The sequence below is a fragment of the Nicotiana attenuata genome, chromosome 11 (assembly GCF_001879085.1).
Source record: "Nicotiana attenuata strain UT chromosome 11, NIATTr2, whole genome shotgun sequence".
Classification (NCBI taxonomy): Eukaryota; Viridiplantae; Streptophyta; class Magnoliopsida; order Solanales; family Solanaceae; genus Nicotiana; species Nicotiana attenuata.
This window is the reverse complement of record NC_031999.1, coordinates 6,803,918-6,875,503: the sequence shown is the minus strand read 5'-3', so window position 1 is coordinate 6,875,503 and position 71,586 is coordinate 6,803,918. Positions and strand designations below refer to the sequence as shown.

The window sequence follows — 71,586 nt, the reverse complement described above, 5'->3', positions numbered from 1 at the left end:
GTCTATGTGGACGACGTGATCATAAAGTCGAGGAAACAATGTGACCATGTTAGGGATTTGAGGAAATTCTTCCAGAGACTCCGCAGGTACAACCTCAAGCTTAATCCAGCAAAGTGTGCGTTTGGAGTTCCATCGGGGAAGTTATTGGGATTCGTGGTGAGTCGGCGTGGTATTGAATTAGACCCGTCTAAGATCAAAGCCATCCAGGAGCTACCGCCGCCAAGGAACAAGAAAGATGTGATGAGTTTGCTTGGCAGGTTGAATTACATCAGCAGGTTCATTGCCCAGCTTACAACTACTTGTGAGCCCATCTTCAAGCTGCTAAAGAAAGATGCTGCGGTCAGATGGACGGACGAATGTCAAGCAGCATTCGACAAGATTAAGAAGTATTTGGCTAGTCCAGCTGTGTTGGTCCCGCCAGAGCCAGGAAGGCCCTTGATCCTTTATCTGACTGTGTTGGACAATTCTTTTGGTTGTGTACTGGGGCAGCATGACATCACCGGAAGGAAAGAGCAGGCGATTTACTACCTCAGCAAGAAGTTCACATCTTATGAGGTAAAGTACACTCAACTCGAGAGGACGTGTTGTGCTTTAACCTGGGTAGCGCAAAAGTTGAAACATTACTTGTCAGCATATACTACCTATCTCATTTCTCGGTTGGACCCATTGAAGTATATCTTTCAAAAGCCCATGCCCACAGGGAGGTTGGCGAAATGGCAAATCTTGCTTACAGAGTTTGATATTGTCTACGTGACTCGGACTGCAATGAAAGCACAAGCGCTGGCTGATCATCTAGCTGAGAATCCAGTTGATGATGAATATGAGCCTTTGAGAACATACTTCCCAGACGAGGAGATAATGCATGTTGAAGAATTAGAACAAGTCGAGAAGCCTGGATGGAAATTGTTCTTTGATGGAGCTGCCAATGCCAAGGGTGTCGGCATAAGAGCAATACTGATTTCTGAGACAGGGCAACGCTACCCTGTCACTGCTCAACTTTGTTTCTATTGCACCTATAACATGGCTGAGTACGAAGCATGTATCTTGGGATTGAGATTGGCTATAGACATGGGTGTCTAGGAAATCTTAGTCATGGGTGACTCAGATCTTCTTGTACACCAGATTCAGGGAGAGTGGGAGACACGAGATTTGAAACTCATACCATATCGGCAGTTTTTGCATGAATTTTGTCAACGGTTCCAATCAATAGATTTCAAACACATTCCAAGGATGCACAATGAGGCTGCCGACGCTTTGGCCACTTTGGCGTCGATGTTGCATCATCCAGACAAGGCTTATGTTGATCCGTTACAAATTCAGGTCCGAGATCAGCATGCCTATTGTAATGTGGTGGAAGAAGAGCTTGATGGTGAGCCATGGTTCCATGATATCAAAGAATATCTCCGGATGGGAGTATACCCGACACAAGCTACAGGGGATCAAAAGAGAGCAATTCAATGCTTGGCAAGCGGATTTTTCTTCAGTGGAGGAGTGTTGTACAAGAGAACTCCAGATCTTGGGTTGTTGAGATGCATGGATGCCAAACAGGCTACAGTTATCATGGCTGAGGTACATGCGGGAGTTTGTGGACCTCATATGAGTGGATATGTGTTGGCAAAGAAGATCCTCCGGGTAGGTTATTATTGGCTTACTATGGAACGGGATTGCATCAGTTTCGTGCGCAAATGTCACCAATGTCAGATACACGGAGATTTAATTCATTCTACACCATCTGAATTGCATACAATGACAGCACCTTGGCCATTCGTTGCCTGGGGAATGGATGTTATTGGACCAATTGAGCCAGCAGCATCAAATGGGCATAGATTCATTTTGGTAGCTATTGATTATTTCACTAAATGGGTGGAGGCAAAAACCTTCAAATCCGTGACTAAGAGGGCAGTTGTCGATTTCGTGCATTCGAATATCATATGCCGGTTTGGGATCCCGAAGGTAATCATCACAGATAATGGTGCNAGTTTGTACAACAAATGAAGAGGAACTACGAGGGAACCATTGCTAACATGAAAAGGAAAATGAATACTCTTGCAGAAAAGGTCGCTCGGCGGGACAAAGAATTTCAGGCCGAGAGGGAGCAATGCTATGGGTTAATCGCCGAAATGGAAAAGGAAATGAAATTGTTACAAGACCTTCACTTCCAGGATTCCCAGGTGCTAGAGGCTCGTACCCAACAGATAAGTCGACTACTCCAAGAAAAGGGCCAAATCAGGGAAAGAATCAGAAGCATTGCAAACTATATTGTTATGAAGTGTCAGGCTGGTGAACGGATGGGTCGTAGCACGTTCTTTGCTTCAGTGATGATATTTGTTCGACAGGTCATGAATGATTTGGAGCAGTTGCAAAGGGGTCTTGCACGCAGGCCCGCGGCGATGCCGAATGATGCCCTGCGGGCCCCAGGGTTTGAAGCTTTGATGTATTCCTAGTTAATCGAGTCTGTATTTTTGTTTTTGAGTCTGTTTTGTATTTTCCTTTTGAGAAAAAGAAAAACAAATAGTCTAGTATCTCTTGTAATCGTCGTTTATTAATGAAAATTTGAAAAATCCCAAAAATTATTTCTCTATTTTTGCATTTAATTTGCAAGAACTACGCTCGGTCTGATTCACGCGGGGTCGTGATACGTAGTCAATCTCCATAGGATTCGACCGTAACTAAATGAGAAAAAAGGAAAAACAAGAAAAGAATGAAAGGAACGAGGTGAAAAACAAGAAAGGAAAGAAAAACACAAGAGGGAAAAAGAAAAACAAAAGAAAATAAGGAACCAAACAAAAGCAAACAAGAGAAAATAAAAAGGGAACAAAGGAAAGAAAAGAGCGGAAAAACAATTTTGAGGAAAGGAGCGAATAGGAACAAGGACAAACCAAGGAAAAGAAAAGAGGGAAAAATAGGAGAGAAAAGCAAAAGAAGAGAGGGAAAGGCAAGAGACAAACAATGGAAAACACGAGGGAAGACTGAGAGGAAAGGCATGGCAAATAAAGAAAAATAAAAAGGCCGGGATGACGCATGCGACTGATCAAAAGCATAATAAGAACTGTTAACTGCCTAGGTGCATTCATTCCCCAAATGTGCCGGTACCAATATTTTAAATACCCTAACGCTAACGTGATGGTTTCATTTTTTCATGTCATTTCAGCAAGGTGGTTGGTTTGTGGTTTTAAAGTGGTAATTCTTCTTCAGAACACAAGGACAACAGGCAATGGCAAACAACAATAGAACTGAGTTGGTTGACACCAGTGCCCGACAGCAGTTGGTTGAACGGGATGATGGGTTGGTTGAAGAGGTGCGGATGTTAAGACAACACATGGCAGACATGTATCAAGCCTGGATGACTGGAAAGGCACCACCACTGCCACCACCAATTTTTCCGGATGCTGCCCTTACCCAAACTCCCAACACAATGCCAGATGATCCTCCATATTCCCCAGATACACCCGCTTGTCACAATTTTCCCAACTACCCTAGTAACTCTATCACTCATCCTCCAGGTACATCTCCCCGAAATTACTCTCATGGCATATCCACTACCCCAGACAATGAATACCCACTCAAAGCGCGTAATGCCCAATTTCACCCTCCAGAGGTTGCCCACAGGGTCCTTGATCCATACAAGAAGAGCTCCCGAGATGAGCTCCATGCTAGAAATGAAAAGGTTACAGGAAGAGAAGGACGAGATGGGATGCCCAGGAAGCTGAAAAGCATAGAACAGTCCTTAAGGGACAAGCGAAGAGTGGGAGGCCAGGGTAGCATGACTTGCAAAGGACTGATTGTGCCACATGACGCCCGCCTGCCCGCAGGATTCAAAGTACCAAACTTTAACTTGTATGATGGGAGTGGAGATCCGGTAGCCCACCTGAGGGTCTATTGCAATGAAATGAGGATTGTTGGAGAGAAAGATGACCTGATGATGGCATATTTCAGTGAAAGCCTAACTGGGGCAGTTTTGGACTGGCATGGTCGTCAAAATGTCGATGAGTGGCTTACATTGGGTGACATGGCTCAAGACTTTGTCTGATACTTTCAATGCAAATCAAGTGTTACCCCAGACCGCACCTCGCTATCTAAGATGGAAAAGAGGCCGGAGGAAAGCTTTAATGAGTTTGGGCTCAGATGGAGGGAGCAAGCCGCTCGAGTCAGTCCCCCGATTAGCGAAGAAGAAATGGTTAAGCTTTTTCTACAGGCCCAGGGACCCACCTACTACAGTCATTTGATCCCGGCCCTGGGTAAGCCTTTCAATGATGTGTTAAAAATGGGGGAGCTAGTGGAAGAAGGAATCAAGTCAGGCAAAATCGTGAGTCGTTCAGAAGCCATTCAGAACGTACCAGTAAGCTTGGTTGGAAGAAAGAGGAACAGAAAAGACGATCCGATAGGTTTTCCTGATCAACACTTTCAGCCTCGACATCGTCCCTGTGGTTATCCTTGTGCATTAGATGACCCTCCCCGACGCTACTTCTCTCCACAGAAATCCCAAAGTCGCACATCACATTCTCAGTACCCAGCTCCTCAAAATGCCCATCTACCCCCGCGAGTTTACCAAAAACACCCCGGATCAGGTTTTCAGCCCAATCCAGCGTTTAAGAATGAGAGGTTACGGAAGAAGAAGACCTTCACTCTATTGGGAGAATCATATGCCAGTTTGTTCCAGAGGCTAAGGACATTGGACATGTTGAAGCCGATTCAGATAAAAATGCCGAACCCTCTCCCAAAGAAGTTTGATCCTTCTCAAAGGTGCGCATATTGCTCAGGTGCCCTGGGGCACGACATAGATAAATGTTGGAATCTGAAGAATGCAATTCAAAAGCTTATTGATGCAGGCGACATCGTCGTGCAAAATCCAGATGCAACAAACACGGGCCAAGATCCATCTCCAGTGCACAATGAGACGCATATGGTGGGTATGATTGATCGTGAGACTGAGCTGGCAGAAGAAACTCAGAAGCAGTCCGCTCAGAACAATGTGATGAAGACTTGTGAAAATTCCAGCAATCGTGGTGTGAAATTCAGTGGCTAAGACGCCGTGCTTGGTAATTGGGAAGACGCTCCATCTCTTGGAGTTTTGGTGGTTTATTTTGTTGTCATTTCTNNNATCAAGAAAATACTTCGGAAAATGGTAGAAGGGTCAAGGCAATGGCATGAAAAACTACCTTTTGCCTTGTTAGGCTATCGCACTACTGTCCGCACTTCAGTAGGAGCGACTCCCTATTCATTGGTGTATGGAACCGAAGCAGTAATACCCGCAGAAGTTGAAATCCCGTCTTCCGGATCATCGCCGAGGCGGAGATTGATGATGATGAATGGATTAAAGCCCGCTTGGAACAACTTTTGATTGATGAGAAGAGATTGGCAGCAGTGTGTCACGATCAGTTATACCAACAGAGAATAGCAAGAGCATATAACAAGAAAGTGCGCCCGCGGAAGTTCGAAGTAGGGCAGTTCGTGTTGAGACGTATCCTACCTCATTGGGCTGAGGCAAAAGGAAAGTTCGCCCCAAACTGGCAGGGGCCATTTGTTGACCAGAGTTTTGTCCAATGGCGCTTTGTATCTAACGGATGTGGAAGGAAAATGTGTAGAAATGGCTATCAATTCTGATGCAGTCAAGAGATATTATGTATGATTTCTTTATCTTTGTGTACCTGATTGTATTTGGCATGTTTTGAGATTGAAATGATGAAGGCATTTTGTTCTGCTATCCAAACACTTTATCCTTTGTTATCCCTTTGCGCCTTATTATATTTTCTTTCGTATCCCTCTTTCGGAATCAACAACAAAACTTGAGAATCGAACGGGGAAATCAAGTGGGGAAATCAAGAAAAGAAAAGAAAAGAAAAAGAAAAGAAAAAAAAAGAAAAGAAAAAGAAAGAAAAGAAAAAGAAAGAAAAGAAAAGAGAAAGGAAAAAAAAAGGAAAGAAGGAGATGAAAAAAAGAAGAGTAGTAGAAAAGAAACATCGCAACAATGAAGCGATTTTATGGCCTGAACTACGTTTGACTTGATCCCGAAAGGGTACGTAGGCAGCCTCTCCCTGAGGTTCAGTCACATCAAAACAAAATCCCAAAAGTCCCCACGAAAGGAACTGGGGCAGCAGTTATGGTTGTGCAAGAAAGTTGATTCCGAAAGTTGTAGTTGTGAACCCATATTGAATTGCTTTAGAGCCTTTTATACCCTTTCTTTCTAACCCTATCCAAAAGCCTGCATTACGGTCCAAAGAAAGACCTTTTGATCAATCTTCAGGAAGTGCCAATACGAGTAAGTAAAAGTGATTCACGTCAGGGGCAACACTCCGGTGCAAGAAAAATGATAAAAATGAGAGTCTTATTGGTGAAAACCCTCACGGGCACCATAAGGCGAAGCGAGTTGAGAGAAATAAAAAAAATGAGAGAGTCTTATTGGTGAAAACCCTCACGGGCATCGTAAGGCGAAGTGAGTTGAGAGAAATCAAAAATGAGAGAATCTTATTGGTGAAAACCCTCACGGGCACCGTAAGGCGAAGGTGAGTTTTCAGGCAAAAGAGACAAGTCTGTGGTCAAAGCTGCTCAAGACATTGCAGGACGAGCAAGATTTGGGTTTGGGTGAAAAATCAGGTTGTGAAAGTCCGGAACAGCAAATGTGGCAATTGAAAGTTGATTGGTTAGATAGACTGGGCTGGTCAATCCAAATGCATGGCAAACTCAATGATACCAGCTGTTCCACTCAGATAAGTCTCATTCTCTTCTTTCTTCATTACAAATCATCCGTTCTCGTTTTCTCTTTATCCTTAACCCTCGAGGTCGTTGCATTTCATTCTTTCGGGGTCTATCTTTAAGATGTTTCAGTGTCAGTTCTGTTCAAAACAAAAGGAAGGAATGTCAAGGCTAACTACCAGCTTCCTAGTTGTACAGACTGGGCCAGAGTATATCAAATATGTCAAAAAGCAAAGTAAGTCATAAAGGACCACTGGAAGTGTCATCGGTGGATTAATCGATAATCGTGGGGAAGAAGCGAAGTTTCAAAAGAGGGGTCAGAAACACAAAAACAACAATATGGGATAGAACACTTGGGTCATCAGAGTCAAGGGGTGGAAATTCGGTCAGGAAGTCGAGGGGATTCAAGGCAAGGCCAGGAAAGCGGGACGGAGTGAAGCCCAGCAGCAGGGATGTACCTAGCAAGAATGCCAGCAACTAGCCACCATTTTTAAAATTGACAAGATTTTTCTTTGATTGAAACAGGGGCAGAAATTTCGGAGAAACCCTCCGTAAGGAAAGGTAGCACCCAAACAGGTATGACTGGAAACTCTCAGGACCCTCCTGGAAAATGGGACTTAGTTTAAATCTCAAAACAATCATGAGTAGCATAATCTAGCATAAATGTACGCCAAGGAACATAAGTTGGTTTCAAAGTTGCCTGTTTAAGATAGGATTCAATTAGGAGTTGTCAGGACCCTCCTGAATAATGGGACACGGTTTTAAGACCTCCTTTAGGTAACAAGATACTGTTGTAGGATAGTATAATTCAGCCGTAGAATTGGCACACTTAAGATGAGACTTGAATTTTGATTTTCAGGACCCTCCTGGATAATGGGACGTAGTTTTAAGGTCTGCTTAGATAACAAGATATAGATAACAAGGTCCGCTTAGGTTAAAATTGTTTTTTTTAACTAGAAGTTGTCAGGACCCACCTGGATAATGGGAAGTAGTTTAAGACCTTTTAGACAACAAATGTAGTGGTAATAATACCTTTGGAAGATATAACTTAGGTTCATAATCAGGACCACCCTGGATAATAGGACTTAGCTTTCACATTCTTATAATAGTTGGTAGAATAATTCAATTTAACACCCACATATGTACCCAACCACCAAACTGGGGCAGGAAATGTTCTTTGTTTCTTTATTTGTTGCAGTCAGGAGCCCACCTGGAGAACAAGGGAATACTTTTTCAGCAGTCAGGAGCCCACCTGGAGAACAAGGGAATACTTTTTCAGTTTCAGCAGTCAGGCACCCACCTGGAGAACAAGGGAAGTACAATTCCAATTTTAATTTTTAATATTTGATAACATGCTGTACCCAGTTACCAAACTGGGGCAGAAAATTTTCTTTGTTGTTTATTTTGTTGCAGTCAGGAGCCCACCTGGAGAACAAGGGAATATTTCAAATTTCAGCAGTCAGGAGCCCACCTGGAGAACAAGGGAAGAACAATTCCAGTTTTAGCTTTTAATATTTGATAACATGTTGTACCCCAGTCACCACATTGGGGCAAAAATTTTTCTTTGTTTGTCTACTTTGTTGAAGTCAAGAGCCCACCTGGAGAACAAGGGAATACTTTTCAAAGTTCAGCAGTCAGGAGCCCATCTGGAGAACAAGGGAATACTTTTCAAGCTTCAGCAATCAGGCGCCCACCTGGAGAACAAGGGAAGTACAATTCAAATTTTAGCTTTTAATTTTAATATTTGATAACATGATGTGCCCAGCCACCAAACTGGGGCAGAAAATTTTCTTTGTTTGTTTTGTTGCAGTCAGGAGCCCACCTGGAGAACAAGGGAATACTTTCCAAGCGTTGCAGTCAGGAGCCCACCTGGAGAACAAGGGAATACTTTCCAAGCGTCAGCAATCAGGAGCTCGCCTGGAGAATGGAAACACATATTTCAAACTTCAGCAGTCCAGCATCACTCGGAGGAATGGCGAAACATCTCCAATCACAATGCAAGGCAACAACGTAAGAATTCCAGTGGAAGAATACAAGTTCAAGGCAACACAAAGAGCAAGTTAGAAGACATAGATAGGACCTTTTTGTAGTTCATAGCTTAGGCTAGCTTCTTTTTATTTTGACACGGTGTAATAAGGAGGTCAGCAAGCAGTAGCAACAGCAACAGCAGTGAAATCACAGCTCCTGGTAGTCCCAGCTACCAAACCTTCCCGAACTACACTGACCTGATTCCTTTTTAGCCAAGGATATGTAGGCAACCTTTGAAGCAGGGTTCGGTCAGACGGATTTCAAAAATGCTTCACACGGAGTATTTGAACGGGCAAAAATCGCTCGTTTCCGCTCACTTATCTTTGCACGAAAACTCTTCGTGTTTCCGGGCAAAGAGGGGCAGCTGTGAGCACGTGATTTTTGCCCTATATGAGTTACTCCCATAATTTCAAACAAAATAATTTCTTTTTATTATTTGAAATTTTGTGGATATTTGTGGCATTTTTCTGTTAATTGTTGCATTTTATTTGTGCATTTTAATGCATATGAAAATATAAAAAAAATAAATTACACTTGACATTTGCATCTAGGATTTAATTTCATATTTTAGGATTAATTAGTGGTTAAGTTGTTTTTAGAACAAAATATGAAAAAATGACACAAATAGTCCATTTTTGCATTTTTAATTGTTAATTGTTGAGTCTACTTTTAAATAGGATTTAATCAATTTTGTAAGAATTAATTAGCTTAGTTTTGGCAATAAATTAGGTTTCATTTTAATGTTTTGCATTTTTAATAAAATCATAAAATGCAAAAATACAAAATGAAAATAAANTGACCTAATTCCTTTTTAGCCAAGGATATGTAGGCAACCTTTGAAGCGGGGTGCGGTCAATCTTTTCAAAAATGCTTCACACGGAATATTCAAACGGGCAAAAATCGCTCGTTTTCGCTCACTTATCTTTGCACGGAAACTCTTCATGTTTCCGAGCAAAGAAGGGCAGCTGTGAGCACGTGATTTTTGCCCTATGTGAATTATTCCCAAAAAGTTCAAAACTAAAATTGTATTTTTTCTTTTCTATTTATTTTTACAATTTTTTTTGAATTTTTGTTTCATTTTCTGATTAATTGTTTGCATTTTATTTGCACATTTTAGTTCATATGAAAATATAAAAAATACATTTGGCATTTGCATTTAGGATTTAGTTCATATTTTAGGATTAGTTAGGGGGCTAAGTGGTTTTTTTTAAGAACAAAATATAAAGAAAATAACAAAAATAATCCAGTTTTGTATTTTTAAGTGTTGAATTTGCCATGAAATAGTTTTTAAATATTTTTAGGAATTAGTTTAACTTTTAAATATATTAGGTCTTTATTTCTGCATTTTTATTAAGTCAGAAAATATAAAAAACAAATATAAACAAATGAAAACAAAAACAAAATAAGAATAAATAAAAGATTTAAAAGAAAACAAAAGAAGAGCAAATCAGGCCACCCATTTTTGGGGCCAATCTTCAAGTCAATCCCCCAGCCCAAAACCCTTAACCATTTCCACCCCAGTCCAGGCCCAAAGCGAGTCTCAACCCGGCCTGCCCCCCCTTAGTGAGACGACGTCGTTTCGTGTCGTCAAATCTGGGCCATCCGTCCACTCTAATCCAACGGTCCAGTTTTAATCTCTAATTTTAGATAAAAGTGTCCAAAAATCTTCAGAAAATACAGAGACCAAATTCGTCTTCATCGTACCCTGTTCCTCTGTCACCGTCACCGCCTTATGCCGCCGCCGGAAATCGCCTCACGGCGGCGGCGAGTCTCCAAACCACCCCCAATTTACACCACAACCTCTCCTCGTTCCCCTCTTTCCAAATCCGCCTCTAGTTTCCTTTGAATCGTCACCAGGTCTCTTCGAATGTGTAAAATCCTAGCGCCGCCACAGTTGCTCCAGTGGCACCGCCACCTCCAAATCGCTCCAAAGCAATACCCTGTGACCCTTATGCCTCCCTCAGGCTTCATCTGTCATTGATGCCCTTCAAATTTTGATTTAAGCTCGAACTTCAAAAGAGTCGGCTAGAGCCTGTGTTTTCGAGTTTTAGGCCCAGAAATTAGTAAGTGTTCTTAATTTCTTTTTCTTCATTATGTGTCATTTTGTTATACATATATGAATTCTGTTCATCTTCAACACCTCTTTCATTTTAGGATTAATTTAGGGTTTTAACTCGTCTCATGTGTAGTTAAACTTTCTCCTGTCATTTGATTCAGTCGTTTATTTAAAATTTGACCCTAGGAGTTCAACTTAACTGCTGTTCTGATTATTGAATCCTTCATCTTTGTTTTAATTCTGTTTGATCTAGTCTGGGTTTGAGTTTGAACTGTTATTGAGTTTGACGATTGGAAGCGTATTATTGTTCTTTTGAGTTTGGTGTTTGATACTAATTCGACTTGGGTTTAAATTTGGCTTTAGTGCTTTAGTGTTAATTAGGAGTTAGTCTAGTGTGATTAATTAGTCAATTGTTAGGTTTGCTTATTGGTATTATTTGGTTATAGCTGAATAGCTTAGGCTTTAGTAAGTAACTAGGGTCACCTCTTGACTAAGGTGACAGGTTTGGGGCTTGGTTTAACTAGGTTAGTAATTTCATGAGTAGTACAGGGGCAGTAAAGGTAGTTTACTTAGGGAATAGGATAGCAACTGAATTTGGAAGCTCTAGAACACTCTAGAATAGGGTTCAATTTAGAATTTCAGGAAATATAGTAGGATAACTTGAAAAATAAGTCAGTTCTTTAGGGACTTTTAAGCAAAGATGAAAATTAAGGAAGGATCAAAAGGGAAAACTGAAAATCTGAAGTTCCCCTTTAGTTTTGCCTGTAAAAGACAGTAGGTATTGCCTTGTTAAACAAGTTTGGAACCCCAAAAATTCGCCCTAAAGCCCTCTCTGCAGATCTGAGCTTAAAAATTTGAATTTCAAAACAATAAAAGTTCAAACTCCTCTGTTAGATTTTAGATTCTGCCCAAAAATCCAAAACAAACAGAAAATACTATAGAAAAACCAAAAAAAATACTGTTACTTTGCATTTCTAGATTGATTTTGAGTGTTAGTTGTCGATTTTCATCTCTTAGCTCAATTCCTAGTTGCTGGAAGTTTCAGAAGTTCTTCCTGGGTTTAATTTTGATCAATTTGGGATTTAGCCGAGTCTGTTTGGTTGAACCTTGGTGTTGTGTTTTCACATTTCAATTCTGGAGTGATTCTGATACTGGTTGTTGGGTTGTGAGCTTAGATATGATTGCTGTTTGCCAAAACTGCCTGCTGATTCCTCTTTCTTCCTTCATTGATTTAATTCCACGTACTTGCTTGACTCTCAACAGCCTAGGGCTAAGGACACTTCTAATCGAAGTTTTAAAATTGAAATGGAAGGCTGATCTGAGTGTCTGATTGACTATGTATTTGTTCATTCATATGTATTATGAATAATAGAGTAATTTTCATATGCTATGCCTACATGTGGTAGTTTTAGACTAAGTTTCCCCCTTAGATTGATGTCGCTTAAGTTTTCAATCAAGCATGGCTCCCCTCGCATGTAATTAAATTAGGACTTCTCATATTGGATTGAATGAACTATTATCTCACGGATCTGTTTGAGCCTCTGAGCTGAAAAGCAATCTCATGCTAAACGGATAAAATAGCTCATGTTAGCTTAGCTAATTTCTGTTAAGTTTACTCCATATAGCCGTTAATTAGCTGTAATGTAACTGTTTAGTGTTGAATTCTAATAAAAGGAGATGCCATGCTCTAATTTGTTCAAGTTTTCATGTTTAATGTGATTCCAGTAGGTAATGTAGAATGAGTACAGGCTGTGAAATCATAATCTTCGACTAAAAATTCAACCACTGTGAATAGATGGTATAAAAGTGGTTATAGCGTTGATAATGTTTGGAATCTGATTAGTACTGTTGAGTCAATTTGTTTGATAACTAATTTTGTTTTGTTCAAAAATTAGAATTCTGAAAATCCTACTGTTAAATGCCTGGGCTCCTAACGATTGGGCTGTGACATTGAGCCCATCGCCTGCTTAATGACCCAAACTACCAATCTGATTCTTGGTTTATATAAATTCACGACTGGGGCATTGATGAAGCCCAACTTCTGGACAGCTTCAGATATCAGACCTGGGCCAACGGTTCAAGGCCCAAAACTGTTATAAATCAAAAACTCTTTTTTTTTAAAAAAAAATTAGGGATAGGGGATTAATTTGCCATTATGAATTCGGGTATTCGAATTAGGTGGTGGGTTCAAATTAAAAGGGTCCTCCCTTTTGTTTGAATTCGGACTTGAATTCGAGGCTCCAATTTATAAATGTAAATTAATTAGATCCTTTTAGAGAAAAATAAATAAATAGAGAATCGTAGTTTGCTTTAGGTTGGCCTTTAAATAATAAAACGAGATGAGCCTCGCCAAACAAAATGCATAAATTGCGGGGCCCTCATTAAATGCTTGTAACAAAATATTTAGAATCTGGGCGTGCCGTTTAGTGAATTTCACGGCTTCCCACAAAGATAATCACACGCTAGCCACTTTAGGCGCGCCTTTAATAATTTCACCTTCTTAAATACGGGTGTGCATTTCATGTGACCCAAATCCGAATCCCAAAACGTTGAATAAGAATGTGTCGAGGATCCGGGTGCATTTCATGTGACGTGATCCGAAAACACGTTCTTAAAAGACGTTCACTTTATTAATAATTGACTAAAAGCGGTAAGTAATTCTAAAATTGCACTATAGGTTTAACATGTATTAAAATCAGATTGTAGCCAAATATAGCAGTTGAGCGACCGTGCTAGAACCACGGAACTCGGGAGTGCCTAACACCTTCTCCCGGGTTAACGGAACTCCTTACCCGGATTTCTGGTTCGCGACTGTTAATACAGAGTCAAACCCTTTCCTCGATTCGGGATTCAAACCGGTGACTTGGGACACCATAAATCTCCCAAGTGGCGACTCTGAAATTCTTAATAAACGAATCCCGTTTCGATTGTCCTTTAATTGGAAAAACTCCTTTTATTATACCCTTCACGGGGTGTAGTAGCGAAAAAGGAGGTGTGACAACGATCTAATCACGATGCCAATGGATCAGAATTCATGGTGCACTCTATAGTACTATGTCTGGATCAATGAAGAAGATAAGCTAGCCCGACCAAGTAGGGAGGGAATAACCTGGCTGGAAGATGCAGTGGCGGCCTTGCAAATCTATCATGGGATTTCGCTGCACTACCTCGTGACTACCTCCATGCTCCGCCAAATGGGGGTCAATTGATCATATGCTAACACCTCTCGGGGATGAAGATCGAGTAGTTGAGCGTATAAAAATTTAGTCTGAGACAGAACCAGAAGAAGACCCAGAGGAAGAGTCGAGTTCAATGATGATGAAGAAATGGGGAATGATTCTAGGGATGGTTGTTAGAGCTGGTTGATTTCACCCCGTTTCCCATCTTTTATATTCATCTCAAACCCTTCCATTTCGCTAAAGGCAAGTTTGTTGAGCCCATGTAATCTTATGAATGTTGAAAACAATGATGTAACCTTTGCTCCCTCCTGTTACAATCCAAATATTATTAATGAAAACAAAATTTGCTTCAGATCTGAATGTGTCAAATCTAATTGTTTGTCAAAATTCGCGACTTAGGTTCACCTCCGGCTAAGAGAGGTCCCTCGAACATTAGGAAATGTGTTTGCTTGAATACGTGAACTAATTGCTCTGTCTGACCATATTTGTGCAAATACTAAAACTGACTTCTTTTCTTTTATTTTTCTTTTCTGTATTACTTTATTACTATTCCTTAAAAAAAAGAATTTGGTTTGTGTTGACCCGAAAACTGGAGAAACCATCGTACATCTTGAGATCAAAAGGGAAGAAGTCTGTGACAAATGACCCGACCGAACACGTTGTGATAATAGTTGATAGCCTTGGGCGATTGGAGAGAAGGATGATACTCGGAATGACGAACATGTTGCTAGGATAGACTAATACATGGAATCATTGAGGGAAGAAGTACAACACATTCGAGAATTAGAACATCTGGCCGTGAAAACGCTCCCACAACCACCCCATTTTCCTTCAACTACTTGCCAAGCAAATAATAACCCGACTTCAGTACCTACCACCCAGATTATACCCCTAATAACCCCTCTGAACTCACCAAACCCTCCTATACACACCCCTTACATACCAAATTACGTTCAAGCACCTCAAAACCCACATATCGCTACCATTATAGTTCATACCCATCCTCATGATGGTGTCACATTCACCACCAATCAAAACCAGCACATACCCGCGGCACATACCGCTGCACACAAACGATATATTCATCCTGTATATGCTATTTCAGAACCCACTTTCACAACGTCCGTCACGGTCAGGCTACCTTATGAAGTTGATCAACATGCTGAAATGGAAAGGGAAGCTAAGTATAAGGAGGAAGACTCGGTATTCGAATAGTTGCACGCGTTGAGGAAACAAAGGAAGAAACTTCAGGTCGCTCTAGGGAGCGAAAGTTTAGATTATAAGGATCTGTGTATACACCCTGATATGGACATGTCGGAAGGGTACAAACCACCGAATTTTGACGTCTTCGATGGGACATGCGATCCCCATGCACACTTGAGAGCCTACTCCAATAAGCTAGTTGGAGTAGGAAGAAACGACAAGTTCAGAATGAATCTATTCATACGGAGTTTGATAAGGGAGGCACTTACTTGGTACAGTCGCCAAGATCCTAGAAATTGGAGGGAATGGCAGGATATGGTAGAAGATTTCCTCAACCACTTTGATTTAACACAGAAATTACCCCTAATAGGTTCGCCTTGGTAAACTTGCATAAGAAGCCGTCACAATCATTTATCTCCACCGTTGGATCACAAGAATCCAACGGCCATCAATTTTTCTCCCTAAAACTATTTTTTAAATCCCTAATTACCAAAATGATCGGAGTTGTTGATCAAAGGATCCAATGGCTCCCGTTCCATCTCCTACTTGTATCCCTAGAGACGACCAACCTATACCCCAAACCCTAATTCATTTCTATCCAACGATGCCGCCCCATTTCCCCTTTTGATTTCTACTCACCCGCCTGCCCTAACCCATCAATCTCCATGACCTTGCACAAATCTGTGCAAGGTCATCTCAATCAAAGCCTGAAATGCCTATGTGTCCCATATTATCCACGAATCTTGCTATTCCTTTCCATTTTCGCTGATAGAACTCAAAAACCAAATCAAACCCTAAGACCCCAAATTGTGTTACTGAACTCGCCTGTTACTTCCTCTGTGTTTTCAAATCTATGGCATGCATGGTTGAACCACTTCAGCACCATCATCATTATTTGTGTCCAGAGGTCAAACACAATGGCCTCTGGACATTGGGGTTTTGTCCGATGGATTCTCGCCTTCAACGGTCATTCTTCACTCAAGTAAATCTTTCAACGATTTTCCCCTTTGTCTTCTTTAGTTTTCACTCATTTTGCTATCATCATCTGGTAGTAATCATTCTCCACTACCACCATTTTGAATCTGCCGGAACCTTAAGGCTTGAAGGCACTATAAATAGTACCCTTCAATGCTCACCTAACACGACCTACCTCCTAATACAACATAGAAAACAAAAGAGAATTAAAACCCTAGATTACTCACTGATTTTCTTTTCCTTCTCGGCTTCTCCGGTTCTGCGTTCGCCTACTGTTCGAGCTTGAGTACAGATTCTTAACGGCTAAACTAGAAGCTTTTGTTTGGTTTGTTGCCCAAAAGAAGGTCAGCGAACCTCAACATTTCTTCTCTTTTAACCGTCTAATTGAAAGTATGTTTTATCGTTAAACGGCTTTATATCAAATATTTTATGATTAATATCTCTATATGTTTGTTATTAATTCATAGTTGATCACTGAATTCTAGAATTATAAGCTCCTTAATGTTATGAAATCAAAGCCACTCACTAATTAGTATTTCTAGTAATCCTAATGAACATATCTTTGGGTGACTTGTATATAATGTTAAACTTCTGAGAATAACAAAGAACTTTCAAACAACCTTAATAGTTGTCTTAATCCTCTTGTGTTCTGTTGTACCTCTCATGTGTGCTATAATAGTTTGTCTTAGTATTATTGGTATGATTCACTTGATATCTGGCTTAAATGGATATGAATACATGATGTTAAGTATAGGGATGTCACTTAATCTAAGTAGGGTAGTTTGCAATGCTTGAACTGTCTCCTTCTTTAGTGTACTCTTATATGATTCTATAACTTTAGAAAATCAGTGTAAGAACCTTCTATCAGCTCCCATAACTGTTTTATCACATCTGTGAACTTTACTGTATGAGATAATGCCTCAAAGTAACTGGTTTAAGCACTAATGAACCTCTGCACTTTAGCTTTGTCTGCTGACATCTACTTAGTTCAAGTCATGCCTAGAAACCTGATTGAAATTCGCACCTGCTACAGTTGAATACCATCTGATAGAATCAAGTATTGCAGAACTTTACTATGATAGACTAATCAACTTAGCTTATAGCTGAAACATACTTACCTAGTATAAACTTTCACTATTCTGGACCACTATAATGACAATGTTAGTCTAATCCCATTTTGTTTGGTACCCAGCCATATTGTAATGTTGTAGTTTTATTAGAATATAACATGTATATATTTAAATGTCATCCATTGGAAGTTTTGTACTCATCCCTGTCTTAGAAGAGAATTGATGCTTGTATATCATGTTTGTGACTGTGTTTCCATATTATTGAAACCTACTAAATTTACTGCAGTTACTCATGGACATAGGAGACCCCCTATGATGTTTACCCACCCTGCTTGAATGTCCGATTGTACATTTAACTCTTAACCAACCTAGGTGGAAATGAAAAAAAATAATCTTTAGAGGTCACTTGTTAATGTATTTGCTTGCCCCTACCTTTAAGAACTTTGAAGTGGACTGTTAACTCTCATACTTAGTGAGGAGTGGAGTGTTATTAGATTTCCTCTAAGTATATACATGACTAAGTACATGATTACAGCTAGTGATTTTCATAAGCATGAACCTACTAGTAGGATTATTGAGGCTGATACACCTGATACCTTCTGTGCTCCTTTGAACTGCATGCCTTACTTATTCTCAATTCTTATATTAATGTGTTGTTATGCTCCCATTTCTTGCCATCACCTATACTAGTGTACTTATGCTGGAACTCCATCATATTATGCTGGAGTTCCAGCATACTTATCCTGGAACTATGCTGGAGTTCAAGTATACTTATGCTGGAACTCCAGCATAATATACTGGCGTATTTTTCTGGGTTTTGAACAGTGTGTCCGCTATGATTTATCTTTACATGAAAAGTGGCTAAATTTCGATTGCCTTTGAAACTAGGCTATTTTTGAACGACCGAGCAGTTATAAATCTAGGTATTTTTAAATTTCACCTGGGCAAAAACAAATAAGAAATTGAGCCGAATAGGCAATTTGTGTAGTTTCCTCTTACCTATCCAACTTTCGGTAAGCCCATTATCGTGATTGTTAATCTTGTTGAAGTACACGTGTGAACTCCAAAATGGAATGTCCAAGAGCATATTGGGTTATATAATTATCCCAATGGGTTGTGCAAGAGCTTAAGGGGTCCTTTGGTTTGAATATAGGTTATGCTAAGATAAGTTATGCCGGGATAAGTTATGTTGAGATTAGTTATGCTGGGATTGTTGTTTATCCACTGTTTGGTATCTTGCATTTTTGCATAATTTATAAGAAGAAGATATAAGTTATCCCATCACTAATTAGCCCACCCCTTACAGGTATAAATTATCCCGGTACTAATTTTAATCCCGGGATAATTTATCCCAGGTTGGCTAACCAAATAAAGTATTAAGATGGTATTAAATATTTATCCCAACATTATTTCTACTTACACCTCATACCAAATGACCCCTAAGAGTTTTATAAAAGTATATTAAATTACTACACTCATTCCCTTACAATTTTTTCACTACACACTTACATATATTCACATAACCTTTTTCAATCTTCTGTAACTTCATACAGAAAAACAATAGTATAAGTGAAGATTAATGCTAATACAAATGATAATTATCAACAATGAGAGAGCCTAACGGAACACGGAGAAAAGAGCAACATAACTCTAGTAAGAGTCCGGAACCAAAATGTGGTTCTTTTGGACTCAAACTACACAAATAGGTGTAAAAAAAAAAGTTACCATACTATATATAACGCCAGAAAACCTGGCGCTATATATTAACGGTAACTGCACCGTTAATGTATAGCGCCAGATTTTCTGGCGTTATACAAAAAAAATCTGACACAGCTGATATAAATGAATATTCATAAATAGTAGAGTAATAACTTAATGATTGTTTTATCTAATGTGAACTTTATTTTTGAAGGACAAAAAAAAATGACGTTTCGCTAAGGGCTTTTTTGCTTTTAATATATTATAGATAATACAATTAGTCACCAAACTTTGTCAACGAATAAAATATAACAAATTTAAGACAAATAATATATTTCACTAGTTGTCTACAATATTAGAGACTAAACTAGTTTGTCACCAATAACTTTAAACATTGTGACTAATGTTACCAAATAACTAGCGACAATTCATCTTTTTGGTGAAAAACTCGAGTAGATAAAACTATCGCTACAAATTTGTGTTTCGTCATTACACGTATTTGACGTGTGCATTTAAGTACGACTCTAATTTTTCTTCCAAAAAATCAATAATTAGTGATAAACTTTTTTTGGTACCTAATAATTTTATAGGTTAAATAGAGATGATACAATGATTATCGATAATTTGTTTATGCTATTACTGACAAAACTAAGGTTGCAAAAAATATAAAACGTTTAGTGACACAAATTTTAATCTTGTGGTATTTTGTGGTAGTACAATATATTCAAAGTGCAAATAAATTGACAACAACATATTTCATAGTTATTTCATATGTCTAATAATTACCAAAAAGAAAAAGAAAGAGTACATAGCTCTAGAAGAACATATAGCGCCACTTTTTATGGCACTATATCAGTTGTGTCAGATTTTTTTTGTATAACGCCAGAAAATCTGGCGCTATACATTAACGATGCAGTTACCGTTAATGTATAGCGTCAGATTTTCTAGCGTTATATATATTTATGGTAACTTTTTTTTTTACACCTATTTGTGTAGTTTGAGTCCAAAAGAACCACATTTTGGTTCCGGACTCCTCTAGTAAGCCAATAAATCCCCTACTTTGAGATACCTTTCTTGAAAACAACAAACGTCAAAATCAAAACCCACAAAACCGATGATTATTCACTAAAAAAGGATTTATTTTAAAAAAGAAAAAGAAAAGAGAACTAACCCCTTGCCTTTAATTAGCCAATCATATTATGCCATGTGTAATTAAGCAATAATTTAATTACAGATTTGTCCGAACATATAGATCTACTGCAGCTATATACACTACAATCCACCCACCCCCACTCCCACCACCCTACCATTACACCCCTTCTATTGTCTTCCCGCTGCTCTCTCTCTCTCTCTCTCCAATCCATTTTCTTCACTGCCTCTAATTATTCTCTGCAATTTCCTGAAAAATTGGGCCTTTTTTCCTCATATTCATAAACATTAGCCGATTTTAAACTTGAAGTAAAATGAAGAAGAAACCCTAGCTCTGAACAAAACCCTAATTTCATCCACCTGTCCTGAGACAAGGAAAAAGATTGCATTTTTTTGTTTGTGAGGTTTGAATTGAAATTGTGGAAAGTAGTGGAGGACATGGAAGGAATTCCACATCCAATACCGAGAACCGTAGAGGAAGTTTTCAATGATTTCAAAGGCCGTAGAGCTGGTTTAATCAAAGCACTTACCGCAGGTTCTTTAATTTCTTACACTTTCCTCGGTTTTATTTTTGAGGACGCTATTACAATTTCTCGAGTCAAACAAAATTTCGTTCATTACGATTTCTCGTGCAATTTTGAATATCTTTCTGTAAAAAAAATTGCTACTTTATAGTACTACCTTTTTGTACAGTTTTTAAATGTATAATTATTTAGAGTAAGCGGAAAGAATTGATGTTCGATTGAGACCATAACTATATTCTTTGACTTTAAATCCCTTCAGGGAGGGAGTATATTTTTTGTACAGTATTATAATTTGGAGAGTCAAACAAATTTTCTTTTATTACTACATTTTTCGTGCAAATTTTTGAATATTTTTCTGTGAAAAATTGCTACTTTTATAGTACTTCTTTTGTACAGTTTCTGAATGTGTAATATTTTTTAATGAAAGAATGGATGTCCGAATTGAGACCAAAAACTAAAGTGTTTGACTTTGAACATGGAGGTAGTATGTAATTATTTTCTCCTTCTAAAGCATATTTTCGCATGTGTTTTTTTTTTCTTTTGAGAAAAATAAGGTACTTTTTTTCCATATGTATTTTTTCATGTAAGTATATGGGTGTTAGACCTTTTGCTTTGTGGGTGTGTGAGAATCATGGTGGTTTTGCTAATTGTGATGTTTATAACTTTGTGTTATTGTAGATGTTGAGAAGTTCTATCAGCAGTGTGATCCTGGTAAGTTTCCTTTTGCTCAGTTTTTCTTTGGATACATACTGTTTATGTTTGTAAATATGTGCTCCTTTGGTTCTTTTTTGGTGTATAATTGAGAAATGTGAAATGTTGCTTGTTTTCCGCAGTTTTAATTCCTGGAAGTCTGTCTTAATATTTTGAACTTTATAAGTAACACTTTTATGTAGTCTGTGTGTGTATGTTAAATTGCATTGTCATTCGCAGTTTTGGAGCCTAAACCACATTGTTATAACTTTTCTCACTGAGTGCATCTTTTTGTCATCTGTTGTTAAGCAAAAATGGCAAAATCAGTTTTTTCTTAAAGTTGTTAATGGTCTGGGCCCTCTGAAATGAGGGATGTTGTGGTCCTAATGGATAATATTTACATGGTGTTAATTATGTCTGAAAGATAACCTGGAAAAATGAGATATTTACTCAATTCAGGGAGAAGCATCAATGCTAGTTAGTTTTTCTTTGATATCTTGATAATTGGCTGATTGCTTATCAGGTCTGAGGGAGAACACATGCGAGATTTTTAGTTGCACGGATAGGCGGGATGAGTTTTGTTTTCTATCAAGTCACACTTATTGAACTTTAATCTTGTATGAGCATGTCAAATGTTGATATTTTAGGCCGATATATGAAAAGTCACATGTTAGATCTGATCCTGATTTTAGTTATAAGCATGAGCTTAGAGAGGTATAAATTGTCGTGGATGAATTAAACTTTATGTTATCTATGGTAGCTTCGATATGTTGCATGTCTTAGGTGATTATTAGTAGCTCTTGGATGCATGTTAAGCTGGTTATTTGTAGTTTGGAAACAATATTCTCATGAATTATGTGTATTATCTTCTTTTTCTTTCTTTTCTTTTGAGGGAGGGGCAGAGGGGGTGGGGAGGAATGACTGTTTGTCAATGCAGGTCAATCAACACATTAAAATGCTTGGACTTCTTTTATTCTAAACGGTTACAGGTATAAGAGCTGCTCTTTGCACCAGCTTATATAAAACACTGGCAGAGTTTTCATATAAGAACTATCTCTGTTTGATCTAACAGAGTGCACTTAGTTCAAGTGTGTTCCTCAATGATTCTTGTCTCCGCTTCGCTTGTGTATGTACTGCTGTTGCTTTATTTTAAACACAAGGTTTTACTCGATAACTAAACTTAAATAGAATTAGCATACATCTAAGAAAAGATTTCTTGAATGTCAAATAAACTGTTAATCGGCACACCTTTGGTGGAGGTTGTGCTGTTGGTGGCTAATTAGAATCTCAGTTACCTAATTAATCTTATCTCTTTTTCTTTTGGTGGGAGGCTATGTTGCTCGGACTCTCTGAAAATGTCGCCGGGTACGTGTCGAATCCTCCAAAAGTAAGTGTATTTTCGGAGGATCTGACACGAGTGCGGCAACATTTTGGAGAGTCTGCGCAACATAGGTTGGAGGCGGAGGGTAGAAATTGATTACTTTTTGCTTTGACATCTATCATTTTGTTGGTTGTACTTCATAATTCTGCCCTTTTGCATTGTTATACTTTGCATTGACGAGACGCGAGTTAGTGTTAACACTAGGCTGGACGTTGGAGTATAAGGGTTTAAGGTTGACCAGGGCTAAGACGGAGTACTTGGAGTGTAAGTTCAGTGACGTACCTATGAAGTGGGGCGGAACTGAGGCTTGATACACAAGTAATGGGAAGAGGCTTGATACACAAGTAATGGGGAGATTGACGATGATGTCGCACATCGTATTGGAGCGAGGTGTAGATGAAATGGAGGCTCGCATAAGAATATGCCACAGAGACTTAAAGGTAAGTTTTATAGAGTGGTTGTTAGGCCGACTATGTTGTATGGGGCGGAATGTGGGCCAATCAAGAGCTCTCATGTCTAGAAGTTGAAAGTAGCGGAAATGAGGATATTGAGATAGATGTGTGGGCATACTAGGAGGGATAAGATTAGGAATGAAGATATTCGGGACAAGGTGAGAATGATCCCTGGTGTTACCTATTCAATATACTTGGGAAGATGGGGTTTGGTGCAGGTTGGATCAGGTGGATCAAGTTTTGTGTAACAACTGTGAAGTATTCAGTTCTTGTCAATGGAGGTCCTGTTGGGTTCTTCTCCCCACAGAAAGGATTGAGACAAGGGGATCCTCTCTCACCCTTTTTGTTCATTTTGGCAATGGAAGGCCTTAGCAAAATGCTTGACAAAGCAAATCAAATACACTTGTTGGAGGGTTTCAAGGTGGAAAGTTCTGTTGGGAGCTCAATTAGTGTCTCTCATCTCTTGTATGCAGATGGCACGCTTATTTTCTGTGGAGTTGATAGGTCGCAAGTGCTCTATCTTAACCTCACACTCATGATTTTTGAAGCTATATCCGGCCTCCACATGAACAGATTGAAGAGCACTATTTACCCTGTAAACACAGTCCCAAATATAGATGAGCTAGCAGAGCTAATGGGTTGCAATGTGGGATCTTTTCCCACAACATATTTGGGTCTACCACTTGGAGCCAAAGTCAAGTCACTAGATATCTGGAATGGGATAGTAGAGAAATTTGAAAAAAGGCTTGAAACTTGGCAAATGTAGTATCTTTCACTAGGGGCAGAATAACACTCATTAACAGTGTCCTGGACAGCATACCAACATACTTCATGTCCCTATTTCCTATACTAGCTAGGGTGCAGAAAAGGCTAGACAAAATTAGAAGAAACTTTTTGTGGGAAGGGAATAGTCAAAACAACAAATTTGATCTGGTGAAATGGCCAAGAGTGATTCTGCCAAAGGAGCATGGAGGATTGGGCATAAAAGACCTAGCATTGCACAACAAGAGCATGCTAATGAAGTGGCATTGGAGGTATAACATTGAGAACACTGGGATGTGGAAAGACGTGATCATGGCAAAGTATGGGGTGCAGAGTCAATGGTGCACCAAACAGAGCAGGTTACCACATGGCACTGGTCCCTGAAAGCATATCTCAAGCCTATGGGGTGAATTCCAGCTCAACTGTTCAATAAAGCTAGGGAATGGAGCATATGTATCATTCTGGAAGGATAAGTGGTTAGGGAACCAGACTCTGAAAGAAGACTACCCAAATTTATATCTCATAGCTAGCAATCAAAACTCCACAGTGGGTTAGATATGGCACAACAACTCATGGGACCTACAAACAAGGAGAAACTTACAGGACTGGGAGCTAAATGACTATCTGGAGCTTCAATCTAAGCTAGCAGGGGTCACTATCAAACCTCAGGAGAGAGACAAACTATTATCGGATGGCCAACATGATGGGATATTCACTGTCAAGAAAGCTTATGCACATTTGTGCTCGAACAAGGAGTTGATTGACAACTGGCCATGGAAACTCATCTGGAGAACTAAACTTCCACCTAAAGTAATTGGCTTCACTTGGATAACCTTATATGAAGCATTACTTACTCAAGATAATCTAAGTCGAAGGAACATCTACATAGTGAATAGGTGTTACATGTGTCAGATGAAGGCAGAGAGTGTGAGGCATTTTTTTCTCCATTGTGCAGTTGCAGCAGATTTGTGGAGTATGTTTTTCTCAATTTTTGGACTAGCCTGGGTCATGCCTAATAGTATTAAAGAGGCCTACGAAAGCTGGTGCTCTTGGAGAGTTGGCAAATCCATCAAAAAAACTTGGCTCCTGATCCCCGCTTCTATTTTCTGGTGTATATGGACTGAAAGGAATATCAGATGTTTTGATGGGATATCTAACTCCAAACCATGCTCTTAAAGCTAAATGATTATTGAACCTTTTTACTTGGCTTAATCAGGCACATGTATCTAGTTGTGATCATTTTTTGGATTGTGTCTGCTCCTTAGTTTTAACATAGGTTTATTTTTGTTTATGTTTGTGAGCAGACACACTCAATTTACTTGTATTCTCTTTTGCTATGCATCTTCTTGATGCTTTTAATGAAACTTCCTTACTTCATCAAAAAAAGGTGAGAATGACACCTATGGTGGACAAGATGCAGGAAGGTAAGCTGAGATGGTTCGGGTATGTGAAGAGGAAACGCCAGATGCCTCAATGAGAAGGTGTGAGAGGTTGGCTATGGTGGGTCCTAAAATAGGTAGAGGTAGGCCAAAGAAGTATTGGGGAGAGGTGATAAGGTAGGACATGACATACCTACCGCTTACCAATGACATGACCCTTGATAGGAGGGTGTGAAGATCGAGAATTAGGGTAGAGGGTTAGCAGGTATTCGAACGTATCTCTTTGCCATACCAGTAGTTTAGTGTTATTCCCGTATTTTTCTTATCCTAAATTTCTATTATCGCATGTTGTTTCTTTTGCTTCGGTTATCCTTCTTTATGGCTTTTTCGCTGCTGCACTTCTTTTAAACACCGTTATGACTGTACCTTGCTTGAGTCGAGGGTCTATCTTTGCAAGGTAGAGGTAACGCTTCGTACACACTACCATCCTCAGACCCCACTTGTGGGGTTATACTGGGTTTGTTGTTGTATTTTGATGTTCAGGGAAGTTCCTTCTATAGATGCAATATAACTGTAGTTCTGTCTTCTTGTTTGAGGTCCTGATAGAGTTTATTCCGTAAGCAGCTTTTACTATCATTCTTGATGACTGCTCCAACATATGCCCATGTTTTTACCTGCAGAAAAGGAGAACTTGTGTCTCTATGGGCTCCCTAATGAAACATGGGAAGTAAACCTCCCAGTTGAGGAGGTGCCTCCTGAACTACCTGAACCAGCACTAGGCATAAACTTTGCTCGTGATGGGATGCAAGAGAAGGACTGGTTATCACTTGTTGCAGTTCACAGTGATTCATGGTTGCTTTCTGTTGCATTCTACTTTGGCGCACGGTTTGGTTTTGGTAAGAGTGAAAGGTAATATCATTTTGTTATTTCTACCTTTTGATTTCATCTTTTCTTTGATTTCCTGTCCTTATACTATGTAGATTGTCCAGGTGGGAATATATGGGTATGTAAGTTGTTGTATATTATGTAGATTGTACATTATTTGGATGTGTAATTTTCATTTTTCTAATAGGAGATATGTCTACCTTCTACTGGTCCTTAAAAATAGTTTCGTCTACCTTCTGCAAAAACAACCAATGGTGTGCCTGTTGTATGTGCCATGCTCCGTCCCTGTCTATAATCTCTTCTTTTTTCGTGCCTATTTTTGGGTTGCCCTTTTATCTTTATTTCTCTTACGCACGGATCTGTTAGTAATTTTTTCTAACATCTTCCTTTTCAAGAAAAATGTTCTAATTCTCTTTTTTGTTTTATAAGGGAGCATTTTATATAAGCAAAAAAGCACAAAGATTTGTGTAGTGGGTTACATCGGGTTCTAACAAGTGTATCAGTATCCATATCCAAGAATCTTACAAAACTCAGTTTCCACCTAGTATAATTCGACATATAGCTGAAGAAATTTAAAAATCTTTCTACATCATATACATTTTTCATGTTACACAAAAAAGCTAAGAAATATAAGACATTCGAGTATTCCTTGATCATTTCGTCCAAGAAGAGGAGTTCCTCTAATTCTATGAATTTTCCTAGAAGACTCTTTTCTTAAATATTATTCAAAAAATTTTTACCAAAAAGAACATAAAAAAACAAACGAACAGATAATGAGCGAGTTACTATTCGGGTGGGGACCACCTGCAAAAGGAAAAGAATCAGAAGAGCTTATTGAACTTCAGTTGGTGAGTGTTCTCTTTTTTGCCTTCAGAACGAGTGAGATATCTTTCTTTCCATATGACCCACCAAATGCTAGCTGGTTTGATTTCCCAGATTTTCTTCCTGCCTTCCCCATTCCTTTCTCTGTCTAGCTTAAAAGAAGCTCTTTGGTAGATACTGGCATGGCCTATTTGAATCCAAAAGTACGAGAGGCTACTTGGGCAGTGAATGAAAAGGTGATTTGCATCTTCTTCTGCCTTCTCACACATGTAACACTTGTTACAATGGTTCATGCTTCTTTGTTGAAGGTTATATTGGGTCAGGATTGCCTCATAATTAACTGTCCAGCAGAAACAAGCCACTTTGGTGGTGCTTTCAAACTCCAAAGTTGTTTCCAAGGCCAATCTTATCCTGTATTGCGGCTGGGGGATGCTTCAGCCATTTGTAACTAGAAATTATAGTGAAAAGCCTGTCATTCTTGTATAGCCAGTGAAGAGAGTCTAGATTGACTGATGAACTTTGAAAATTTCTCAATGGTTGCAGAAGTTGAGAAAGGCTGGCATGTTCACAATCGTTACTGTTTCTTGTAAAACAAACTTCCCATCCAGTGCTTTTAATGCATTGAGCCACCGTAGCATGAGGATCTTGAGTAAAGCTGTAGAGGTCTGAAAATTGTTCTTTGAGGGTTGAGTATCCCCACCATTTGTCATGCCAAAAAAAGGTCCCGTTACCTTCCCCGAAATTGTTCCAACTTCTTCTGCATGCTACTCTTGCTTCATGCTTCTTAACCTGACTTGTCTAAGCATTCCGAAACTTGTTTTATTTGATCCATTATAGGTTAAGCTTTATCAGCACGTCTTTAGCCCCCTACACCCTGGGCCTGCTCACCTTTTGTTAACTTTCTCATCACTATTATCCAATTTACTTTATTATGTGAAAGGGGAAAATGACAGAGAATCTGTTTTGCAATCATGTTTGAAAGTTCTCTTTGCTTGGAACATGTTGTAGAGCATAGATGATATTCTCCCTTGGAAACTGCGTGATATAGTGGGATTGTTCTTTTATCTTTGCAAGATGTTGCTTTTTCTGTTTAATCAAGAATTCACTTCTTCCTATTTTTTCTTTTGTCTTCCCACCCACTCATCATGTAGTGTTTGACCTTGTTGAGTTGTATAATGGTGTCTACATCAAGTATTTAAGGACATCCAAAGGGGATCTATAAAGGTCATGGCTATTCCACCTGCTTTGAGGATTTGTGTTTAATGCTCGGCTTATTTTACATGGGTGAAGAGTCCTTTCTGTGGATTCTTTTTCTCTTTTCTATAATAAAATTACTTTGATGTTTCGGGATCGAGTACATACCCAGCAAGCTAGGAGCGCTCGACTTTAATACTCCACCTTGAGGGGAAGTTATATAGTATTTTGTAGTTAAGGAGTAAATATTCTGTAATTAAGGACATGGATTAGGAAATATTACATATATCAATTGGTATCTGTAGGGGAATTAATTGAGAGATTTAACTCCTGATTATGTATCATTTCCTATTTTGGATCACGTGTACAAATTATTCAATTCCGCAATGGCTTGAGGGAATAATCAAGCTCAATATTCTGCAAAAACTTCCTCTTCGTCCCTACGAACCTGTCTTACACTGTATGTAGGATTACTACCTACGTTTTAGAATTATAGAACCAAGAGTTGCAAGCCATATGGTTGCTTGTTATCAGTTAGAAGCTCCATGCTCCAATGTCTAACTAAACTTTATTTGGGAACTATTCTATATTCATTCCCAAATTATCATGACAGTTGAATTATTGCTTAATTTGGTTGGTGGTTTTGTATAATGATTTTCAGTTTGTGTGAAGGTATTTAACCTCTATGGGTTATGATTACCAGAACTAGTACTATCTCATTTTCATTTTGTTTTATGGGAAGTGGGTATATTATGCTATATCTATTAAAAACTATATTGGCGGACTCTCCAAAATGCTACAACACCCGTGTCCGATCCTCCAAACTGCACTGTGTTTGGAGGATCCGACACGCACCCCGCGTTATTTGCAGACAGTCTAAGAAAAGAGGTTTTCTTATGCTAGCCATTAGACAAAGGCCTCACTGAGAATTGGTTCTGCTAGTGGTATTAACTGCTGATGCCATTAGACAAAGGCCTCACTGAGAATTGGTTCTGCTAGTGGTATTGACCGCTGCATCATGGGATAAGTTAGTTATTTGATATGATGTCTGTCACATGTTGTCTAGGCGCTTCGTGCAATATTTGTTGGGGCAGCAGTATGTTTTGTCCCTTTCTTCCTGCCTTTGGATCATCAACTGCCATCTGTCTCTTTACCCAAGGGGTCATCAAATCTTTTCCACTGTAAGCTATGCAAAAATATATTGTAATCTGGATTTTCTACTGGAGTACATCTTGCTAAGGTTCGATAGTTGTGTGTACATTGTTTGAACATGTAACCTTAGCTTGTTGACTCATGAATGTGGTTTATGTTAGTCAAGTGTTTGCAATATTTCACCTAGCTAGATCACTCTGGAAATATGGGTTATATTGCTTAATGTTTGTCTGAAGTTCCTTCAGAAGAGAGATTGACTTTTTCTGGGAAATCATGTATACAGGAAGAGGCTTTTCCAGATGATAAATGATCTCCCTACAGTGTTTGAGGTTGTGACTGGAGCTGCTAAACAGGCAAGGGATGCTGCTCATAATAATAGCAGCAAGAGTAAATCAAGCGGAAAGGTTGTCAATCCACATGACCTTGATATTAATGCTTTTTGGTCATCTTTTCTTTCATGTTGTTTGATTGTTTTCTGCTATCAATGTTCTGCAGTTTCGTCAGTCGGAGCTCCAGCACAAGGGGGTTAAGGTGTCTCCACCTAAAGAGGAGGATGAGAGCGGGGAGGAGGTAGAAGAAGAAGATGAACAAGGGGCAACCCTCTGTGGAGCTTGCGGTGATAATTATGGCCAAGATGAATTCTGGATTTGCTGTGATGTGTGTGAGAAATGGTTCCATGGCAAATGTGTGAAGATTACTCCAGCAAAGGCTGAGCACATCAAGCAGTATAAGTGTCCTAGTTGCAGTAACAAGAGGGCCAGAGTTTAGACTGCGCAAACTGAAGAGCAAGCATCAGTCAAATGGTGAATGAAAGGTGTAGAATTTGTAGCTTAACTTATCAAACAAAAAAAGGTCAAGCTTGTGACCAGTGTCAGAATTAATGTATGCTAGATCGCCATTTTTTTAGACATTGCATTCTGCTTTCTCTTGTATGCTTTTGGATTGTGTTTTAGATCAAGAAAATTTGTGCCTTTTGTCATTGTGTATTTGGAATTGCCTTCTCTATTCCTTGCAAATTTGTCTCCCCTGTGGGGGCTATGTATGTCTATTTCTTAAGACTGCTGATCTGAATACTATAATGACCTAAACTATGCGTGAGGGATGCAGAAGACAGGTGCCTTACTTTGTAATGGGGGCTGCAACTGCTATAATTCACGTATGAGATAAACATGGCTTAAATTGTCTGGGGCTAGGGGACAGTAGATGCTGTGACTCACTGTATATATGAGATCTCAATGAAATCATTGCTGGTGGAACTAAGTTACCAAATGAACAAAACTGTATTTGTCTGATTCATTTCATTCCTGACGTTGGCGCCAAATAATTTTACTCCCATGTTTCTATCGCCCGTGGTTTATTTACGTCTACCGCTCAAAGCGGAAAACATCAGAAGAGGGGTCCTTTTCTGTGTATCTGCTACTCCATTTTCGATAAATACGTGTTGATTGCTCGTGTGATGTTATGTTCAGCACTAAATCTACGCAGCTACGAGCTCGTTTGGTCAAGTAACCAAAAACTACCTATTTTGAAAAGTGAGCCCGTTTGGCCAAGCTATTAGAAACAATTCCCTTTGTTTCAAATTAGATTAGGTACTTTCCTTTTTAGTCTGTTCTAAAATATGACACATTTCTAAATTTGGAAATAATTTAACTTTAAACTCTTTATTTTACCTACTTTAGCTTAATGAGAAGCTTTTATAACCTTACAAATGTCATGGCCCCACAAAGCTTTTACCCCTTAAGCTTTTAAGACCACAACTTCCAAAATCTTCTTCTTTTTCTTAAATTCCGTGTCGAGTCAAACTAATCATCTAAATTAAAACGGAGGGAGTACTTATTTTGAAAAGTGATTTCGTTTAGAAATAATTTTCGAAAAAGTACTTTTGGAAAGTACTCTCTCCGATTCACTAAGTGACCAGTTTACTTTTTCATTTTGGTTCAAAATAAGTGTCCAGTTAGGTAATCAAGAAAAAATTCAATTTGTTTTTATTCTTTTACTCTTATGTGCATATCTCTAAAAAGTTTTCTCACTCCTCACTATAACTATGTGGCCAATATTTAATAAAGGTAGTTTAGTCATACTAGGTATTTTTGTATTTTTAGCATTTTCTTAATGGGCGTGCTAAAAGGAAACTGGTCACTTATTGTGAACCAGAGGGAGTAATAGTTGTATTTGGCCAATTCATTAGAAAAGTGTTTTTTGCAATATTTAAAGAACAAATTGTGTTTGGGCAATCTTTTAATTTTTTTTAGGGTTCTAGGGTTCAGTATGGCTATCCCACATGCTACAAACATATACATGGAAGCCTTAGCCTTGCTACATGGATTAAAACTAGCTAGAGAAAAAGGACTACACCATCTAGTTATCGAATCTGACTGCAAAGAATTAGTTAACATGATGACTAACAATGATTGCTACTATCAAAATTTGGTTGATGATTGCAGAGAGCTATTACAGGAGATGGAGGACCCGCCACTGAAGCACATCTTTAGGGAGGCAAATAAAGTAGCAGACAAGCTAGCTAAGTAAGGAAGCAACTCAGATGTTTTTGGAATCCTAAATCTATTTACCTACCCCCCCCCCCCCCCCCCCAAACTTTTGTTGTACCTTTTTTTGAAAGAGACAAAGCAGGCACCATGTCGCCGAGACTTGTCTCCGTACGTAATGACGTTTAATTTTTAATGTATGTCTCACTACAAAAAAAAAAATCTTTTAATTTTTTTGAGTGTCAAATTATGAAAAAGGACAATAAATGTTCAGCTAACAATTAGTATCATATAAAAAACGAGAAATAAATTCAAATATTCATAAATAATTTAATTAAAATTTTATTTTTATATAAGAAAAATATAAAATAACAACAACAACAAATCCAATATAATTAAAATACAAGTAAAATTATATAAGATAAATATTAATTAATATAAAATATAGTTATCTAAAGCAATAATATTAAGTCATTGGTATTACTTAATATATACATGATGGTTCAAATATATCAAAATACATCCTTAAGTACAGATTTAAAACTTAACTCATAAATCTTATATAAAAGAAGAAATTTATTTACTATAATAGAGAAAATATATTAATATGAGAAGGAGAATAAAAATACAATGAAAGCGAAAAAAGTAGAAGAAAGAGATGGTAGAAACAAAAACGGAAAAGGAAAAAAGTTAAATTCAGGAAAGATAATTTGAGAAGTATAAATTTGTGGTAAGGATATTTTTGTCTTGAAAAAATTAACCATTTACTTCTAGCTTATGCGCAATTTGAGCCCAAACCCATCCAACCTGCCCAACCCGCCCAACCCTCCCAGAGATTAATGGTTGGGCTACAAACATTTTAGCTCATGGGTCAATTTGGGTTGAGCCCAAGTTAACCCATTATTTTTTATAGCCCATTCTGACCAATTAAGTAGCCCAAATACAATCCATGAAACTCACCCAAAACAAAGGGATCTCAACCCAACTTATCTAGAAATTTACTTAATTGCCCAAATTTTACTTCTTTTTTTTTTTTTTTATATTTTTAATTTTCTGTGCTTTGTTTTTCTGCACCACCCACCCACCATACCCCTACCCCCGCCTAAAATTTTTTTTACTTTTTTTTTGTATTTTTTTGTTTTTCTACACCACCCACCCACCATACTCCCTACCTCCCCCAATCCCGGATCACCCCTTAATGAATAGGACACAATAATATAGTGCATATCAAAGAAGAGAGTACCCCCTTTATTATAAGACGTTTTTGCCGAGCCTGATTCTCTATGGCATGGACGTCTTTGATTGGATGGAGATAAATATATAGAAAAACTCTTTCTCCCTCCTAACTCTGGTAGTCATGGTTGATTCGAGGATCTTATGCGGCGAAGCGAACTCTTCTATCGTGTTGCATTTTCTCTGGCGGACCCCCCGGTCCATCGTACTGGAGCGATTCGAGAAGAACGATTAGGCTCATATTCTATCCTTTCTACAATGCCTATAGAATGCCTTGCACGAACTATCTGATCAAGTTTTCTTTTTCATATCACAATCTGGGATGATGCTTCTATCTGATCCTAGAAACCCCCCCTACCCCCCCCCCCCCCCAAATCTCCTCAAATTTTACCTACTTTATCTTAGCCTCAGAAAGTAGAAATAACGATTCCGGGAACAAGCTTTACGGGTGCAGCAATGATGAGATCAAAAGCAAGAAAGTAAATGATATTAAGCTTTGTATAACAATACAAATTTGCCAGAAAATTCATATCCTTTACAATGATAACTGAGCTCTCTATTTATAGCTATGTCTTGGGAATGAGGTCCTCGGATCGTGTCCTCCTTTAATGTCAATTATGAGGGTCATTGATGAAGGTGTAACGGTGTAAATAAATGCCAAATTCCTTATAACAGGCAGCCGTTCTTAATATTGCAGAATATTCTCTATTAAATGCTACCCGATGCAAAACATTTAATACACCTTTATGAACATTCTCTCCCGATGACAAGCGAAATAGTTGCGTTCGGTGACCATCTCCGTCTTGAATTCCACGTGTCCTTCCTTTAGGTGACCACGTGTCATATCATATTTTTCCCTCCATGAACTTTGAGAAAAAGATATGCGAAGGTTCGTTTGAGCATTGCTCGCCTTTATGGGATATTAGCAAAACCAAATAACCAGGAAACATTCGGAATATTCATGCTCAAAAACAAAAACTTAAGGGGAAAAAGTTCAAAAGATAAAGATGTAGAAATAACTAGGCTGGGAAAGAAGATTGCAGTCAAGCAACTGTTTGCTTGATCCATTATCTGCAATGATTTCCTGCTTAGTTTGGTTCTTTTACTATACATGATGCGTGTCTCACTTCTCTATTTGTTACCAAGGCCATTCTAAGTTGTCCTCTAGTTCTGCCAAGGCAGCCTCCTCAGTGTAGTTCTCATCATCGAAATCAAAATCGCTATCTTCTTCTGCTCCTGCATCTTTGGTACCAAATTTGTCACCAATCAGTAAGAAGAAAAAAGTATGGTTAGTCTGAGAAACAGAAAGCTAAATAAATCTTAAACCTGTAGTAGTGTGCACAAAATCCTCAAACAAGTTCTCGTACAAGATCGACCTCACAGCTGCATGTTCATTGGATTTAGGCAAAAAGTAGTCTGGGTGAGAAAAGTAGTAATGACGAGCTGCAACCTGATATACAGGCATATAACTTCCCATGACACAGTGCTCTTGCATAGAACTGCTTGGATACCGATGTTGGATTGCTAGCTCTTTTGATTCACTAGTTGATGTTAAGTGCTGGTCTGTTTCTGGTCTGTCACATTCAATACTGACTCCAAATTCTTTCATTTGAAAAGTATAACTCCAACCAAGTACTGAGACGTTAATCTCGTCACCAGGTTGTATATACTTTCCAGATTTCCAGTGGCATAAAAATGTCAGATCTTCATTTGATCCTGGAATGCCTATGAATGTTGGAGCATAAATCCACTTGTCGCCGCTGGTCACATTACTTAGTTTGATGTAAAAAGAATACCAGTTCCCAAATTGGTTTTCACCCCAGCGTTGAAATCTATGATGAGTGGAACGTGAATATACAACGCAGACATTAAGTCCTATTATCTTGGTATTAGTATGAGAATCAACTTTCAGAGTCAATATGCTTTCTTCACTCTTCGTACTGAACCAACTTGGAATCTCACTTCCAGGAAAGTATGTGCTGAAGATTCCAAACTCGTAGAGTCCCTAAAGGAAAAAAAAAGATAAAGCATGGTAAACTTGCCATAGGAGTTGGCTTTTTTTCTTTTGTATTTGTTTCTGTTGTACTTTGTAGAGATGGACTTTAGTAGATAAGAATGCTTAAGTGTCAGATGAAAGTCATGCTAATAAAAAACGCGTATACCTGCACAAGATATTTCCTCTTCGTGTCTGTAAGCCTATTGAATAGTTCTACCTCTGCATTTTCTATATTTTCCAGGTTGAGATGGCTTAAAATGTTCAACATTTCCTCCTTAAAGTTACCGACTGGCTCTAGCTTGAACAGTCCAGGAATCTCAGTTAGTTTCTCGCTTCCTGTAACATCCAAGAGTAGAGTTTGAGTTTCCCATAGGTTTGGCAGATTTGTAACTCTTTCTAATGATGTGCAGTCTATAGCCTTCAGCTTGATGAGGCTCGGAGGTAGCTTGGGAAGCGATTGGAGGCTTGGGCATGCATCTAGCCAAAGTTCCTGAAGCATACTTAGATTTGTGATATTTTGTGGCAGGTTACAAATCAGGTTTTCGCTTAGATTCAAATGCCTTAACGAGGAAAGATTGCAAAGACCAAGCGATAGAAAATCATCCGTTAGCCTGCATTTTGCAAGGCTCAAGCTAACCAGGGAACTTGATAAAGAAGACAAGGAGAAGTTGTTATAATCAGGAGATTTTCTTAATCTTGATGACCAAGATTGCCAGAGCTCAGTCCATGATTTCTCCTGATTGTAACTTATTTCGTCTGCGTTGAGGGTTGTTAAGGATTCCAGCTTTCCTAATTCCATTGTTGATATAGAAAGTCTAGAGCAGCCAGAAATGATAAGTGTTTCCAAGGACTTGAGCTTACAAAAGCTTCTTGGCAGATTCCTCAGATTCTTACAGTCTCTCAAGTTCAACAGAACAAGTGCCTTAACGTCTCCGATCGACTCATGAATACTGAACAATCTTATACAGTCCTTTAGGATGAGTATCTCCAGATTAGGAAGCCCAGAAAAATCAGGAGTCCTTCTTAGGAAATGAGAATGACTGAGATTGAGAACTTTTAATTGCTTGAGCACCTGAAATAGCAAATATCAACTTCATTAGGTTTATTAAACGAAGCTGTTACTACTTCCCCTACTGCTAAAACATGAAAGTACAACATATACCCTGGTTCCATCCCAGGCTTGTTCCAATTTGCTTTTCCTCATATCAAGAGCAACCAGGCTCTCCAAAGGAAAATCCTTCGGAATGAACTTCAAATAAAATCCATGCCAATGAAGTGATCTTAAATTCTTTGGAAACCAACTATAGCTGCCAGTGAACCTTGTATCAGTAAGCTGTAGAATTCTCAGTCTCTTCATCTTTGAAAATGCATCAAGTTCAAACTGTACACCATTTGAAATTTCTGAAAAGACATTTGTGAACAGCTCGAAAACAGTTAACCTCCGTCGCTTTTGTGAGTTAACGTCACTCACCACCAGCGATCTCTCACCTGCAGGATCATTAGAGCGGTTGTGTCTAGCATCATTTACACTTAAATTTGATCCGACATATTTGACTTCCTTCAACAGTCGCATGTCAAGCACTAGGCCTTGGATATTTTCAGTACCCTGATAAAAAGCAACAAATCATATTCATTAAGGGATATTGAAATGCATGTTCAAAATCATGGAGTCAGATGCTTACTGTTTTTGCCTGCAATATGTTAAAGGATTCTTTATGTAGCCAAATTCTGCTTCTTTTCCAAGGCTCTCGAGGTGATTCTTGGCGAATAATTTCTCTTCCCATGTCTTGAACTAGTTGATGCACCATCAGTTTTTTATTGTCAGTAACTGCTAATAAGCATCTATCGATAAGAATCTGAATTCCAACAACTGAAAAGAACCCACATCCATCAAGTATCGTTACTGCATAATCTTTGTCCTTCCCGACAAAGAAACAGACAATATCAAGGAATAGGTTCTGGACATTATCATCAGGTAGACATTCATAACTTATCCTTAGTTTTTCCAGGATTTTACTGTCTGGAATCGCTTTCAATTTCCTTATTGCGCTTTCCCACACCTCTGTGCTTCTGTCACCAAGAGAGGAACCCAAAACTTTAAGAGCCAATGGAATTCCCTGACAATGAACTATAATGTCTCTGGAAAGATTCATATAATCTAAGGGAGGGTATTTTTCACCAAATGCATGCCAACTGAAAAGCTGTAGTGATTCTCTAGCATCCAAAGAGTTCAACTTATACATCTTACATCTACAGGCTTCACTGGAATTTAGTAAGTGTCCATTTCTTGTTGTTATGATAATTTTACTACCTGGATAAAACAAATGCCGCATACCAAGTACAGCATTTAGATGATCTAACTCGTCCACATCATCAAGAACAACAAGAACTCTTTTGCAGCTGATGGCTTCTTGAATCTTGACAGCCCCTTCATTGACATTGTACAACTTTTCAACATTCTTCCCAAGAATATTTGAGAGAAGTTGTCTTTGTAGACGAGCTAAACCATCGTACTTTTCTAAAGCTTTTCTCACATCTGCAAGAAAGCTGCTTCCCTCAAATCTGTCAAAGTTCAGGTTATAAGCTGTTTTCGCTATTGTAGACTTCCCAATTCCTCCCATACCATGTATTGCCAGGATATCTACAGTGGTTGATTCCTCTTGCAGCCATAAGTTAAGGTCTTTAACTCGAGAATCTATTCCAATTGGATGGAGGGCAACACTTAAAATTGTGCGATTCAGTTTACTTGCAACCACCTTGACGATTTCTTGAATAAACCTTGATTCATACCTGAAAATTCGATTGAATCCAGTATTCTTACATTTTGTAATTAGCACTAACAATAACTGAATGACATAAACAGAAAAGTTCTAAAGGAATTACCCATCAGCTTGATTCTGTAAGACCATTCCTCCCAAATCAGCAACTTCTCGCAAGGCAGCCCTCCATTTCTCCATCCATTCGTCGTTCTTTGTTTTATATCTCTCTTCATACCTAAAGAAAGCATCTTCAAAGCTTCCTTTCTGCTTCCGGACTTGTGATGGATCCACATCATAAAACACAGGCAGAACAAAATGTCCAAAAGCTTTCTTGCTTTCAAGAATATAAACAAGTTCATAAAGGCAATTCTGTGAAGAAGCATAGTCTTTCGAAAAAACAACTATAAGAATCCTGGATTCCTGAATTACTTTCTGAACTTTTTTCTGATGTTCCTCTTCTTCCACAAGCTCTTCATCAAACGTGAATGCGCGAATACCAGCATTTAGCAAAGCTATATGAAGATGATCTCCAAATGTCTTGCTTATTTCTTTGCTTCTGGAACTTAAGAATACATGATGAACAAACTGAGACATCTTTTCTGATTGACTTTTGGCAAGAGGCATGGAATGGAAGTGTAGAAAAAGCAATGGAGTACAAGAGTAGATAGGCCACCTCAATTGTCAAAATGAAAAGGAATATTCTATACATTAATTTATTGAAAAGAAAATGAAGTCAATGAATCTAACCCCACTTGGATTCACCTAATATAGGTGTAATTGGAGGAGTTTCCAAGCAAGTTATTGTAGTTAGGCCAAGGAAGAAGCCAATGGAGAAACTCCAAACCAACAAAACCAACCTTGTAGTTTAGGAAACAAATTAAATCAGAAGCAAATTTATTGGTAATATCAGTGCATTTTTGTTGCAAACTTCTAATGGAAAGAATAGTTAGACTTTTTGCCAGATATTAATACCTTGGAACAATGAAATACTTAAAAATAAAATATACAAGGCACTCCTTTGTTTAAACTATTTTAAATTGTCTACGGTCACGTTATCATTCTCTTGCCTTCCGTCCAAATTTATTTACTTTAGTATAACAAATTATTAATAGAATAATTGATATATGATGTGATAGAGCATTATATCAAATGTATAAGTATAAATAGTATTAATACAGTCAATTTTTCTGGAAAAACTTGTCATATATAAAGTCAGAGGGGTTACGTGTTTATTTTTTTCTCGACCAAGTGGTGCCTAACTCCATCAGAAGAAGGCTATCCATGACAGAAAACATGTGATGCATTAGGACAAAAGGAAATTCCAGGGACACTAGAAATCTAAATGATGATAGCTTTTGAATTTTCAACTTACAGGCTTGTTCGATGAACCTGATCATTTGACTTTAGAATTGCGCCATTTTATTCCTCTGAGTCCACGTGGATACCCAATTTTCTTTGCTTTACATTTTTTCCTTTTCCATTACATTACGGGGGTCAAAGATTACTTGGAATCGAAATTCATAAAAGACTCTCATTGGTAAAGTTAAATTATAAAGTTTGGTTTAGTGTTTTTTTTTTTACCGGGGAACCAGCCAATTCCAGATCCGGACGCTGGTTGGGATTTTCTTTTTTTTATTTTATTAAACGGACTTTCCATTTCATCAAAAAAATTGTCTTTACAAAGTCAGGTTGATGCTGATCATCAGCCTCCAAATTACAATTACAAAATTAGACTATATTAATTACAATTCTAAACAAATTTTGAGTCAGCATTTGGCCTACGGGTAATGATTCAAGCTTTGCAATGTTGACTGCCATTTGCTCTTTTATCTCCCTTGTATGTGTAAGTGGTAATTACTGCCATACCAGCTTTCCTCTGAGCTAGAGTGCTTACCCATTCTATCTCAGTTCGCCAGCTGCCTATTCTCCTGTTATGGCCCAACCTGTTTAGTATTCTTTTCCATACTATGCTAGTATAGGAGCAATCAAAAAATAGGTGACTAAATGTTTCAATGCTCCTTGCACAGAAAGCACAATCCAATGGTACTTGGATTCCAAACTTCTGCAATCTATCCACAGTAGCTAGTCTCTGATGGATTGCCAGCCATAAGTGGAACTTAAATCTTGGATGGATCTGTAAATGCATATGTATACTCTTCTAGCCAACCTTTAAGAGTTGAGGTAACAATTGAATATATGCCTTATGTATTTGAAATCTACCCTGAATCTCCATAGTTGTCAGCTTTGCATTAAGGTTGGTGTGCATTGTGTTCATCTGCAACAATACTTGTTTTGCATTTATAATCTTCCTGACCACCCAAGCATCTGTCTTAGGTGTAGCCATAGTGTCAATATCTCTTTGTTTTATGTAGTAGCAATGTGCCCATTTGATCCAGAGTGTATCCTTTTTCTTTGCCAATGCTCATAATTGCTTTACGATTGCTGCTTTGTTCTATAATCCCATGTTGATGATGTTTAATCCTCCTACAGCTTTTGGTTGGCATACCTTGTCCCATACTATTAGTGCTTTCCTAGATGTGGCACTAGTACCAGTCCATAGGTATGTTCTACAAATAGTCTCAATCAGTTTCATGATTTTCTTGGGCAATATGAAGATTTGAGCCCAATAAGTCTGCATACCAAAGATCACAGACTTAATAAGTTGTACTCTCCCTGAATATGATAACATTTTTGCTGACCAGCAGTTGACTCTTTCTGTGATCTTCTCCATCAATGGTAGACATTGTTGATTGTTCAATTTCTTGGCAGACAAGGGTACTCCCAAGTATTTGAAAGGTATGGATCCCTCTGTATACCCTGTCAAACTTTTTAATGAGTCTTTAAGTTCCTTGTGTACACCAGCAATGTATATAGAACTTTTGTCTGCATTTGCCTGAAGGCCGGATGCATCAGAGAACCTTTAAAAGGTTTCCAGCATTATGGTCAATGAATTAATATCTGCCCTGCAAAACATGAGTAAGTCGTCAGCAAAACAAATGTGAGTCACTCCTAGCTTTTTGCATCGTGGGTGATAATTGAACTCCTTTATCAATGGTAGTTGATTCATCTTCCTTTGTAAGTATTCCATTGCAATTACAAAGAGGTAGGGAGACATGGGGTCTCGTTGCCTGATTCCTCTCTTAGCCTGAAATGGTTTGGTAAGGCCTCCATTGAGCACCAATGAGTATGACACTGTAGTCACACATTCCATGACCCAGTGGATAAATTTCTTAGGGAATCCAAGGTCTGCTAGCATGCACCTGAGGAACTGCCAGTCCAAGGAATCATATACCTTCCTAATATCCACTTTCAACACACATTTGGGGGATATACCTTTCCTATTATAACCCTTGAAAAGTTCATGGCTAAATAGGATGTTGTCAATAATGCCCATTCCTTCAATGAATGCTGATTGTGATTTTCCAATAACCACCTCTATCACTTTCTTGATTCTGTTGGTCGGTAATCTTGGCAAAAATCTTATATAGTATAGTGCAGCATGCTATTGGCCTGTAATCTCTCACTTGAGTTGGAGCTGGGATTTTAGGGATCAATGTAATAGCAGTACAGTTCCATGCTGACATCATTTTCCCTGTATAAAAGAAATATTTCACTGCCTCATAGATGTCCTGTTTCACAATCTCAGATTGCTTAGTGAAAAATTCTATAGGGAATCCATCCACTCCAGGAGCTTTATCATTTGGCATGTCCCTAATAGTTGCATCAATCTCCTCATGTGTTATATCCATTATCAATTCCTGTTGGTGCTTTAAGGTGAGGTAGTTTCCTGCTTTTATGATACTTGTGTTTGGGCAATGCATCAATCCATTTGCCTTCCCCATTAGCTTTGTAAAGAAGGTAAGAAATTCTTTGTCCACAGCTTTTGGATCATTTATCTTCACTCCTATTTCATTATATACTGATGTGATGGAATTTATGCTGGCCATTATTTTCATCTGTGCATAGAAGTATTTTGAATTTGCGTCTCCATAATCAATCCAGGTTGCTCTAGATTTCTGCCTCAAGATTCTTTCTTCTATTATGCTCCATTTTTCCAATTCAATAATACTTTGTTTCTCCTACTCAATCAGCATTTGATTAAAGGGAATAATGACAAGTGCTGCTTGTACACATTCTAAACCGTGCCTTGCTTGATTCAACCTTTGTTCATAGCCTGCCATGGATTTGTTCAGTCCCTTAGCTTCATCTTTTATTCTTTTGAGCTTCTGCCATATGAGTGACATAGGATCCCCTCTTTCCTGCTGTTGCCATACTCTATTCACCAAAGGTGAGAAGTCTTGGTGGTCCATTGTCACCATGTAGAGCTTGAATGGCTTGGGATAAGTAGCTCCTCTTCCATAATTGAATCACAATTGGAGAGTGATCAGATACTCCAGGGTCTAAAAAATTTGCTTCTAAGTGCCCATATATCTGAGTCCAGCTGAAGTTTCCAAGTGCCCAATCAATTTTGTTGTACACTCTACTACTTGCTTGTTGCTTGTTACACCAGGTGAAAAGGCATCCCTTTGTCCCAAGTGGAGTCAGTTGCATGTTGTCAATACATTGCTTGAAGTTTGCACCTCCCCAGATGTAACTGGTTTTCCTATTCTATCATCATTGCTCAACACATTATGAAGTCCCCACTAATGAGCCATGGTGTTTGTATCTGACTTGCTAATAGCTGCAGATCATGCCATAGAATTTCCCTTTCCTGAAGTTTATTCCTAGCATAGATTGCTGTCAACAGAATCTAGAAGTTTGTTGTTGGATCCTCCACAGAGCAGTGGATGAATTGCTCATGGATTTTGAGTATTTTGACTATTAGGTATGATCTCCATATTAGCCAAATCCTCCCATTTACAGCATGGGTATAATTACAGCAATAGCCCCAGTCCCTAGCAACCCTGTTCAATATATTTTTTGCCTTTCTTTCCTTTACTCTAGTTTATAAACATCCAAAGATGTCTATTTTATTCTTGTGCAGAAAGAGTCTCAGCTCCTTCTGTTTGTAGGGCTTGTTCAGCCCTCTAATGTTCCAAGTACACAAAATCATGGGGGTTTGAGTGCAGGATCAATCCCAGTCTCTGCTGCTTTAGAAGTGCTTGGCACACACTCTGCCAGAATCTTGAATCTATTTGTATTGGTGCCATATTCATTTCGAGACTACCGTTCTATTTAAACGCTCTGTCTATGCTGAATTCTACATTCACCAATCCTTCTGAGCAATTGTGTTAGAGAGTCTACGGCAACTGTTTTTTGTTTGTCATTTCCAACTCCTTCTTGCTGATCTCCCTTCCTTTTTGCATCTTCTACATCACCTTGCTCTATCTGTTCCTTTGGCTTCCATTCCTGCACTATTTTTTTCTTTCTTGCTCTGTTCCTTCTTTTTGGTGCTTTAAGTTCTGCCTCATCATTGTTTTGCTATTTGTTCCTCCAGCACTCAAAGTTTTCATGGCCAAAATGATTACAGTCACTACAGAACTTTGGTTTCCACTCATAGACAATTTGTTGCTGAATAGTTCCAGACGGAGTATCAATTTCTATACTCTCTAGCATTGATTTTGTGATATCAACCTTTACTAGGACTCTCACATATAAGATTCTGTTGAGATTAGTTGTATATCTATCAGTGTACATAGGGGATACAATAGCACTAGCCACTTTGCTAAGAGCATCTGCGGTCCAGTACCGAATAGGCAAGCTTGGAAAATTTACCCACAAAGAAATGGTAGTGATGCATTTAGGATCAAAATGAAAATCTCTTTCCCAGTTTTATAAAATAAGCGGCTTATTGTGGTACGAGTATGGACCTGCTTGCATCACTAGATCTCTGTCCTTAATTGTTGAGAATCTAAACACATAGTATCTGTCACTGTGATACAGTATTTGTGGCTTCGAAACAAAATCCCAGACAGATGTAATAAAAGCCTCCATAGATTTCTCTTATGGAGTATCACCTAGTACATAGCCAATTAAGGCAGTATCCCAGTAGTCATTTAGCTTTTGAACATCTTTCTCAACAATTTGAACTACAATTGTACCATCTCGATGACTAGGAGGCACATAGTCCAGTCGTGCCCATCTGAGAATTGCGATTTTGTTGCCTTAGATCTTTTGCATATTGATTCAGCATGTTTTTTCTTTGAGCTGTTTGTGCTTGTTGATCTAGGGTTGGGGAAGGTTGCACAGATGATCCTACCTCTGAGAAATGTAATCTTCTAGGTATTGTTGGCATTTGACTTTTACACTTTTGAACCTCCTTCTCCGCAATTAGATCTGCACTGTTCCATTCATTTCACTGTTACATTCCTTTTCAGAATTGCTTTCAATTTTCTCTCGAATTGGTTAAAATCGAGTTGGAAGAAAGCTACCAAACGTTAATGGAGTGAATGCTTGTTGTCCTATGGTCGCCGGAGTTACAGTTGAGCTTGCCATTGCCGGTTGTTTCCGTCGTCTTTCCATCACTGGTGCAAGTTAGCCTACCTTGGCTAAACGTGCGCCAAGAGAGAAGTCATGCGAAATTTTTTCTAAAACCCCTAATTTTCGCTGGATGGAATTTTAATAACACAAAAAAGTTCCAAACTTTGATTTAGTTGAAAATCAAAATACATTTTACCTCGTGAACACCTCATCCGACACAAATTTTTCTGTTAAAACAATACAGAATTTCTGAAAAAAGTTCATCACACAAAATATGTAAATGCATTGCATGATGTGTTATTCATTTACATAAGTATTTGGCGCAATACTAAACGGCCCCTTTAAGTTATTCACAATGACCAGATAAATACCTCAACTGACCAACCATTACCAATAAGACACTTCTTCTTGATTGAAAATTTTCGGATGAGTTTACTAGAGGTAATAGATTGAAGGGATTAACTTGGCAGTAGTAGTGGCAACGGTTGAGATGATAGCGGCAGTTTGAGGTTGAAGAAGACAGAAGCACAAAATATGAGGTGCCAATTTTCCTTTGTTGGCTTGCTATTCGGGTTGCCTTGGCAATGCTTGGAGTTGATTGTATAAGCAACTGTGACTATGTATATTGGAAGAAATTATTCTTTTTCAATCGAAAGTAAAACATCCGAAGAAGGAAAATTATGAAGATGAAGGTAAGTGTCGGCAACGACTCGACCAGTCATTTTGAGAATTAGTGTCTCGTTCGGCGGTTTAAGGTCTTGATCAGATTCGTATTATGTATTATGACTTGCGTGTGCGGTCGAGTTTGGGTTTTGGATGATTCGGGATCAATTTGGAAGAAGGATTCTTGTTTTAGAAGCTTAAGCGCTAAGAGTTGACCCGAATTTGACTTTTATGTAAACGACTCTGGAATGGGGTTTTGATGGTTCCAATAACTTTGTATAGTGATTTTGGACTTAGGCATGCGTCCGGATTTGGATTTGGAGGTCCGTAGAACAATTTGAAGCATTTTGGAAAAAAATTGGAAAGTTTAAGTTTTGGAAGGTGGAGAGGTTTGACCGAGGGTTAACTTTGTTGATATCGGGTTCTAATTTTGATTTTGGGTGTTGGTATATCTCCGATGTGTCATTTGGGACTTGCATGCAAAAGTTAACATCATTCCGGGTTGGTTTGATATGATTCAGCACGAGTTGTAGAAGTTGAAAGTTCATAAGTTTATTAAATTTGATTTGAGGTGTGATTCATAATTTCGACGTTATTTGATGAAATTTGAGGCCTCGAGTAGGTTTGTGTTGTGTTACGGGACTTGTTGGTATATTCAAACGAGGTTCTGAGTGGCTTGGGTGAGTTTCAAATAGGTTTAGGTTGTGTTGCGCTTGTTTTTTATGCTTCAGCGTCGTTTCTTCAAGAATAAATGGTACCACATTAAGAAAATGAGTTCCAAATTCAGTTTTTATTGAACCATTAGATCCTTATCATAATTACAGAGCCACAACAAAAAGAATCATCGAATTCGGACATCGTATGAGAGAGTTATGCTCATTTCCGTGTCAGGGAGACTGCTGGTTTCTGGTGTGGTCGCAATAGCAATGTAGTTCGCAATTGTGATCATTTTGTCTCAATTGTGAACATTTGTCGCAATTGCGACATTTTCCAGCCCTGTTCTTGTTCGCAATTGCGAAGGCTTCTTCGCATTTGCGAACCCTTGATCGCAAATGCGACATCTGCAGCTTGTTTTCAGCTGTGTAATTTGGGTTTTTGCATTATTTTGTGATATTTTTGTACCCTAGGTCCGAGAGTGGGCGATTTTGAGAGAGGAATTTCATCTACAATCGTTGGGTAAGTGCCCTTGTTCAATTTCTATGTATACTTCATGATGTTTTTGAGTTTTACCATCAAAATGGTGAGAATCAAAGTGAAAAATTGGGAAATTTGTTAAAAAATGAATAATGAGGATTTGGAGGGCGATTCGTTATCAAAATTTGATAATTTTGATATGGTTGAACTCGTATCGGAATGGGTGTTCGGGTTTTGTGTATTTTATCGGGTTTCGAGGTGCGGGCCCGGGGGTTGACTTTTTAGTTTTTGTTAAAGATCGAAGCTTTACTATCCAAAATTATTTTCTATGAGTTTTATTTATGGTTTGAAGTTATTTTGGCTAGATTTGAGCCGTCCAGAGGTTGTTTCACTCGAGAAATTCATTTTAATGTAACGGTCTAGCTTCTTTGAGGTAAGTATCTTGCCTAACTTTGTGTGGGGGAATTACCCCTTAGGATTTGAGTCTTTGGTGCTAATTGTGTCACGTGAAGTCCGTATACGCGAGGTGACGAGTACGTGCTCGGACTTATTTGTGAAAATTTGACCGTTTAGGGCTCTTAGGTTCATATGTTCATTAGATATAAAGTTGCTTTGTTATGTTAAATCCCCCGTTTACTAAACTCACCCTTACGTGTCTTATTTGTAATTAATTGCTCCATGTTTTACCCTTATTATCGATTAAGCACTTATGTGCCTTAACTGAAGTTGTCGCCTCTTTTATTGTTATGATATCCTTTCCGTAATTGTTTATCCTTGATTGAAGTTATTATTATCTTTTCCATAATCTGCTTATCCTTAATTGAATTTGCTGAATCTCTTCCGTAATTGCTCCGCTCTAAGTGAAGATTTGTTATCCTTATCACTGTTGACTTGCCCTTAATTGGAGTCATTGATTCATGTTATCCTCTTTATCGTTGAATTGTACTTATACCGGATCGTTGCTACACAGTATCTCTTCCTTGTTGAGCTATTGCTATGTTGTACCATTATCTCCTGTTGTGTCTTTCCTTGTGAGTTCGTTCTTCCGTCTTTTTATGTTCTGGAATTCCTGAGTTGATTCACTTGTTGTATTCTTGTGTTATTGTCGTTGTTGTTGTAGTATTCAGTGTTGTGTTTGCACGAGGTTTCTGCCATGCAGATGTTATTGTGGCACGAGGTTTCTATCGTGCGAATGTTATTGTGGCACGATGTTTCTACCGTGCGGTTGTTATTATGGTACGAGGTCTCTGCCGTGCGGATGTTATTGTGGCACGAGGTTTCTACCATGCGGATGTTAATGTGGCACGAGGTTTCTTCCGTACGGATGTTATTGTGTCACGAGGTTTCTGCCGTGCGAATATTAATGTGGCACGAGGTTTCTATCGTGCGGATGTTAATGTGGCACGAGGTTTCTACAGTGCGGATGTTATTGTGGCACGAGATTTCTGCTGTGTGGATTGTTATTGTGGCACGAGGTTTCTGTCGTGCGGTCGTTATTGTTGTACGAGGTTTCTTCCGTGCGGTTGTTATTGTTTGCACGAGGTTTCTGCTGTGCCGTTGTGATTCATTTTTACTATTTGAGACTACGAGGCGGTACCTCGGGAGGGCTCTGTTGTCATTTTCCCTTTTCTGTGCACTTGTCTTTGATTGTTGTTTTCCTTAGCATACTGCTAATTGTTTTCCCCTGTGTTGCTCTATTTGCTCAGTTCTATAGCTAATCTTGTTGTGTTGGTTGCTGCTTCAAACTTCATTGCTTCTTTTATTACACTGTACATTTCGTGGTGGTCATTCCTTATGTGCCAATCATTATCTCTTCTCTTATTTATTGACTTGAATTATGGTAGAACACTTGAACAAGCATACACGTAGTTAAATCACCCATATCAATTTTAATAGATGACTCCTGACGTCATTAACCATTATACGTACTCTTGTCTACTTGCCTTCTGTGTGAGGAATGTTCTATTGGCACGAGAGTCGTCCGTGCGGTTATGAGTTGTAATGTGGGCACATGATGCCAAGTGATTAGGGTTCAAGAATTGGTACCCGTGAACTGTGATTATGAGGTTCGGTACCTCGTGGAAATGCTTGAACAAAATCTGGTGTGAAAGTGGTTGTTCTTATTGAGTTGTTGCCGGTTTTCCTTATTTTGATTTCACCGGACTTAGACTGTGTCCATCTCACTCTACGACATTATTACTTGACTGCTTCCTGTTGAATATTGTTGGTATTAGTGTCTCGTTGCAAGTATTATTTGGTATTCCTTGTCCTGCTTAGTTGTATATTCATATTGTTTCTCTGTTAGTTCACTTTCTCACTTTTTCAGGTTGTTTAGTCCGGTAGGTGTCATGACTGTCTCTCGTCACTACTCCACCGAGGTTAGTTTTGATACTTACTAGGTACCGCTGTGGTGTACTCATACTACGCTTTTATACATTTTTGTGCAGATCCAGGTGTGAGCACGTGATTTTTGCCCTATATGAATTATTCCCATAGATCCAAGAAAATAATTTTCTCCCTTTGGTTTGCAATTTTGTGGATTTTTGTGGCATTTTCTATCAATTATTTGCATTTGTCTGTGCACATTTAATTTTTTTAATTAATAAAAAATACAAAAATATATTGCATTTGCATTTAGGATTTAACTTTGCATTTTCTGAATTAAGTAGTAAATTAGTTGTTTTATAAAAATAGAAAAAATCACAAAAATAGTTTATTTTTGCACCTTTTAATTTTAAATTTTGAATTTTGGTAGTTTTTCCTTTAAATTTGTTTTTTTTGTTTGTATTTTATTGTTAATCATTTGAACTTGTGGGATAATTTGACTAGGAATTAGTTTAGGTTTATTTTTAATTTTGAAAAAAAAAGAAGAAAAGAAAAGAATTTTGGAGAAAAATGAATTAAAAAAAGAAAAGGGAAGGAATGAGAAGAGGAAAATCGTTTGGGCTGTTTTTAATTTAACTTCCACAAGCCCAATGCCTAATACCCGCCCAATTCTAGCCCAAACCCGCTCCAACCCGGTCCCCCACCTCTCAACCCCCAAACGACCCCGTTTAGCTAGCTGATTGATCTGGACCGTCGAGGTTACTTAATCAAACGGTCGAGATCATGGGGTCCTCTAGTACTTATATGTCTGAACCCACTCACCCCCCCCCCACTCTCATCGTCTCCCTCTCAAACTCAGAGACCTTAACCGTAACCCGCCGCCCTCATTCTCAATCGCTTTAGGGTGGCGGCGCCATCTCCGTTCACCACCAAATTAACACCCCATAAGCCCCAAGCCTCCCTCATTCCGAATCCCTACTCCATTCTCTTCAAATCCCCCTGGAACTGTTCGAATTTTAGATCAAAGGCGGAACCCTAAAGTCCCTAAAGCGTCCAAAGCGTTTTTGTGTTGAAGATTTAGGTCAAGTCTGAGTTTATTCGTGTGTTCTTTATAAGAACACACGATTAATGTCAGAATTGGCCGAAAAATCTGTGGATTTGAAGATTCGTCATAGTTTTTTTTATTGTCCGAGGCTTTTAGGTATCTTCCTTGTTTTTTTATTATCTTTTCTTCTATTTTTCTGCTTCGTCTCCTCTTCTTGAATTATTTTTATTTTTGTTCCGGAGTTTATTTGTTCATGCATGGTTAATTCGGACTCTTTTCTTAATTAGTTAATTAGTTTGTTTGTTGGCTTAGTTAATTCCCTTTATTTGTGCTAATTAAACAGTAATTTAGTTTAGATGTTTATTTGTGAAAATTGTTTTAGTATTTGGGTTATTATGTTTTTCAGAGGTTTATAAATTTAGGGGGTTTAATCTATTGTTTGGGCTTTAGTATTGTTTCTGGCCATTTTCGCGAAGTGCAGTTCTTCATTTTGGGTTGAGTCGTTGGTTCAAGTTGATCCATTTGGAATTCTGAAGTAATATTCAGGGGCTTGAGGGGTAGTTTGGGTAGTCTAGCCTAGGGAATCTTTGTATAACTGAACTGGAAGCTTCTAGGAAGCTGGGGGAGGGCATTTCTGAATTTTTGAGTTTTACACTAAGCAAAAACAAAAATGAGAAAAGGACTAAGGTGCAAAACTAATTCTTAGGGGGCTGCCCTAATGCCTTGCCTATAAAGGCATCCTAACTTGACTCTCAAGGGAGATTTTTAGAGGATAAAAATTGAGAACAAAATTAGAACGGCTGAAAATTGGTTGAAAAATTCCTGTTCCGTTGGATTTTCTTCTGTAATCTTTGAAGTTTTGAACTTCTGAAACAATTCACACGGGGTAGAGAATGGTTTAATTTGGTTTTGAAAGTTGATTCTGGGCTGAATTTTGTGGTTGGAGTCCTGATCAAGTCTGGGGTTTCAAATTGGTTCAAATGATATTTGATATCTCTTCTTTGCTGTTTCTGGGCTGACTCTACTGCTGTTGTTGATTAACTTCTTATTCTCCTTATTTCCTTCTTGAATTTCAGGTACACATCTCGATTCTAGACATGTAAGAAGGGTTCATGTATTATGAAGAAATGAAGATTTCTGTACTTTGCTAGATGTCTCCCTCTGTTGCTCGTTTTCATTTAACTTGTTAATCCATACTTTCGGTCCTAGTATGTGTAAAATAATGTTATGCCATGAACCTTTGAGATTTATTTTGGGACTTGTAATGGGACTCTGTTTGGTATCCATTAATTCAATGCATTCTAGAGCTATCTGTTGGGGGTTGTATGGGGTAGTCTTAGGGCTTTCTGAGTAAATGTGACTGCCTAATAGTGTTAGATCAAAAGCTTGTTTTCACAAATAGTATTGTCCTCTCTGTATTCATTTGCCAGAGCATAAATCTGTGTGAGTGAGAGTTTGAGTATCTTGTTAATATCCAAGTAATCTGTATGTTAACTTCAGGGATTCTGATAATATCGGAGCATGCTTTACTAAATTTGAATTTATTAATTAGTTGGTGGTATAAATGGCGTGTGCTAACTTCTACAATTAGTTGTGCATGGGCAATTCAAATTAGAAATGGTGTTGGAATTTCAGAATTGCTAATTAGTTAACTTGTACTTGAATAACTTGAAATCCATAAGTAGAAAGTTAATTCCATCTCATGTTTCACGTAGTATTTTGAGTGATTTACTATTAATCCATTGTGCACAAAGGGCGAGTTCTGAACTTGGGCCTGACGATGGCCCAATTAATGAAATCAGGGCCATTTTGAGACTGCCAGTGACTTCCTTTTCATTAAAGGAATTGGACTCACCTTGCTGCTTTAAAATAATCCGATGTTTGCATGCTTGGAGACTCGATCTGAGTCCTGCTTCCGCTGATGCTCAATCCTCCAAGGATTTGGGCTCACGATTGGGCCTGAGTTGGGAATCAACCGCCTTTCTTAATATATAGGGCCAGCAGTTCGAGCCCAAAGTTCTTTTGTGTCCATTCTAATCAGTGTGCATCCAGTTTTGTTTTCTCGCAATTGGTCTGTTAATTCGAATATAGTTCAACTGCTTGGTCCAAAGTATTGATAATTCCCTCCCTTAATTAATTGGTTTTCATGGTGAGGTGTGCCCTATTAGATAGAATATAGTTTAGAGCCCTCAAAGGTTTAGTTGCGAATGCCCTTTTTGATTAAAATAAATTGAGGTGCGCCGTGCCAAATAAAAATCTCAAAATGCACGGCCCTCATTTAGTTTGTCCTTGAATATTTCAATCCTTAGAATCGAGGCGTGCCATTTAGCAAATTTTCATGGCCCTCGCAATGTTGCAAACGCGTAGTTGCTTTAGGCACGTTATTTAATAATTCCCTTCCTAAACTCGGGTGTGCATTTTATGTGACCCAAATCCAAATCTCAACAACGTTGAATAAAATGTGTTTCGGATTGCGGGTGCATTTCATGTGGCACGGTCCAAAGACATATTTTAGACGACATTGAAATCTTCCTTAAATGATTAAAAGCGGTTTAAAGTTAAAATGCACATAGGTTCAAAATTGTATAAAAATAAGATAATAGGCCATTTATAACAGTTGAGCGGCCGTGCTAGAACCACGAAATCCGGGAATGCCTAATACCTTCTCCCGGGTTTACAGAATTCTTTACCCGGATTTCTGGTTCGCGGACTGTAAAACAGAGTCAATCTTTTCCTCGATTCGGGATTTGAACCGGTGACTTGGGACACCATAAATTATCCCAAGTGGCGACTCTGAATATTTTAATAAATAAATCCCGTTTCGATTGTCACTTTAAGTTGGAAAAAACTCCCTTACTACCCTTTACGGGGGTGTAGTGGAAAGGAGGTGTGACAGCTCTGACGACTCCGCTGGGGACAAGAACCTAGAACTTCTGGTTCAGGGTTCAAGAATTCGAGCTTAGATAAATTGTTATATTTGGCTTTATCTATTATCTGATTTTGTTACATGTTTGGGCCTAATGTGCTAAACTGCTACGAAAACTGCTATAAACTGTATATAAACTGCTACGAAACCCTCCCTCTCTCTGAGTCTTCTAAATCATGGAGAAGGGTGCACTTCGTGTGACTTCTTTTCTGTCTAGAGTCTTATCCCATTTTAGAACGAGGTTCGAACAAGTTGCAAAGCCGGTGAAGCTTCTGTATTCCCGGTACGCTGCCCCCCCCCCTCCCGGCTCGAGCTGTCCGCTCGGGTAAGCCATGTCTAGAACATTAAACCCAGGTTTTAAACCTAGTATAACAAAGCCTCATGCCGGATCCCTAGTAGGAACGCTTGTTTGCATCACGTGCATTTGACTTTGGAGACTCAACACAGGGGTTGGGTCTGTCTAGGACAGGTGTACCCGAAATGAAAAGACCATCCTGATGCATCCTACTTGCTACCTGTGCATTTATTTGCTTCGGATTTGCATGTTGACCGGCTTACGAATGATTAAAGGAGAGTTGGAAAAGAAAAATCAATGTGAGGGCTCAGAGAGATAATTACTTGTTTTGAAAAATCAGTGTCCAAAATATACTGAAACTCTGCCAAAATTCTGACAAAAATTTTCTGTTTTCCTTTTTGAAAAATAGTTGGTTTTTATCTTCGTCAAATCTGCCCGAACTATGCAAGTTTGATTCTCACCGGATGTGGGATACGTAGGCAACCCACATCAGGTCCAACTACTTTTGCAAAAAAATAACCAAAAAAAAGAAAATGTGTGCATGAAGTGTCGTTGCTTTGTCATGAGTAATTAGGTGGCGCCATTCTTGTCCAAATAGCCAAAAATGCCCCAAAAGGCGCCGGAAGGCCGTTTTCGCAGGAATAGCCACTTAGGGTCCTTTTCCAATTTTTGGTTGATTAACAAAAACAGCCCCAAAATTGTTTTTATCTTGAAGTGCTAAAGGGCTGTATTTACAGGAATGTTTTGTTTTAAATTTTGGAAAATGAGTGTTTTTCTCTTGAGTCAAAATAAATCACAGTCTTTTAATCAATCACCTTAAATAAATGTGCTGGATGAGCACAATCAAAAATGAACCTTTTACAGTCCGCGAGATCCCCTTGGAACTACATATGTGGTGGCATGATTTGGGGGAGGACAACAGAAAAGTTGCGATAAAGGCTTTAGGTTGACTTGTCGGGCTCTTGAAGATTAAGCCGAGGAAGGATGTAATTGAGGCCCTGATACCCTTCTGGGACCCAACACATAATGTATTCCACTTTGTTGATTTTGAGCTAACTCCTACGCTTGAAGAGATAGCAGGCTACGCTGGTTTTAATGGGAAGCTTAGAAATCAATACCCGGTGGCACCTAGAACAGTGACCCCCCACAAATTTTTGGACCTGTTAAGCATCAGTCGGGAAATTCAAGACGGAAATTTGGCTAAAGGATTTTGTACCTTCTACTTTTTGTACTGACGTTACGGGAATCGCCGGGGCTTCGAGACGCCAGATACCGGTCTTACTCACTCAAGAAACAAAGATAAGTGGGAAGCTCGGAGAGGGTTAGCTTTTATAGTGGCGTTCCTGGGTGTTGTGATTTGCCCCAGAAAAAGATGGGAACATAGAGTTGGGGCTCGTGGGGAGAGCTGACTTTATGATGAAAAAGGCAAATGGGACCATTGTGCCGCTGATCTTGGCAGAAATTTACCGAGCTCTAACCCTCTGCCGAGAAGGGGAAAGGTTTTTTGAAGGGTGCAATATGCTTTTACAACTTTGGATGGAAGAGCACCTCTGACACCGCCCAGGGTATATGAACGGTGGCACGACCGGTCTTGAATGCATTGAAAAACATGAACAACGGGTGGAGGGTTGCGAGTTCCCAGACGGCACGGAAGCATGGTATGCTCACTTGAGCTCCTTGACCGCAAACAAGATTGAATGGACGTTCGGGTGGCTCTCGGTCGGTGAAGTCATCTATATGTCGACCGAAGTGTGTTTTCTTCTACTGATGGGCATCCGGAGCATCCAGCCGTATGCTCCTCACAGGGTATTGCGTCAACTGGGCAGATTTCAAACCATTCCCCACGATGAGGATTTGAGTAGACATGTCATAGAATTGGGCCCAAAGGCTGCATTTCCGGAAGGAAGAGTTCGCCAGGTGTGGAATCAATGCAGATTTCTTGAACCTAAGACCATGGTTCGGGATTTAGCCAGAGGTGAGGTAGACCCCAAGTACGCTACTTGGTTTGGCAAAAGGTTTCAAATTCCTGAGAGACCTGCTAAGAGAGCTCATGTCCAATAATTCACCAACGACTCGCAAGAGCAGTGGGGCTGGTTAGCAAAAGAAGAAAGCTATAGGGCTAAAATAAGTAAGTTAGAAGGACAAATCAGGGATCTCAAGTTTGGCAACGGTATCCAGGCGGCCGCAGATGAAGGTGAAAAGAAAAAGCTAACTCAGGAAAATGAGGCCCTCAAAGCTCAAATCCAGAAGATGAGAATAGTTGCTAGGAACCCGGAAAGAAGCCGAGCGGATGAAAGGCTTATAAACGGTCTGAGAAAGAAAGCCCTTGAGTGTCAAGATGACCTAGAAAAGTCTGAGGCCAATCTAGCGAAAGTCCGGGCTCAGTTGGCAAAAAATGCAGAAGGGCGGGCACGGTTTGTGCAACAAATGAAAAGGAATTATGAAGGGACAATCACCAATCTGAAGAGAAAAGTAACTACCCTTGAGAATGAGGCGGCCAAGCAGGCCAAAGACTTTAAAGCTGATAGGGAACACTGTTATGATTTGATGGCTCAGATGGAGGAAGAAATACAACAGTTGCAAAGCCAAAACCATCACGACACTCAGGTGTTGGAAGCCCGGAATCACCAAGTCGGGCGTTTGCTTCAGGAAAAGGGTAGAATCCGAGAGAGGATCAGAGTCATTGCTGACTACATTGTTGTGAAATGCCAAGTGTGCGAGGACATGACTTGTACCACTTTCTTCCCTGCAGTGATGACGTTTGTCCGCCAGATAATGAGTGATTTGGAGCGGTTGCAAGGGGATCTCGCGCGTAGGCCCGTGGCGAGACCGAATGATGTCCCACGGGCCCCAGGAGCATTTGAGGCATTGATATATTCATAATTTTTATTCGAGTCTGTATTTTCTTTCTGTTGGAGTCTGTTAGTTTGTTTTCGAGTCTGTGTTTTCATCTTGCTGTTGGAGTCTGTTAGTTTCCCTTTCAGAGTCTGTTGGTTTTTATGGTTAAAATTTAGTAGGATGAGTCGTTGTAATCGAAACATTTTATTTTTATGAAATTTTTTTTTGAAAATCCCAAAATATTTTATTATTATCCCCCAGAACTACGCTTGGTCTGGTTCATGCGGGGTCATGATACGTAGGCAATATCCATAGGATTCGATCATAACCAAACGAAAAAAAGAGAACGAAAAAAAGAGAGGAAAAACAAGAGAGAAAAAGAAAAAAAAAGAAAGAGGAAACAAGAAACTTGGGAAGGAAACTATGGCAAAACAAGAGAGAAAAATGAGAGAATAAAGAACAACGAGAAATTGAGTAAAAAAAGGCGGGATTGAGAGAGAAAGAAAAAAGAGGAAAAAAAAGAGAAAGAAAAAGAGAATGGAAATAAGAGAAGCCGAGATGACGCAAGCAACCGATCAAATGCATGATAGAAATGGCTAACTGCTTAGGTGCATTGCATCCCCAATATACGATTGCCTATCTGTTAAAAGCCCTAACGCTAACGGGATGCCCCCATTTTGTTCCCTTTGATAACATAGCAGAAAGGTGGTTGGTTTGTGGTTCTCGAAGTAGTAACTCCTCTCCACAACATAAAGTCAAAAGGCAATGGCGGACAACAACAAAATCGGGATGGTTGATACTGGTGCCTGAAAGCAGTTGGTTGAACAGAACACTGGTTTGGCTGATGAGGTCAGGATGTTGAGACAACACATGATGGACATGTATCAGGCCTGGATGACTGGGAAGGCACCACCCCCGCCACCACCTAGCTTCTTAGATGTTGCCCTTACCCAAACTCCGGTCGTAGTGCCGGATGATCCCCCATACTCTCCAGATCCACCCGTTTATCATAGCTTTCCCAACCAGCCTAGTATCTCCATCACTCTTCCTCTAATTACCTCTCCCCAAAATTGCCCTCTTGTCATATCCACTATTCCCAATAATGAATATCCACTCAAAGCTGATGATGACCAATACTACCCCGTAGAGGTTTCCCACAAGGTTCCTGACTCATACAAGAAGAGCCCTCGGGTTGAGCTTCATGCTGAACATGAAAAAGTCACAGGAAAAGAAGGGCGAGACGAGATATCCAGGAAGCTGAAAAGCATAGAACAGTCCTTAAAGAACAAGCAAGGAATGGGAGACCAAGCTAACATGGCTTACAAAGAATTGTCTGTGTCCCCTGACGTTCGCCTGCCCGCGGGGTTAAAGTGCCAAAATTTAACTTGTATGATGGGTGTGGAGATCCAGTAGCTCACCTGAGGGTTTATTGCAGTGAAATGAGAAGTGTTGGAGAGAAAGATGACTTGTTGATCGCATATTTCAGTAAGAGCTTGACTGGGGCAGCTTTGGAATGGCATAATCGTCAAGATGTCGGTAAGTGGCCTACATTGGGTGACATGGCTCAAGATTTTGTTCGACACTTTCCATACAAATTAGGCATTACCCCAGACCGCTCCTCCCTATCTAAAATGGAAAAGAAGCCGGAGGAAATATTTAGGGAGTTTGGGCTCAGATGGAGGGAGCAAGCTGCTCGAGTCAGCCCCACGATTGGTGAAGAAGAAATGGTTGAGCTGTTCCTACAAGCTCAGGGGCCCACCTATTTCAGTCATTTGATTCCGACCTTGGGTAAACTTTTCAATGATGTGGTAAAAATGGGGGAGATGGTAGAAGAGGGAATCAAGTCAGGCAAAATCATGAGTTGTTCGGCATTGAAAGATACTCGAAAGACATTCAGAACATCCCAGTAAGCTTGGGTGGAAGAAAGAGAAATAGAAAAGATGATCCGCTGGGCATTCCTGCTCAACACTTTCAGCCTCGACATCGGCCCCATGGATATCCTTGTGCACCAGATGACCCTCCCCAATGCTACTTCTCTCCACAGAAACCCCAAAGTTGTACATCACTTTCCCAGTACCCTGTCCACAATGCACCACCGTATGCTTCATACCCACGAGGCCCGCAATGGCCCACACCACTTCCCCAAATGTCTTACCCGCCCCCACGAGCCTACCGAAACCCTCCTAGATCAGGTTTCCGGCCCAATCAAGCATTTAAGAACGAGAGGTTGCAGAGAAAGAAAACCTTCACTCCATTGGGGGAGTCATATGCCAGTCTGTTCCAGAGGCTAAGGAAATTGGACATGTTGAAGCCGATTCAGATAAAAATGCCAGACCCTCTTCCAAAGAAGTTTGATTTTTCTCAAAGGTGCGCATATTGCTCAGATGCCCCGGGGCATGACATAGAGAAGTGTTGGCATCTGAAAAAAGCAATTCAGAAGCTTATTGATGCAGGTGACATTGTCGTGCAAAATCCAGATGCAACAGACACTAGCCAAAGTCCATCGCCTGTGCACAATGAGACGCATATGGTGGGTATGATTTATTTTGAAAAGGAATATGAGAATTCTTCTGAGATCCTCGGAGGTCCACGTGCTACGAAGCTTTCAGCGTTATCAGAGGTTGATCCTAAGAACGAGCATGCAAAGGGAACCCAAAAGCGATTTGTTAAGAACAATGTGATGGGGACTTGTGAAGGTCCTAGTATTGGTGATGCAGAATTCAGTGGCTAAGATGTTGAGCTTGGTGATCGAAAAGATGCTCCTTTCTTGGCTAGCCAGGGGGGAGTCTTGGTGGTTCGATTTGTCATCATTTCTGTTGTCCAGGTTATTTTCAGGGTTGTAATCCGGATATTGTCTTGTGACTCAAACCCTTCTATCCTTTTATTTTGCCTAGTTTGTTTAGTCGTAGTAACTCGTTTAGTGTTGTCTAGGTTTGTTCCAGGTTTGTGACCCCAGTTTAGTTTGCTTGTTTGGTTGTTCAAACCCTTTCACCATATGTCTAATGCAATTTTCGGTTTTCTGTTATTTCTAGTCATTTTGTTTAGTTCTCTGTTCTTTTTACAGTTCTTTTCCTGTTGACTCTAGTGACATGACATGCATGCGTAATTCTCAGCCTGGTCTCAAAAGTCAGTTAGTCATGAAGCATTGAAACAATTTTGAAGATGAGGCACTTGAGGGAAATAAGAACAGATTTGGACATTTTAAGATCATTTGAAGCCCGAACCATGTGAAACTGGGGCAGATAGAACATAAAGAAACACTATTGAAATGCATCATGCTGCATCGGGTTGAAGCTAACGGCAAGTTTGCCCCAAATTGGCAGGGGCCGTTCGTGGTAACAAGAGTGTTGTCCAATGGTGCTTTGTAGTTAACAAATGGAGAAGGCAAATGTGCGGATATGGCTATCAATTCTGGTGCAATCAAAAGATATTACGTACGGTTCCTCTGGTTGGTTTAATTGGGTTGTTCGTATTTGGCATGTTTTGAGGATTGGAATGACGAAGGCATTTTGTTCTGCTATCTAGACACTTTATCCTTCGTTACCCCCTTTTGAGCCCTATTTAATTCCTTTCATACCCCTCTTTTGGAATCAGTAGCAAAGTTCAGAAACGCAAGCGCAAAAGATAAGTAAAGGAAAAAGAGAAAAGAGAAAAAAAAAAGAAGGAGAAAAAAGAGAAGAAAAACAACAACAACAAAAAAAAAACAACAAAAAAAGAAGAGGAAAGAAAAAGAAAAGAAAAATCACAACAAACAAAGTTATTCCTATGTCATGAGCTACGTTCGACCTGATTCCTTTAAGGATACGTAGGCAGCCTCACGGTTCGGTCCCATCAAAAAAAAAATCCAAAAGTCCCCAAGCAAAGAAACTGGGGCAGAAGTTGTGGTTGTTGTAAGAAATGTGATTCCGAAAGTTGTAATCTTGAACCCATTTGAATTGTTTTGAGCCTTCTGATACCCTTTCTTTCTAACCCCATCCAAAAACCCACACTACTATCCAGAGGAAGACCTTCCGATCAGTCTTCGAGAGATGCCAAGGCGATCAAGTAGAGGTGAATCATATCAGGGGCAACACTCCGGTCCAAACAAGGAAAATGAAAAAAATGAGAGAGTTTTGTTGGTGAAAACCCCCACGGGCACCGTAAGGCGATGAAAGCTGAGAGAAATCAAAAATGAGAGAGTTTTATTGGTAAAAACCTTCGCGTGCACCTTGAGGCGACTGTAAGTTGAGGGAAAGAATCAAATGAGAGAGGCTTGATGGTGAAAACCCTTCGGGCACTACAAGTCGAATAAGGATTGTGAATCATATTGGATAATCGGAGAATTGAAGCCCAGTTTCACGTTTTAGAGGTACAACAAGAGTTGAACATCAGACTTGCTTAACAGAATAGGCCACAGGTGCATGTCATGGTCATTAGAGTTGGTATCCACATCTGATAGGTTTCTACTTTGTAGTTTTCTTGTTAGGAATCATCTCTTTACTTTGTCCTTTACTTTGTTCCTTTTGTCTTGTTTACTTCCTCTTCCTGAGTCTGTTGGGTCAGAACAAGTGAGAAATGACTTCAAAATTTGCCACCAGCTTTCCAATTGCACAAAACAGGATCTGGCTAGCACATCAAAGTGTCATAAGTCAGGAAAGAACAACAAGCGCACTGAGTTGGTAACAATCAACATGCTTTGGGATCCATGTAAAATACAAAGGCTTGGTACATATCAATTCATGAACAATGCAACAGATGGAGGGTGTTAGGTGAACGGATCAAAGGTATTTTCGGTGAAACACAAAGGTTTGGTAAATGTCAGCTCATAAGCAATGCAACAGATGGAGGATATTGGGTCTGAACGGAGAAGAGGTATTTTCTGTGATAAGGGTGACAGAGAAAGTGGTTAGTCAATAAACAAGCAAGGTCTTCGAGTGGAAATCAGTTATCATGGGAAGTGAAGGAGCAATCGCCCTTAAAGTCAAGGCCACAAACTGACCACCATATTTTTAAACTGACAAGATTTTTCTTTGATTGAAACAGGGGCAAAAAATTTCGATTGTTTCAGAGGAACCCTCCGTAAGGAAAGGCAAGCGCCAAACAGGTTTGATAGTAAAATTCTCAGGACCCTCCTGGAAAATGGGACCTAGTTTAAAAATCGAAACAATCATAAGTAGCAAAATCTAGCATATATGTACCCCAAGGAATATAAGTTGGTTTCAAAGTTTGCATGTTTAAGATAGGATTCAATTAGGAGTTTTTAGGGCCCTCCTGAATAATGGGACCTAGCTTTAAGATTTCCATTAGATAACAAGATTTAGCGCAAGTTCTGCTGTAGGGAAGTATAATTCAGCCTTAAAAGTTGTCACTCTTAAGATAAGACTTGATTTTGATAATGGGACGTAGTTTTAAGACCCTCTTAGATAACGAGATTTAGCGGAAGTCACACCTTTAAAGGATATAATTTAGATTTAAAACCGTCGTTTAATTAAGAGTTTTCAGGACCCTCCTGGATAATGGGATCTAGCTTTTAAATTCTTAGTAATATTTGGTAACATGATTCAGTTTAACACTCACAGATGTGCCCAGCTACCAAACTGGGGCAGAAAATTTTCTTTGTTTTGTCTATTTTGTTGAAGTCAGGCGCCCACCTGGAGAGCACGGGAATACAGTTCAAGTTCAGCAGTCAGGCGCCCACCTGGAGAGCACGGGAATACAGTTCAAGTTCAGCAGTCAGGCGCCCACCTGGAGAGCACGGGAATACAGTTCAAGTTCAGCAGTCAGGCGCCCACCTGGAGAGCACGGGAATACAGTTCAAGTTCAGCAGTCAGGCGCCCACCTGGAGAGCACGGGAATACAGTTCAAGTTCAGCAGTCAGGCGCCCACCTGGAGAGCACGGGAATACAGTTCAAGTTCAGCAATCAGGCGCCCACCTGGAGAGCACGGGAATACAGTTCAAGTGTCGGTAATCGGGCGTCCACCTGAAGAAAAGGGAAAGCATCTCAGATCACAATTCAAGTCGGCAACAAAGGAGTTTCACCTGGAGAATACAAGTCAACATGGCAACAGGAACTGCAAGATCAAGTTTGAAGATATAGATAGGATTCTTGTAATACATAGATCATAGTTTAGTCTAGCTTCTTTTATTTTGTCATGGTGTAATAAGGGGTTCAGTAAGCAGTAGCAGCAGCAGCAGCAACAGTGAAATCACAACTTCATGGTAGTCCCAGCTACCAAAACTTCCCGAACTACACTGACCTGATTCCTTTATAGCCAAGGATATGTAGGCAACCTCGGGAGCATGGTGCGGTCAAATCTTTCAAAAGTGCTTCCCACGGAGTATTCAAACGGGCGAAAATCGCTCGTATACGCTCACTTTATCTTTGCACGAAAACTCTTCGTGTTTCCGAGCAAAGAGGGGCAGCTGTGAGCACGTGATTTTTGCCCTATATGAATTATTCCCATAGATCCAAGAAAATAATTTTCTCCCTTTTGTTTGCAATTTTGTGGATTTTTGTGGCATTTCCTGCAATTGTTTGCATTTGTCTGTGCACGTTTATTTTATTTAATTAATGAAAAATACAAAAATATATTGCATTTGCATTTAGGATTTAACTTTGCATTTTTTGAATTAAGTAGTAAATTAGTTGTTTTATAAAAATAGAAAAAATCACAAAAATAGTTTATTTTTGCACCTTTTAATTTTAAATTTTGAATTTTGGTAGTTTTTCCTTTAAATTTGTTTTTGTTTTGTGTTTTATTTTTAATCATTTGAACTTTTGGGGATAATTTGACTAGGAATTAGTTTAGGTTTATTTTTAATTTTGAAAAAAAAAAAGAAAAAAAAATAATTTTGGAGAAAAATGAATTAAAAAAGAAAAGGGAAGGAATGAGAAGAGGAAAATCGTTTGGGCTGTTTTTAATTTAACTTCCACAAGCCCAATGCCTAATACCTGCCCAATTCCAGCACAAACCCGCTCCAACCCGGTCCCCACCCCTCAACCCCCAAACGACCCCGTTTAGCTAGTTGATTGATCTGGACCGTCGAGGTTACTTAATCAAAAGGTCGAGATAATGGGGTCCTCTAGTACTTATATGTCTGAACCCACTCACCCCCCCTCATCGTCTCCCTCTCAAACTCAGAGACCTTAACCCTAACCCGCCGCCCTCATTCTCCATCGCTTTAGGGTGGCGGCGCCACCTCCGTTCACCACCAAATTAACACCCCATAAGCGCCAAGCCTCCCTCATTCCGAATCCCTACTCCATTCTCTTCAAATCCCCCTGGAACTGTTCGAATTTTAGATCAAAGGCGGAACCCTAAAGCGTCCAAAGCGTTTTTGTGTTGAAGATTTAGGTCAAGTCTGAGTTTATTCGTGTGTTCTTTATAAGAACACACGATTAATGTCAGAATTGGCCGACAAATCTGTGGATTTGAAGATTCGTCACAGTTTTTTTATTGTCCGAGGCTTTTAGGTATCTTCCTTGTTTTTTTATTATCTTTTCTTCTATTTTTCTGCTTCGTCTCCTCTTCTTGAATTATTTTTATTTTTGTTCCGGAGTTTATTTGTTCATGCATGGTTAATTCGGACTCTTTACTTAATTAGTTAATTAGTTCGTTTGTTGGCTTATTTAATTCCCTTTATTTGTGCTAATTAAACAGTAATTTAGTTTAGATATTTATTTGTGAAAATTGTTTTAGTATTTGGGTTATTATGTTTTTCAGAGGCTTATAAATTTAGTGGGTTCAATCTATTGTTTGGGCTTTAGTATTGTTTCTGGCCATTTTTGCAAAGTGCAGTTCTTCATTTTGGGTTGAGTCGTTGGTTCAAGTTGATCCATTTGGAATTCTGAAGTAATATTCAGGGGCTTGAGGGGTAGTTTGGGTAGTCTAGCCTAGGGAATCTTTGTATAACTGAACTGGAAGCTTCTAGGGAGCTGGGGGAGGGCATTTCTGAATTTTTGAGTTTTACACTAAGCAAAAACAAAAATGAGAAAAGGACTAAGGTGCAAAACTGATTCTTAGGGGGCTGCCCTAATGCCTTGCCTATAAAGGCATCCTAACTTGACTCTCAAGGGAGATTTTTAGAGGATAAAAATTGAGAACAAAATTAGAACGACTGAAAATTGGTTGAAAAATTACTCTTCCATTGGATTTTCTTCTGTAATCTTTTAAGTTTTGAACTTCTGAAACAATTCACATGGGGTAGAGAATGGTTTAATTTGGGTTTGAAAGTTGATTCTGGGCTGAATTTTGTGGTTGGAGTCCTGATCAAGTCTGGGGTTCCAAATTGGTTCAAATGATATTTGATATCTCTTCTTTGCTGTTTCTGGGCTGACTCTACTGCTGTTGTTGATTAACTTCTTATTCTCCTTATTTCCTTCTTCAATTCCAGGTACACATCTCGATTCTAGACATGTAAGAAGGGTTCATGTATTATGAAGAAATGAAGATTTCTGTACTTGCTAGATGTCTCCCTCTGTTGCTCGTTTTCATTTAACTTGTTAATCCATACTTTCGGTCCTAGTATGTGTAAAATAATGTTATGCCATGAACCTTTGAGATTTATTTTGGGACTTGTAATGGGACTCTGTTTGGTATCCATTAATTCAATACGTTCTAGAGCTATCTGTTAGGGGTTGTATGGGGTAGTCTTAGGGCTTTCTGAGTAAATATGACTGCCTAATATTGTTAGATCAAAAGCTTGTTTTCACAAATAGTATTGTCCTCTCTGTATTCATTTGCCAGAGCATAAATCTGTGTGAGTGAGAGTTTGAGTATCTTGTTAAGATCCAAGTAATCTGTATGTTAACTTCAGGGATTCTGATAATATCGGAGCATGCTTTACTAAATTTGAATTTATTAATTAGTTGGTGGTATAAATGGCGTGTGCTAACTTCTACAATTAGTTGTGCATGGGCAATTCAAATTAGAAATGGTGTTGGAATTTCAGAATGGCTAATTAGTTAACTTGTACTTGAATAACTTGAAATTCATAAGTAGAAAGTTAATTCCATCTCATGTTTCACGTAGTATTTTGAGTGATTTACAATTAATCCATTGTGCACAAAGGGCGAGTTCTGAACTCGGGCCTGACGATGGCCCAATTAATGAAATCAGGGCCATTTTGAGACTGCCAGTGACTTCCTTTTCATTAAAGGAATTGGACTCACCTTGCTGCTTTAAAATAATCCGATGTTTGCATGCTTGGAGACTCGATCTGAGTCCTGCTTCCGCTGATGCTCAATCCTCCAAGGATTTGGGCTCACGATTAGGCCTGAGTTGGGAATCAACCCCCTTTCTTAATATATGGGGCCAGGAGTTCGAGCCCAAAGTTCTTTTGTGTCCATTTCTAATCAGTGTGCATCCAATTTTGTTTTCTCGCAATTGGTCTGTTAATTCGAAATTAGTTCAACTGCTTGGTCCAAAGTATTGATAATTCCCTCCTTAATTAATTGGTTTTTCATGGTGAGGTGTGCCCTATTAGATAGAATATAGTTTAGGGCCCTCAAAGGTTTAGTTGCGAAAGGCTTTTTTGATTAAAATAAATTGAGGTGCCCCGTGCCAAATAAAAATCTCAAAATGCACGGCCCTCATTTAGTTTGTCCTTGAATATTTGAATCCTTAGAATCGAGGCGTGCCATTTAGCAAATTTTCATGGCCCTTGCAAAGTTGCAAACGCGTAGTTTCTTTAGACGCGTTATTTAATAATTCACCTTCCTAAACTCGGGTGTGCATTTCATGTGACCCAAATCCAAATCTCAACAACGTTGAATAAAATATATTTCCGATTGCGAGTGCATTTCATGTGGCGCGGTCCAAAGCCATATTTTAGAAGACATTGAAATCTTCCTTAAAATAATTAAAAGCGGTTTAAAGTTAAAATGCACATAGGTTCAAAATTGTATAAAAATCAGATAATAGGCCATTTATAACAGTTGAGTGACCGTGCTAGAACCACGGAATCCGGGAATGCCTAATACCTTATCCCGGATTAACAAAATTCCTTACCCGGATTTCTGGTTCGCGGACTGTAAAACAGAGTCAATCTTTTCCTCGATTCGGGATTTGAACCGGTGACTTGGGACACCATAAATTATCCCAAGTGGCGACTCTGAATCTTTTAATAAATAAATCCCGTTTCGATTGTCACTTTAAGTTGAAAAAAACTCCCTTACTACCCTTTACGGGGGTGTAGTGAAAAGGAGGTGTGACACTAGGTGCCACGGTTCTTGTTGATTATTAGCCGATTGGACGAGTTGTAGAGACTCAAGGTAAACCTGTCGTCGCGTGCAGGCCTCAACGTCACCTTTTGATATTTTCATTGTCCTGTTTAATTGTATTTCTCGAACAGTTGTATTTAGAAATTTTCTAGTAAACTCAGTAGAGCTTTTGACTTGTACTACTGGTTTTAGGAATTGTAATGGTGTATAAGATTTTAATCTCATATTCTTCGTTTGATGGTTGATTCTTCTATTAATTCAATAAGTATTAGGCCTACCTTGTCTTAGAGACTAGGTGCTGTCACTGCATCCTACGGAGGGAAATTGGATCGTGACAGTGTCCACATAAAGTAATGTTAATTTTGAAAGAGAAAAAGAAAAAACTTAATTTTGAGGGTTTTATGCGCTCAAATGTGAATATAAAGCACGCAGTTTGCCATGTCAGCGTGAAAGGTTCACGAGGTTACATTAAACTTATGCAACTTCTAGCTGGTGCCTTGATGAGCATTTAACAAGGCTTTATGAAGATGATCTCCAAAGGTTCTTGCTTATTTCCTTTCTTATGAATCTTAATTATGCAGCATGAACAAACTTAGACATCTTCTTCTGCGATCAACTCTGATTAAACTGTGTCCTTGACTCAAAAGTCAAGAGCAATGTAATGGAAGTGAAGCAAACTAGTGGACTAGATGAATAGTCAAAATCAATGAAGTTAAATATTCTATCTTGAAGTGGAGTAGATTGTACTAGGCTACAAGTTTTTTTTTATAAACCGGGAATTTATTTATAAAAATTACACACTACAACAGTTATGATCCTGTGGATCATTACATAGAGAGGATAACCCATACATAGCATGCTGGTTACCAAGTTTTGCTAGATGTCTACAACTATTAATAAAAGCAGATTTAACATGAACATTTCTCACTTTGTCCATCAGTATCCTAGTCATGACATAGGTTGGAGGATTAACTAGGCGACAGAGTTTACTGACACTAGATAGCATAGATGCATGCTTTGCCAAAAGGTGATCCACTTCATTGCCTTGACGGAAGTTATGCTAGATCACTACCATGCCCATTCTAGAGATTAACCACCTGCATGTATTAATGATAGAGTCATATGTTATATAACCATTGTTAATATAGACAATTACCTGTGTGGCATCCGTTTCCACCTCTAAAGGATGTAGCTTCATTTCATGAGCAAGATGTAGTCCTTGGTAGAGGGCTTGTAGTTCGGTTTCAATAGGTGCTTTTGAGTAAGATTTTATTTGGAATCCTAGAACCCAATCTCCACTGGAGCTCCTAAATATTCCCCCTACTCCTCCATGTGTATCTCCCCCTTTGAATGCCCCGTTTATATTTAATTTTGTACTAACCTCTATGTGGTGCCGACCAACTAAATTTAACGGGGACCTGCCTAGCTAGATTTATCTCCTGGCCAGTTAATAGTCTGTACTGAGTAGCTTGGTTTAGTACAAAAGTTAAGGGGATTTTCTTCGATGTGTTGTTTATGTTATTGTTGTTTCTATTTATCCAGAAATATTACATATGATGAAAGGGAATACATAACTCCATGAGATATGGTTATTGGTTATGTTTGGAGCTAGTTCTCTAAGGAAGGTTAACTAGTTGTCCTTATTGGGGTGGTGACACTTAATATTTATGCCTGGTTGTTGCCACAAATTTATTGTCACGGAGCATCCCAAAAATATATGGCTAATATCCTCATTCTCCTTACGATAAATTGTGCACAAATCATTAATATCTATGCCTAATTGTTGCCACAAATTTAGTGCCACGGAGCATCCCAAAAATATATGGCGTCACTGATGACATCTGCAGGAGTATTGAATCTCTATAAATACAGAGCTCCTGAGTCATTGTTTAAGACACACCATCAGAAAGAGAGAAACAAGAGTTAGGCATCGCAGATAGAGTATAAGAAAATAGTTTGTGAGGAAAATAGAGAGTGTAAGTGATATTGTAGTAAGTTGGGAATATTAAAAAGGGGTTATTTTTTCCCAACAAAAGAAAAACTGAAAACTACTGAACCAGATCTAACAAATAAACTATGCATAAAATTTATTTCATATAAGCATTGAGAATTTCAATGACCATAAAGATTCATTTTACTGTAATTTTTCCTTCACATTTAACTTAAGAGGTACTACAGGTTGATAGACTGGGACTCTGCGGCACTTTTTTAATTATTCATTAGGGGTTGTTTGGTTTGAATACAGCTTATGCCAGGATAAGTTATACTAGTATAAGTTATGCTGGGATTGTTTTTTATCCATTGTTTGGTATGTTGTATTAAATATGACAATTGCATAATTTGTAAGAAGAATGTATAAGTTATACCAGTGCTAATTACCCCATCCTCTATAAGGTATAAGTTATCCCGGTATTAATTTTAATCCTGGGATAACTTATACCTAGTTTTCTAACCAAACGAAGTACTAAGGTGGTATTAAATTTATATACCAGCACTATACCTTCTTATACCTCATACCAAACAACCCCTTAAGGAACCGCAAATGTTCAACGTCCTATGTTTTCAATTGTTCGAGATAATTGTTAAAACAGTACATTTCTTAATTGCAGAGAAAAGAAAAAAAGCTATTTAGTGTTTTGCCGATATGACAAGATGGAATTAGAGGCACTAGATATTCAGAATGTAATAATGATAAAATATTTTCATTAGATCTTGAAAGTTGAAGCACATACTCCCCCTGTTCACTTTTACTTGGCACGTTTTTGACTTTTCACGGCCTTTAAAAAATAACAAATGAAGTACATAATTTACCATGATATCCATATTAATTGATGCATATTTATTGAATTTGAGAAAATGATTTGAAATGAGTAATAAATACTATGGGTAACAGGAAAAAAAATTTGTCTTCTCTTGATAAGCGTAAAGTGACAAGTAAAAATAAAAATCTATTTTTAGTATACATGCCAAGTAAAAATGAACGGAGGGAGTATATAACAAGAATTATTATCCCATTCACGATAAGAGCCCGTTTGAACATAAGAAATTTTTCACTTTTTTTTCCGAATTTTTTTTACTTTTTTTTTAAAGCAGCGTTTGGTCATAAAATTTTCAATTTTCACTTAAAGATGCATTTTGAAATTTTTCAAAAAATTTGAAAAACTCCAAAAAGCTATTTTTTAAAATTTTCACTCAGATCACTCACAAAACTTCAAAAATAACCCAAAATTATATTCATATCCAAACACAACTCTAATTTTCAAATACCATTTTCACTTGAATTTTTTTTTTCACTGTTTGTTGGAATTTTACAATTCTTATATCCAAACGCACACTAAGTTATTGCTAGCGGAGGTAGAGCCATGATTATAATTTTATGGCTTCTAGATGTTAGAATTATGACTTTAAGTGTTAATGACTTGTTCTAAAGGACGTGCAGCATGTGCCTGGTTTCGGATGAATTTGATCTCGAAAATTGCTTTGGACCGAGATGAGTGCGAGAACTATTTTGCAAATCAAAAGTGGAGACTCACCAAGGGATCATTGGTGATTGCACAGGGAGTTGCTCGTAGCATGTTGTACAGGACAAATGCAGAAATATGCCGAGGTGAATTGAACGCTATCAGATGAGATTTCTGCAAATTTGTAGCACAAAAGAATAGGTCATATGAGCGAGAAGGGATTGCATATTATTACCAGAAAATCACTATCTCTTTTGCCAAAGGTACGACGGTAAAACCTTGTGACTACTGTTTATTTTATAAACAACACAGAGTCAGAGTCTTATCTCAAACATTGTCCGAAAGAAAATTGAATATACTTGATTTAGTATATTCTGATATTTGTGGTTCAATGGAGATAGAATCAATGGGCGGTAACAAATATTTATTATTTTTATTGATGATGATTCACAAAAATTATGGGTTTATATCTTATAAACATAAGATCAGGTGTTTCAAGTTTTCTAGAAGTTTCGTGCTGGGTGGAAAGATAGACATGCCAAAAGCTAAAGCGTCTCCGAAGGAACAATGGAGGTGAGTACACTTAAAGGGAATTTGAAGAATATTGTTCAAGTCATGGGATCAGACATGAAAAGACAGTTCTTGGAACCCCATGGCAAAATAGCGTAGCCGAGAGGATGAACCGTACCATTGTTGAAAAGATGAGAAGTATGCTCAGAATGGCTAAACTACCTAAGTCATTCTTGGGTGAAGCAGTTCAGATGGCATGTTACCTGATTAATAGGAGTCCATAGGTTCCACTGGAGGTTGATATTCCAGAGAGAGTTTGGACCAACAAGGAGGTGTCCTACTCACATATCAAGGTGTTTGGTTGCAGAGAACAAAGCTGGATGATAAATTTTTTCCTTGCATATTCATTGGATATGGAGATGAAGAGTTCAGGTACAAATTATGGGATCCTGTGAAGAAGAAGGTCATCAGAAGTAGAGATAATGTCTTCCGAGAAAGTGAAGTTAGAACTACAGATGATCAGTCAGAGAAGGCCAAAAATGGTATAATCCTTAACCTTGTGACCATTCCTTCTACTTCTAACAAATTTATAAGTGCAGAAAGTAAAACCAGCAAGGTTGTCGAGCAGGGAGATCAACCTGATGAAGTTATTGAGTAGGGGGAGCAACTTGATGATAATGTCGAGCAAGTGGAGTACCACTCAGGGAGAAGAACAACCTCATCCTCTAAGGAGATCAGAAAGGCCAAGGGTAGAGTCATGCAGGTATCCTTCCATGGAGTATGTCCTCATCAGTGATGAGGGGGAGCCAGAAAGGCTTAAGGAGGTGTTGTCCCATCTAGAAAAAAACTAGTGGATGAAAGCCATGTAAGAAGAGATGGAATTTTTAAGAAAAATGGCATGTACAAGCAGGTTGAACTTCCAAAGGGTAAAAGACCACTCTAATACAAATGGGCCTTCAGACTCAAGAAAGATGGAAATGGCAAGTTGGTCAGGTACAAAGCTCGATTGGTGGTAAAAGGTATCGAACAGAAGAAACGTATTGATTTTGACGAAACTTTCTCACATATTATCAAAATGACTTCTATTCGAACAATTTTGAGCTTGGCAGCTAGCCTCGATCTTGAAGTGAAGTAGTTGGACGTGAAAATTGCATTTCTACATGGAGAATTGGAAGAAGAGATCTATATGGAGCAACCAGAAGGTTTTGAAGTAAAGGCGAAGAAACACATGGTGTGCAAGTTGAAAAAGAGTCTTTATGGGTTGAAGAATGCACCAAGATAGTGGTACAAAAAGTTTGACTTATTCATGAAAAGAAGACCTATTTTGATCCACGTGTATACTTCAAAAGATTTTCTGACAACGACTTTATTATTTGTTGATGTATGTGGATGATATGTTAATTGTAGGAAAAGACATGGAGCTGATTGCAAAGTTGAAGGGATATTTATGCAAGTCATTTGATATAAAGGACTTGGGCCCAGCATAACAAATTATGGGGATAAAGATAGTTCGAGAACGAAAAGCAGAAAGTTATGACTATCTCAAGAGAAGTACATTGAACGTGTACTGGAACTCTCAACATGAAGAGTGATAATCCAGTCAGCACACCTCTTGCTAGTCATCTAAAGTTGAGCAAGAAGATGTGTCCTACAACAAATGAGAAAAAAAAGAGCATGGCTAGAGTTCCTTATTCTTCAGCAGTTGAAAGCCTGATATATGCAATGGTATGCACAAGACCTGATATTGCTCATGAAGTTGGTGTTGTTAGCAGGTTTATCGAAAATCTTGAAAAAAATACTAAAAAGTAGTCAAGTGGATACTTAGGTACCTGAGAAGTACCGTAGGAGACTGTTTGTGTTTTGGAGAAGCTAATCCAATCTAAAAGGGCTATATAGAAGTTGATATGGTAGGTGGCATTGATAATTGAAAGTCCACTACTAGATATTTGTTTATATTTTTTTTTTTTGGGGGGGGGGGTGGGGGGGTCTATATCGATGGCA

The 71,586-nt window shown here is 38.9% G+C and overlaps 3 protein-coding genes across 3 annotated transcripts; 1 reads left to right on the top strand and 2 right to left on the bottom strand.

The window, feature by feature from the left end:
• LOC109234072 (PHD finger protein Alfin1-like) lies at positions 20,183–30,292 on the top strand. Its single transcript, XM_019399919.1, has 5 exons — positions 20,183–20,586; positions 21,254–21,286; positions 25,920–26,148; positions 29,576–29,696; positions 29,788–30,292. The coding sequence occupies exons 1-5, from the start codon at positions 20,490–20,492 to the stop codon at positions 30,058–30,060; spliced, it is 753 nt and encodes a 250-aa protein (XP_019255464.1). The 5' UTR covers positions 20,183–20,489; the 3' UTR covers positions 30,061–30,292.
• LOC109234071 (TMV resistance protein N-like) lies at positions 33,499–38,385 on the bottom strand. Its single transcript, XM_019399918.1, has 6 exons — positions 37,891–38,385; positions 36,690–37,797; positions 36,170–36,613; positions 35,174–36,079; positions 34,338–35,016; positions 33,499–34,253 (listed from the first exon to the last, which is right to left on the bottom strand). Exons 1-6 carry the CDS (start codon positions 38,358–38,360, stop codon positions 34,150–34,152), a joined length of 3,711 nt encoding a protein of 1,236 aa, XP_019255463.1. The 5' UTR covers positions 38,361–38,385; the 3' UTR covers positions 33,499–34,149.
• Positions 39,559–41,160, bottom strand: LOC109234680. Its single transcript, XM_019400747.1, has 3 exons — positions 40,895–41,160; positions 40,273–40,684; positions 39,559–39,855 (listed from the first exon to the last, which is right to left on the bottom strand). Exons 1-3 carry the CDS (start codon positions 41,158–41,160, stop codon positions 39,559–39,561), a joined length of 975 nt encoding a protein of 324 aa, XP_019256292.1.

Excerpts from the sequence above, each read along its gene's own strand:
- LOC109234680 (XM_019400747.1), bottom strand. The coding sequence starts at position 41,160 with ATGGGCATTATTGACAACATCCTATTTAGCCATGAACTTTTCAAGGGT. Across the intron at positions 40,685-40,894 it reads CAGGCTAAGAGAGGAATCAG|GTTCTCTGATGCATCCGGCC; the intron begins GCAACGAGACCC and ends AACCTTTTAAAG. Across the intron at positions 39,856-40,272 it reads CACTAATAGTATGGGACAAG|AGACTAGCTACTGTGGATAG; the intron begins GTATGCCAACCA and ends GCAATCCATCAG.
- LOC109234072 (XM_019399919.1), top strand. The coding sequence starts at position 20,490 with ATGGAAGGAATTCCACATCCAATACCGAGAACCGTAGAGGAAGTTTTC. Across the intron at positions 21,287-25,919 it reads CTATCAGCAGTGTGATCCTG|AAAAGGAGAACTTGTGTCTC; the intron begins GTAAGTTTCCTT and ends TTTTACCTGCAG. Across the intron at positions 29,697-29,787 it reads AGAGTAAATCAAGCGGAAAG|TTTCGTCAGTCGGAGCTCCA; the intron begins GTTGTCAATCCA and ends AATGTTCTGCAG.
- LOC109234071 (XM_019399918.1), bottom strand. The coding sequence starts at position 38,360 with ATGTCTCAGTTTGTTCATCATGTATTCTTAAGTTCCAGAAGCAAAGAA. Across the intron at positions 36,080-36,169 it reads AAGCCTGGGATGGAACCAGG|GTGCTCAAGCAATTAAAAGT; the intron begins GTATATGTTGTA and ends TTGCTATTTCAG. Across the intron at positions 35,017-35,173 it reads AGAGGAAATATCTTGTGCAG|GGACTCTACGAGTTTGGAAT; the intron begins GTATACGCGTTT and ends TTTTTCCTTTAG.